We start from the raw sequence: 72,089 nt of genomic DNA, 5'->3' as shown, positions 1-72,089 counted from the left end.
AGAATATCTAAAAAGAAGTACATGCTCATATAATAAAAATATTAGGAAATATAAAAATCTGAACTAGTATCTTAGATTTCACAGGGGTCAAATAAAAAAAATATCCAAAAGTTACGTACCCTCGAAATTTTTAATTAACTCAATTGGAAGGAACCTATATTGGATTCCAAAGACTTGTCTAAATTAAAGTTTAATTAGACTTAGGACTTTCAGAGAGCATATTAAATATTTGATTTCATTATGAGACTTTGTCTAGAAGTGGTTGATGATCCAATAACCAAGAAGGCTTAGTGCCTCGCCACAGCATGGAAGTCGATTAACGAAATAAAATGTTTAATTGACAAACTGATAAGCATGAAACAGTTAGTTAAAATAATACTTTCAATTTTTGTCAATTTCATAACTTAGAAAATTTTTAAAAAATTTTCAAAAACTTAATAAGTTTTTTTACCCTTAGAATTTTTTTATCCCATTTTTTATGTGATCAAAGGGGAGAAGGGAGATTAAGTCTAGGGGGAGGTAGTACAAATTAAATTTAAATCTTTTTTTGCACTTTATTGCATTATTATTGCATTATTCAAATTTTAAATTGTTTTGCCATTTATTGTATTCTTATTTGCTTTAACTTTATATTTATTTATCCTAACTTAACTTGGGTTGCTCACATCAAAAAAATGGGAGATTGTTGGAACCCCAAGATTATTTTTGGTGTGATCAACCAAGTTAGGTTAGGTCCTATTATTTTTTGATCCCTGTGTCTAAGTGTGCAGAAGCTTAGGAGCACAGGAAGTCAAGCGGAAGACACGACTAGCGAGAAGGATGACATGGAAGAGAGTCGACGGGCTCGGTGCGTTCGAGGGATGAGACGCTGCAAAAGAGTACGCCGGTGGACGAGAAGGACGTGGGAGATGTTCGAAAGATGAGAAGCCAGAGCGGAAGCCTGCTCGAAGAGAAGGACGAAAATTGGGTTTGGGTGAGCCTTATTCCGTTAGCTGAAATCACCCAGACGATCGGAGCAGTAGAAGAGCTTAAGTGGAGTTATCGAGCTGCTAGAGGCGCTTTCAATAAGAGTTGAAGATGTCTCCACGATCTTTAGGCAGAAGGCGCCTTCAATGGCTGAAGGCGCCTTCAACCAGCCATGGAAGGCGCCTTCGACTAGGCAATCTGACCGTTAGCGGAAAGGATAAAGTTTTATCCTTTGCCTCGCTGGAGGCGCCTTCCAGCCCTATAGAAGGCATCTTTAGCCTGAGGATAAGTTTTTCCAAGGGTTATAAAAAGACCCCTGGACTTAGGAAAGTTACAACAACTTTTGTAATGATTTTCTAGCAATAGTCTAAGCTATTAACGAGTGTAAAAAGTTTCTCCGCCTTTAGTGAAGGAGACTTTTTTAGAGCTTCCATTTGACTTGGATTAATAACCAGCTAGGTTGTAACTAAGTAAATTCTTGTGTCTTTTACTAATTTTATTTAAGTTGTTAATTTTGTATTATTTTATTTGCTATTGCTGCTAACCTGAGTTGAAAGATCGAGAAGGTATTGTTTTAAGTGTTTTAAACAACTCAACCCTCTCCAGTCAGCCAACCCGGATCAACAGAAAGTATCTCAAGCAAAAAATATTTTATACCCTCAAACTTCTACTAAGACGAATTGCCAAACTAAGATTAATGTTGCTTTTTGAAATGATAGGAACTTTATGATAACTAGTGTATACCTTGAGTATAATCTTCTTGTGGAAAAATGCAGGCAAGGACTAGTAGGTGAATGAGCATACTATCCTTTAACTTACTTGTACAAAATTGTGCTTATGTTTTAAGTGTTTTGGATCTTGATTATAAAAACAATTGGTATTTAATATCAAACAAAAGTATGATACTTATTTAGTTGAAATATATGAGGACATCTATTGATAATTGTTTAGTTGAAATACCGAATAAATTATTTTATAAAATATTTATTTTTTCAATTAGGGTTTTGGACTTTAACACGACGATATGGAAAATTTTAAAAATATAAAACACAATATTGGCAAGGATATGATGATTATTAAAAAAAATATTATATTTTACGTCTTATGATTCAATCCGAGTCAAAAGTTATGACATTTCAAAGTTTACTCGTCAAACATGTTGTAACAGCTACTAACTAGTGGCTGCTACAATATTATAATTTTCTTTGTTTTAGCAGTTACTAGTTTGTAAATGTTGCAACATCATAGGAAAAACTATATGTTGTTAAATAAACTTTTAAAGATCATAACTTTTTATTCTAGATGAACCATATAATGCATAGTATATCAAATTAAAGATCTCTAAACGAACTTTGATTTGATATATTATATGTCTTATGGTTCAATCTGAGTCAAATTATGGCATTTCAAAGTTCACTTGGTAAACACATTGTAGCTACTAACCAGTAGCTGCTACAACAGAGAAAATTATGTTGTAGCAGCTATTGGTTCGTAAATGCTATAACATCATAGGAAAAATTATGTTGTAGTAACTACTAGTTAGTAGTTGGTGCAATAGAAAAAATTGTGTTGTAGCAGATACTGGTTAGTAGCTGCTACAATGTGTTTGTCGAGTAGATTTTGAATGGTCATAACTTTTGATTTTGAATGAACCATATAATGCATAATATATCAAATCGAAGATCTCTGAATGAGTTTTGATTTGATAATTGTGCATCTTATGGTTCAATCTGAGTCAAAAGTTATGACATTTCAAAGTTTACTCGACAAACATGTTTATGCAGCTACTAACCAGTGGCTGCTACAAAACAATTTTCTCTGTATAGCAGTTACTAGTTTGTAAATGCTACAACATCATAGGAAAAACTATGTTGTAGTAGCTACTAGTTAGTAACTGCTATAACAGAGAAAATTGTGTTCTAGCAGCTACCTGATATAATATGTTTGTTGAGTAAATTTTGAGAGGTCATAACTTTTGATTCTGAATGAACCATATAATGCACAATATATCAAATCTAAGGTGGCATTTGGTATATGGGTATGGGAATGGGGAGTTGGATTCATTCCTAAACCTTGTGTTGGGTTGATGGGAATGGAATCAAGATTTTAGAATGAAATCTAAAAATATGAATATTGATGAAATACACCTCCTCCCTTGGGTTTTGATGGGAATGAGATTGAGAATTAAATTTTAGATGAAAATAGCCTTAATATATTTATTCAATTTTTCTTTCATATCACTTTCTCTCTCCTTATTTTCTCCCCTCACCCTTTCTCTCTCCTCATTCTCTCATCATACTTTCTCTCTCATCATAATTTCTCTCTCATTCTCTTTGTTTACACTTTCTCTGCTATTTTCTCTCTCATCATGCTCTCTCTCTCTTCATTTATCTCATCACACTTTTTCTTTTTTTATTTTCTCTCAGCGTACTTTCTCTCTTCTCATCCTCTTTCATCATGCTTTCTCTCCCATCATATTTTCTCTCTCCTCATCCTTTCTCATCATGTTTTCTCTCCCATCATACACTCTCTCCTCATTCTCTCTCATCACATTTTCTCTCTCCTTAATATCTCTCATCACACTTTCTCTCCTCATTTTCTCTCATCACACTTTCTATCTTTTCATTATCTTCCATCATACTCTCTCTCCTCATTTTCTCTCATCACACTTTCTATCTTTTCATTCTCTCTCATCATACTCTTTCTTCTCATTTTCTCTCATCACACTTTCCCTCTCTTCATTTTTTTCATTGTACTTTCTCTTTCAGCACACTTTCTATTAGTACCCCGGGGTAGTTTTGATATAGTCATCCAAGTTCAATTAGGTCTTGTATATTTTAATCCTTGTATCTAAGTGTGCAGAAGCTTAAGAACATAAGAAGTCAAGTGGAAGACGCAGCTAGTGAGAAGAATGACACGGGAAGGGAGTCAACGAGCTCGGTGCATCTAAAGGATGAGATGCTGCAGAAGAGTACATCGGCGGACGAGAAGGACACCCGCAGCGGTCCGAGGGACGAGAAGTAGGGGAGGAAGGCTACTCGAGGAGAAGGTCGGAGTTACGTTTGGGTGAGCTAAACTCTGATTAGCCGGAGCATCACCCACGCGAAGAGATCAGCAAAAGAGATGATCTACCGTATGGACGGCGCCTTCCATGGATTGGAAGGCAACTTCGATGAACAATATGAAGGCGTCTTCCAAGTTATTGAAGGCGCCTTCCAGTAACCATTAGCGAAGATAAAGTTTTATCTTCTCATGGATAAAGCTTTCCATGTTGGAGGCACCTTCCAACCTCGGATAGAATTTTCTAGGGGCTATAAAAAGACCCCTGGAGCTAGAAATAGAAAAGAACTTAAACAACAAGTATTGTACACTTTCCTAGTCTTTCTTTTAAGCTGTCAACGTCTGTAAGAGGCTTCTCCGCCTGCAACGAAGGAGTTTTTTAGTGCCTTTCACTGCCTTAGATTAACAACCATGTAAGTTGTAACTAAGTTAATTTCTGGCCTTCTTACATGTTGGAACAGTTTGAGCCGACAAAAGAGGGGTGAATTGCCTGTTGAAAAATAAAACAAAAATCTTTCCTGATCTTTCAACTCAGATTAGTAGCACACTTATAAAAAAGAAATTAAACAACTAATAAATTAAAGACACTAAGGAGTTACTTGGTTATAACATATGTGGTTGTTAATCTAAGACAGAAGAAAGTACTGAAAAAATCTCCTTGATGTAGGCAGAGAAGCCTATTACACTCGTTGAATGCTTAGAAATGTGGTAGGAAATTAATACAAGAGTTGTTCTATTATTCCTAGCTCCAGGGGTCTTTTTATAGCCCTTGAAAAATTTTATCCAAGGCTGGAAGACACCTTCCATAGGATGGAAGGTGCCTCCAGCATGGCAATTTTATCCGTGCGAAGATAAAGTTTTATCTTTGCCAATGATCTCTGGAAAGGTGACTTCAAGCCATTGAAAGCGTCTTCACACTGTTCATGGAAGGCGTCTTCTATGGTCTGATGGCGCCTTCGCACTATTCATTAAAGACACCTTCCAAGAAGGCAGCTTCTATAAGGCAGTTCAATTTCTTTTCTCCTCGAGCAAGCTTCTGCTCTGACTTCTCATCCCTCTGAAACGTCGCGTGCTTCCTTCTCGTTTGTCAGCGTACTCTTCCGCAGCACCTCATCCCTTGGAAGTCTTTTGCTTGACTTCCTATGCTCCTAAGTTTCTGCATACTTAGACACAGGAGTTAAACGATTACAGGGCATAACTTGACTTGGTTGATCATATCAAAATTACCACGGGGTACTTACAATCTCTCCCTTTTTGATGTGAGTAATCTCAAGTTAAGCTAGGGTAAAAAATAAATAATAATAATAATAATAATAAGGTAATTAATATCTTAAATAATAATGTGTAAAAAATAATGATACCCTTCCCCTAGACTTAATCTTCACTTCTCCTCCTTTAATCACATAAAAATAGGGTACTTTAAAATGCTTTAAGAATAAAGTCTAAAACAAAGTATAAGGAAAAATACTTTTATCCAGAAAATTTTGAAAGATTAAACATAAAAAAATCTGGACTTAAAAAAACACTTTGAAAAATAATTTTAATTGCTAAATTTTTTTTAACAGATATATATAAAAAAGATAAAACTTTTAATATAAAGTTAGATTATTGTAAAGTCCTTTTTACATTAAGACATATTTTAAAAAATGGTTATTAATCATGAAAAATCTTGAACTATTTTCTGAGAATGCATTATAGCAAGTAACTTCATAGAGAAAAATAAATAAATTTTCAAAAATTTGAATTTTCAAGAATTTTTAATATTAAAAATTTACATTTGGATAGATAATTCATAGAAAATTTAATAACGGTCAGAAAATTTTAAATTTTTTTTATAGATTAGTGATGAAGTTATTTTTTTTAAAAAATAACTTCTAATTAATTTCTAACAGAATTTATGCAAAATCATTTATTTGAAAGTATTTTTATAACAATTAAACGCTTAACAGTTAGTCAAATAAATATTCATTTCAGTAATTGGCTTCCAAGTTGTGGCGAGGTACTAGACCTTCTTGGTTATTGGAACACAAACCACTTCTAGGTAAAACCTGTTAAAAAAAATTAAATATTTAATTTTTTTCTAAAAGCCCTAGGCCTAACTTCTAAAAATTTTAATTAAGAAAAAAATAGGGCATGAAAAAAAATTAACCTAAATATGATTTTGAAACCCAAAATAAATTCTTTTATATATGATTAATCAAAAAATTTTAGGAATATATTTCTGTGATATTTTTCTAATTTATCCCTTATGGTATTTAAAGTGTCAATTTAATCCATTAGATCTTCTTACTTGTTGAATATATGAGCATACATAATTTTTTAACTCTTCTATTTTTGCTTTCAATTTTCCATTTTTCACTTTATCTTGTCAAAGTCTTCTAATCGATAAGATGTTGCTAGAATTCCTTTTAATTTATCATTTTCTTTTTCTAATTTACAAAAATATTTTGATAATATTTTTATAAACTGAAATAATTTATAAAAAGGTAAAGATCGTACTTGACTTACCTTGTGGATCCCGTAATTTGAAGCTCCCCCTGAAGTGTTGCTGTCTTCTGATGTCGCTCCCCCTTCATCGATGCTCTCAATGCTCATTTCGGACGAGCTTGCTTAATCTTTATCTTCTTGGTGACTTGCCACTAGCGCAAGTCCGACGAGGGCTTCGATATCTGATTCGGATGACGTTTCATCCTATGTCGCCTTTAGATTTTTGTATTTGTTCTGAGTTGGCTTCTTGTTCTTTTCCTTGTCCTTGTCCTTACTTTTCAATTTTAGGCAGTTATCTTTCACGTGTCATTCTTCATTGTAATGGTAGCATCTTATCTTTCTTTTTTTACCCTGAACTTGATTAAATTTATTGGTTTTAAATAATTTTTTAAACTTCCTTACCATGAACGTCATTTCATCATCATCGAAAGAAGATTCAGAATTTGGTTCATCCATTTTTGCTTTTAAGGCGATGTTGTGCTTGAGCTCCTTATTCAGATTTGCACATCTCGTTTTATGAACTTCAAAAGTTAAAAATAATTCTTCTAGGGTATTTACTTCTAGATTCTTAGAGATATAATAAACATCTACTAATGATGCACATTCAGTAGTCCTAGAAAATGCATTAAGTGTATACCTTAGCAAATCTCAATTGATTACTTTTTCTCCAAGATTCATGAATCCGGTGATGAGTTTCTTTATTCTAGAGTGAAGGTATACAACGATTTCGACTTCTTCTAATTGGAGGTTGCTGATATGGTTCTGGAACAGATCTCATCTCGCGAGTTTTGCCTCCGAGGTCCTTTCGTGTAGTTCCAGAAATTTCTCCCAGAGCTCCTTAGTTGACTAGTAGGCTCCGATTTTGTTGACTTCTTGAGGTGGTAAGACACTAAGCAAATGAAACTCTGCTTTGTAGTTTGCCACTTAGTTGACTTGCTTCTTCTTTTTCATCCATTGGGATTCTTCTTTACCCTCTAGTGCTATAAAACTAAATTTCATGATTAATAGTAAATCAAAATCTGTCTTAAAGAATACCTCCATATTTTTCTTCGAGTTGATGAATTTTCCCTCGAATTTCGGTGGATAGATGCTTGGTTCGGACATCTCTTGTTCTCCGTTCGGCGATTAGTCCTCCTGAAGCTGTTGGGCTCTGATACCACTTGTTGGAACAGTTTGGGTCGGTAAGAGGAGGGTGAATTACCTGTTGAAAAATAAAACAAAAACTCTTCTTGATCTTTCAACTCAAATTAGTAGCACACTTATAAAAAGGAAATTAAACAACTAATAAATTAAAGACGCTAAGGAGTTACTTGGTTACAACCTAGGTGGTTGTTAATCCAAGACAAAAGAAAGCACTGAAAAGATCTCCTTCGTGTAGGCGGAGAAGTCTATTACACTCGTTGAACGCTAAGAAATGTGCTAGGAAATGAATACAAGAGTTGTTCTTTTATTCCTAGCTCCAGGGGTCTTTTTATAGCTCCTGGAAAATTCTATTCGAGGCTGGAATGCGCCTTCTATAGGGTGGAAGGCACCTCTAGCATGCAATTTTATCATGTAAAGATAAAATTTTATCTTTGCTAAGGGCCACTGGGAATGCGCTTTCAATGGCTTGAAGGCTATTACACTGTTCATGGAAGACGCCTTCCAGAAGGCGCATTCGCACTATTCATCAAAGGCACCTTCCAAGCCATGGAAGGTGCCTTCCATAAGATAGTTTAACTTCTTTTCTCATCGAGCAGGTTTTCGCTTCGGCTTCTCATCCCTCGGAAATATCGTGCGCTTCCTTCTCATCCACCAACGTACTCTTCCACAGCACCTCGTCCCTCGGACGCACCGAGTCCGTCGACTCTCTCCCGTGTCGTCCTTCTCGCTAGCTACATCTTGCAATCGACTTCCTATGCTCCTAGCACACTTAGACATAGAGGTTAAACAATAACAGGGCCTAACTTGACTTTGTTGATCACATCAAAATTACCATGGGGTACTTACATTACATCTTTCTTTTAAGTTGTTTAGTTCAGTTTTATTATTGTTATTTTTATTGTGCTACTAATCAAATCAAAAGAACGAGGAGTTATTTTTTAAGGCAATTCATCCCCTCTTACCGGCCTTGCTGCACCAACACTTTCTCTCTCATCATACTTTCTCTCTCCTTATTTTCTCTTATCACACTTTTCCTCTTTTCATTTTTTCCTATCACACTTTCTCTCTCATCATTCTCTCTCATCATATTTTTCTCACACATTTAACTGTTATCACATCTAATTTTTTTTTCTTATTTTCCTCTAAGGGTAAAAATAAATTTAGGTTCATTTCGATAAAAAATATTTAACTAACCAAATATTATTTTTAAGCGTGATATCAATGCTCATATCTATTCCCATTCCATAATACTATGATTCTCATTCCCATTCTGATTCCTAGGAGAGAACTAAACGTCACCTATGATCTCTAAACGAGCTTCGATTTGATATATTGTATGTCTCATAGTTCAATCCAAATCAAAAGCTATGATATTTCAAAGTTCACTAGGCAAATATATTGTAGTAGCTACTAACCTATAGCTACTACAACATAATTTTCTATGTTGTAGCAGCTACTAATCGGTAGCTGCTACAACAAAAAATTTTCCTATGAACTTTAGTCTTAAAAATTATAAATAGAAAACCATATTACATCAATCAATTTAACCCTAGCAATTTTAAATTTTTGTAATTGAGCCCAAACGTATCCAGAAACGTATCTTATCCATGTCCTAACTGCTAGGATACTGTTGTATCGAGACACATGTGAGAGGGGAGGTGAATCACGTGGTTTTCGAAAAACTTTTTATTTTTGATTTTAAAATAATAACGTAGCAGAAAATATGAAAATAAAAAGTAAGTAAAAGGACGAGTTTGATTTTACTTGGTTCGGAGCCTTCGGTGACACCTACTCCAAGATCTAGGTCCTACAGACCTATCGATGGATAATCCACTAATAACCTCTCCTAGATCCACCAGAAGAGAGGATCGAGTATAAAAGAATAGGAACAAGTGTAATACAGTACACTTTTCCTTTTATAATAATTAAGTACAGAATTTAAACCTTGTTATCCAATAATTTTTTATAGACAGTTGCCTCAAGCTCGGGGTTAGACGGCTCCTCAGTTGGGCATAGCAAAGTCATAGTAGGGCAGTAGCAGGAAGTTGGAGCAGTCGGAACCCCAATCTAATGCACAAAACTTGTATAATTGATGATGTAAAAGCCTTGATCGAGATGGCCGTTTATAAGGTGTGGAAGGCGCCTTCCATAGCCTTGAAGGCGCCTTCTATAAAAAAAATATATATCTCGAAAAGTCCTGCTCCTTATTGTCGATGAAGTTTGATTTTATCTAATGGAAGATGCCTTCCATACTCCCAAAGGCGTCTTCCATAAATAGTATTGAAGGCACCTTCCGTCGCCTGGAAGGCGCCTCCGGTACTGTTCACCTGAGACTTTTTGTGCTGTCTTTGCCCTGCAACAAGTGTTAGTCTAATACAAAGATATTTAACCTGTAAAATAAGGTTAAAGCAATAATTATGATTAATTTATGACTTAGACCCTATCTTCCAAACCAGGATCTAGTCAGGGTCTTAATTGAAGTTTCTAAAATAGACCTAAATTAGACTGACGCCTACTATCCCCTCAACTGGGGCACGCCCTCACTTAGTCACTCTTCTGCAGTGACTTACCTTCACTTACCAAGTGTCGAGTTACCTCCTCGACGTCCAATTTGACCCACCAGGTCCTCCTACTAAAATCACACATCTGGGCTTTGTTAACCGGGAATCGAACATCCCGATCTTCTGCCAGAATCACATATCCGGACTTCCTCCTATCGAGAATCGAACATCCTGACCTCCTACCAGAATCTCACATCTAGACTTCTTGCATGATGTTAGGTCCTCTCGACCCATCAATTTAGTCAACCCTGCATACTCGATAATAAGGTTAGATCAATAACACATCTAATTTTAATATATTTATCATTTATCAAACTTAGGTTTGATCATTTATGTCAAATGCACCAACAGATACCATATCAAAAATTTAGCATACCAAACATTCATACCAAAACTTTGGTATACTAAATTTTTAGTACGGTATCGGTAATGTAATCTTTATGACTTGTCATTGCACTTATTTAATTTTAGAGACTAGATGCTGTAAAATCTAGCTTTATGCATAGCATTTGGATTGATCTAGTCTCAAATTCTTTAATACAATTTAGTTGGAATATCCGTCAAATGGAGAACAACTTACAATTATATTATATTATGTTGTACGATAATAGTAAATAAAAAAGTCTTCCTCCCAAGTTTGGCCCAAGCTTTAGTATGCTTGACTATTTATTTCGTTGTGTGTTTATTTAATCAATAATAAAATGCTCCCCATCATAGTACTTGACATTAATTAAAAATAATATATAACAAAATGTTTCGCATCATCCAACAATACTCAATCCTAATTATCCTACCATAATTACAAGACTAACATTATTCAACAGTAGTTAACGATATAAATTAACAAACTAATTTTGTATTCAGAATTATAAGTATTTAGCCAGTTATATTATAACATCAATATTACTTAACACTAACTAACGAGATGAACTAACAACCCAATCAAGATTACGACTAAGAGAATCAAGTTCACCATTAATAATATCCAAATAAGTTTTAGTACATTGATTATTCCCATATTATGTCCATGAGAAGAATTATGTTCACTTTCAATTTTATAGGGTGAATTGGTATTAGTCGTCACCCACTTTTTTCATCCATGTTGCCCACATCTATAATAGTATCTTCTAGGATTCTTGATTGATCTAGAAACACACACCAATATTTTTCGTAAGAAGTATTTACATACTACAGGTTGAAATATTGTATTATCGATGTTGCTATAATTTGATGATGCCATGAAATAGCAACCTAATAATCAAATTTTCATTATTTAGTTTTAAAAAAAAATAAATTTACAACATTCATAGATTAAACAAATTACAACATTTAGAGATTGTATGAAAAATCAATTGAAAAGACTTTGAAATTTTTTTTATCACTAAAATGGCAAGAGAGTTTTATAGTGACTTAATAATTAAGAGATTGAACATACAACTTCAGAGTTAGGAGTATGAACTTGGAATTTTGCAATATTTCAACCCCTCTGAGAAAAAGATGCATGAAACACATATGATATTAAAACATATCCAGAAAAATACACATGTATTTTATTCCATCAATAGGATAACAGATATTTAAGTTTAGCATAATTGAATAGTGGTCAACATTTAGCATATTATGTATCTTCCAAGATTCACTGCATGAGTCTCTAGCAAATTAAAAAACATTCTTAGGTAAATCCAACTTGACATCTCCTTCTCAATAAAAGGAAATAAGCATCATGAACACCTGAGCATTTGGTCTAGTAGTATGATTCTTTCTTTGGGTACAAGAGGTTCTCGGAATGCCCTCCTCCATCAAAATTTAATCAAAATTATTTTTCTCAACCACCCTTTGTGGCTCAAAAGATCAAGGAAATTCATCTTCAATTACTTACTCAAAAATTACAACAATCTAGTCAATTTTGAATTTTGATACAAGACCTACTTAGTCATCCACGACTCCCACTAGAAATTTGGGAGGGGGGGGGGGGATTCGTGAATTTCCAATAGATAAGACTCTAATATTCAGCATTATCAAACCCGAGGCCCCCTTGGCGGTTGATGGCTGATTGGTTGCCTTCGCTCGACTGTCGTCGGCAGCTCGGCCTGTGCTTCTTTTCTTCTCAGCGCCTGAGCTTCTTCCACATTGATGTATTCATTGGCTTTGTGTAGCATATGGTCGTAGCTGCGAGGCGGCTTTCTGACGAGCGAGCGGAAGAAATCGCCGTCCACAAGCCCTTGCATGAACGCATTCATCATGATCTCCGAGGTGACTGTCGGGATGTCCATGGCCACCTGGTTGAAGCGTTGGATGTAAGCTCGGAGCGTCTCCCTCGGGCCTTGTTTTATGGCGAACAGGCTGACGCTGGTCTTCTGGTAGTGCCTGCTGCTTGCGAAATGATGAAGAAAAGCAGTGTGGAACTCTTTAAAACTTGTGATTGATCCGTCCGACAGTCTTCGGAACCACCGTTGTGCCGATCTGGAAAGGGTTGTGAGAAATACCCTGCCCTTCACACCATCGGTATATTGATGTAAAGTGGTCGTGTTGTTGAACTTACCCAGATGGTCATCCGGGTCGGTGGTTCCATTATATTCTCCGATCATCGGGGGTGTGTAGTGCCTCGGCAGTGGATCCTAAAGAATGGCCTTAGAAAACTGTCGATTGATCCGCTCAGGGGATGACTCAGCCTGAGGCACCTTCCCTTTTATAGCATCCCGTACGGGAGCTTCATCTGATGACCATTGATTGGCCTGTGCCAGCTCGGACGGAGTCTGGAATAATGCCCGATGAAACGGAATAGGGGCAGGCGGCGCATTCCCTGGAGTGCCGGTCGGACCTTTATTCTGCGCCCATGTGGAGTATTGCTCCGGCCGGTCCTCCTCCGCCGCTCGGCCACCTGATGCCGAAGTTGCATGTTGTGCTAACCGCTCAGCTAGCGCCTTCTGCTGCTATTGCTCCACGATTTTCGCCGCTCTTGCCTCAATAAGGGCGTCGAGCTCCTCCTGAGAGAGTGTCACGGTGTGTGGTCGTCCATCTCCTTCCATCTTTTCTTCTCAGATTCAGGTGAATTCCCACAGACGGCGCCAATTTGATCATGTCCGAACTATGAGTTGATGAAAGTTGGGGACGTGGTGCTCTCTGCTAGCTCCGTGTATATGCAGGGATGACGTGGACCTCCGACGAACCTGCAACGAAGTCGGGCCAGGAAGGGGTTCCCGGCGACGACCCTCCGACGCTCAAGTCAGGCGAGAAGAAAGATGAGGCGAAATAAGGAGAACTGTAGCTACAGTATATCTGATTGCATCCCTCCGTCGAAGTCTGGGGGTCCTTATATAGGCCCCCGGGGAGGCGCGTGCATGCTCCTCGACGCGTGAGCGCTTCCCCAAACATACCTCAAAATGGATGTGTCAGAAAAGCACGCCTGGCGCCATATCACAACTGTCCGAGCATATCTCTGACATGACGATGGAAACTTCCACCGTACGATCTTCTGTCTGGTTTAGCCGCCGACCATGCTATCTGTCGGCGGCACATATCTCGAAAAGGATATCTCTGGCCATCACCTTTGTACTCTTCTGCACCTTCTGTCTTTTATCGGGCAGAGCGGAAGAGACGCTCGTCCATACTGGTCGGGTCGAGCGAGTGGGCCGCTCGGTCATATACTCGGCTGAATAGCGTCTATGTTAGCCTACGACCCAGCTGAGCGGTCGCTCGACCCAATCAACTGTCGTATGTGAATCCCTGAGCGTCGGAAACTCGAACCTTAGCCTTAGCCGAGTTATCTCCTTGCCAACCTGACCTTCTACCGCGGCCGCTCGGAAAGGTGGCCTCCCGCTCGGCTCACCTTTTACGTCGATCGTCTCGACCTTAACCTTCATGTGTCCTTAATCTCTGTCCGTATGGAACCCCTCCTTTTCTACTGGATTAATTTGGTTAACCAAATATTCCTTGGGGATCCATTTTTTATCTATGGTCTTAGTTTTTGATTACCCCCTAGCAAGTAGACAATGATAGGTCTTTTCATTGTTGGGTTTATTGTATCCTAACCCATTTTTCTTAAAACTTGCCCTTTGACTCCCAATGATCATATTTAAGGTTTTGGATCCAATTTCAAATTTTCTAAGAGCATTGGTAAGGTATTCTACCTTTTCCCTTAAAGCCTTATTTTCTTCTTCTAAACATGAATCATTTAAATTTGTAGAAGAAGCATGCATATCATTGTTCTTAGAACACATGGATTCTAATTTTTCTTTAAGGCAAATAATATCATTTTTCAAGGACTTATTTTCCCTTTTTTCCTTGAACAAATCCTCATTTGTACTTTTAATAATCTTAATTAAAACATGAGGAGGAAGATTGTATACCTCGCTTACCGAGACGTCCGAATCTGATGTTTGACCTCCCACTTCACTTAAGCTCCCTTCTTCATCTTCACTTGAGCTCTTTCCCTCTTCATTTTTGGATGAAGTGGAGGCTATATCTTCTATTCCCATCAAGGCAAAATGGGAGACATGGTGTTCTTCTTCCTCCAATGATGATGGATCATCCGATGTCGCCTTTAAATTTTTGACTTTCTTCCCCTTTTCTTTTGTCTTCTTCTTCTCTTCCTTCTTTTCTTCTTTCTTTTTCAAGAGGAGACATTCATCCCTCATGTGCCCTTCTCCTTGGCAATTATAGCAAATGACCTTCCTAGTTCTACTCTTGCCCCTTGAACTTTTCCTAGCATGAGATTTGTTAGATGAAAATTTTTTAAATGCTCTTCTCATTTTTCTTACCATATATGTCTCTTGATCGCTATCCATTGAGGCACTTGACTCCTCAGAATCGGAGGATGATATGGATGAAGACTTCTTCTTCTTACCCTTTCCCTTGTTGTTTGTCACAAGGGCTACTCCTCTTGATCTATGAGCTTCTTCATGTAACCCTTCAACTTGAGTCTCATGAAGCTCCATGGTTGAGAAGAACTCATCTAGAGTGCACTTCTCTAGATCCTTTGAGATGTAGAATGAGTCTATTATTGACATCCAAGTTGTGGTTCTTAGGAAGGCATTGAGGGCTTTCATCATCATGTCTCGATTTGAAAGTGATTCACCTACACTTGTTAGTCCATTAATAATTTCCTTAATTCTAGAATGTAAAATTGATACATTTTCTCCTTTCTCAAGCTTGATGTTGTTGAGTTGAGATCGGAGAAGGTCTCTTTTTGTCAATTTTGCTTTCGATGTCCCTTCATAAAGCTCCACAGCTTTTCTCATAAGTCTTTGGCGCTTGTATAGTTTCCAATCTTTGTTACTTCTTGTTGGGGAAGGACACTTAGAAGATGATGCAATGCCCTTGAGTTTGTTACGTGTTCTTCTCTTTACTTCTTGTTCCACCTTATTTTCTCAATTAACTTATTGTCATGGTCCCTAGGAATCTCAAAACCATTTTCTATAATTAGCATTATATTGAAATTGGTTTCGAAGAATACCTCCATCTCTTCTTCCATCAAGAGAAGTCTCCTTCGAATTTGGGTGGATGGATGCTTGAACTGGCCATTTTGATGAAGTGCTCTTCTCGACGATTAGTCCGTTGAAGGGCGTCCTCGCTCTGATATCACTTGTAGGGGATTGGTGGCCGACTCGAAGGGGGGTTGAATAGCTAGGTCACCCCCAACTCGATTGCTTCTCTACAAAACATTAGTGTGCAAGCAAAAATACAAAAACTAAAGAAATGAAGGCAAACATGAATACAAACACTAATACGATTCCTTTACGTGGTTCGGAGATTGCTTTCTCATACTCTATGGAGTGTTCTTGAGGTGGACGAACCCTTGATCCTTCAGTGGATCATTCCCCGACAATCTCTGGCTAGAGCTTTCTCCTTCTTGGTGGAGCAAACCTCTCACAAAAAATATTTTCCTCTTTACAAGATGAAGTTTAGGCTTAGGAGGAAGAGAGTAGGCTTTGGAAGCTTTGAGCAATGACTAAGGAGTTCTTCAACAAGTATCAGTAACCTTCTTCATGCCCCAAAGCTTCCTATAAATAAGAGGAGATAGTTGATCATCATATCAACTCATCTCAGCACCAGTTGACTAACACTTCCATCAGTAGACTGGCGCTACCGTTGGAGATAGCCAACGACTACATCGTATTGGTACCCCCAAGGTTGTTTTGATGTGATCAAAGAAGTTAAGTTAGGTCCTATTGTGTTTAACCCTGTGTCTAAGTGTGCAGGAACTTAGGAGCACAGGAAGTCGAGCAAAACACGCACTAGCGAGAAGGATGGCACGGGAGAGAGCTGACTGGCTTGGTGCATCTGAGGGATGAGGTGTTCCGGAAGAGTACACCGGCGGATGAGATTGGAGTGTGCGATGTTTCTAAGGGATGAGAAGCTGGAGCAGAAGATTGCTCGGGGAGCAAAAGACGCGCTAGTGAGAAGGTCAGCACGGGAGAGAGACGACGGGCTCAGTGCGTCCGAGGGACGAAGCTGCGGAAGAGTACGCTGGCGGACGAGAAGGAAGCATGCAACGATTCCGAGGTACGAGAAGCCAGAGCAGAAGCTTGCTCGAGGAGAAGGTCGGAAGTTGGGTTCGGGTGAGCCCTATTCTGGATGGCTGAAATCATCCAAGCGAGCGGAGTCAGAGCGGAAGACCTGGATCGAGACGAGCAGCACCGGAGCAGAGGGCCCGGACCAAAAAAGTCAATCTTGTTGACTTTTAGGGTCCGGGCGCCCGGACCCATGCTGGGGGCTCGGGACCTCTTTTTATCCACATCCGATATAGATATTGATCGTTGCGTCGGGGATAGAATTCTATCCCACTCCAGGCGTCTGGAACTCTTCCAAGTGATCCGACCAAGGCTATAAATACAGCTTTGGTCCAGAAGCTAAAAAACAACAAGCAATTTGAGTTCCACCACTTGTGCGCTTCACTTTGTTAGTTTAGCTTTATCTTTTTGTGCTTTCACTGCTGTAAGAGGCTTCTCCACCTGAAGGAGATACTTAGTGCGATTCATTTCCTTGGATTAACAACCTCCCCGGTTGTAACCAAGTAAAATCTGTGAGCCTCGTCTTTTAGTTTATTTCTTTATTTTATTTTATGCAACTGTTCTTTTAAGTCCGAGAAGGGTTCATTTCTTTTTAATTATGCAGGGTTATTCAACCCCCCCTTCTAGCTGGCTAACGGGTCACAACAAGTGGTATCAGAGCCAAGACGCTTCAAAAGGACTAACCGCCAACTGAAGCAATGAGATGGCTGGAGCTGACATCTATCCACCAATGTTCGAGGGGGAGTTCGGTTTTTGGAAGCGACGAATGGAGGTATTTCTTAAAACAAATTTTAATATTTTATTAATAATGAAATATGGTTATGAAGCTCCAAAGGACACAAACGGAGAAGAAATTGAAGAACAACTCTGGACCAAAAAGCAGCGTGTTGATTTCATGTCAAACGGTAAGGTCGAATATCATCTAATAAGCGTACTACTAGCAGAAGATTTTAACAGAATCAGCAACTACCAAAGTGCAAAAGAACTTTGGGAAAAGTTCTTGAAGCTCTATGAACAACCAGTTGAAGCTGATTTCCCTCGATGGACACCGAGTCACCATCAGAAGCTGAAAACGAGAAAATTGTCGGAATATCTCTCATAGCCGAGTACCTACCAGAAGACGAAATCAACTCTTCCTCAATGTGCATCGAAAGCATCGATGAAGGGGGAGCAATGTCGGAGGAAAGCATCTCTACAGGGGGAGTATCAAAAATCGATAAGGTAAGTTAGGTACGATCTCTACCTCCTGACCAATTGTTTAAATTTATAAAAATATTGTCAAAAGAGTCTTGCAAATTAGAAATAGAGAATAAAAAATTATTAAAAGAAAATAAGAAATTAAAAGGTACTCTTACAACAATCTCTCAATTAGAAGATTTTGATAAAATCAAAATAGAAAATGACAAATTGAAATAAGAAAATGATCAATTAAAAATAGAAGTATAAAATTTGAGAAATCATACATGTTTTAAATTCTCTGCTTCAAATTTTAGAAATTATAAAGAACTACATTGGAAATTTAAATATCACAAAGGGGAAATTAAAAAATTGTCAAGAAAAAATTTACTTAACAAATTTCTTGTTAATTCAGTTGGAAGGAACCTTTACTGAGTTCCAAAGTCTTGTCTTAAAGATTAATTGGACTTAGGGCTTTCAAAGAGTACATTAAACGTTTAATTTTTCTTATGAGGTTTTGTCTAGAAAGTGATTGTTGCTCCAATAACCAAGAAGGCTTAGTGCATCGCCACAACCTAGAAGCCAAATATTGAAATAAGATGTTTAATTGACTAACTAATAAAACATTAAAATTAAAATTATATAATGCTTTGAATAGTTATTCAATTTTTTTTTTTGGAAAATTCTTAAATTTCTCTATACAAATCTATTTAACTTTTAAAAAAAACTCATTTTTAACTTAAAGTTTTTTAAAGTTATTTTATAAACTTGTGTTTTACCAAAATGTATTTTATATGTTGCACAAATTTTTTTAAACTTAGAAAATTTTTTTCCTTAGAAAATTTTTTTTCTTAAAGTTTTTTTTGGTATCAGATTTACTTTACCAAAATTTCTAAAAAATTATTTTTTAAAAAATTTTGTTTAATTGAGGAAATTATTGATTATTTAATAAAATTTTTACTTAGAAATCAGAGTTTTATAAAAGTTACCCTTAGATTTTTTTGGGTACCCCATTTTTTATGTGATCAAAGGGAGAGAAGAGAGAATTAAGTCAGGGGGAGGTACCTTAAAATTTTTACTTTTTACACTTTATTACAAAATTTATTGTTTTAAATTTATAGTTGTTTACCTTATCTTAACTTGGGTTGCTCACATTAAAAAGGGGGAGATTGTTGGTACCTCAAGATTGTTTGATGTGATCAAACAAGTTAAGTTAGGTCCTGTTGTGTTTAACCCTGTGTCTAAGTGTGCAGAAACTTAGGAGCACAGGAAGTCGTGCAAAAGACGCAACTATCGAGAATGATGGCACGGGAGAGAGCCGATGGGCTCAATGCGTCTGAGGGACAAGGTGTTGCGGAAGAGTACACCGGCGGACGAGAAGGGAGCGTGCGATGTTTTCGAGAGACGAGAAGCTGGAGTGGAAGATTGCTCAGGGAGCAAACAACGCAGCTAGCGAGAAGTTGGCACAGGAGAGAGCCGACGGGCTCGGTGCGTCCGAGGGTTGCGGAAGAGTACGCTAACGGACAAGAAGGAAGCATGCGACGATTTCGAGGTATGAGAAGCCAGAGCGGAAGCTTGCTTGAGGAGAAGACCGAAAGTTGGGTTCGGGTGAGCCAAATTCCAGTTGGCCGAAATCACTCAAGCGAGCGGAGCCGGAGCAGAAGACCCGGACCAAGGCGAGCAGCATCGGAGTAGAGGGTCCAAATCGAAAAAGTCAACCTTGTTGACTTTTAGGGTCCGGGCGCCCGGAACTTCTTTTTTTCCACATCTGACATGGATGTTGACCGTTACGTCGGGGATAGAATTCTATCCCACTTTAGGCATCTGGAACCTTTCCAGGCGCCTCGACCAAGGCTATAAATATAACATTTGTCCAGAAGCTAAAAAATAATAAGCAATTTGAGTTCCAACACTTTTGCTCTTCACTTTGTTAGTTTAGCTTCATATTTTTGTGTTTTCACTGCTATAAGAGGCTTTTCCGCCTGAAGGAGATACTTAGTGCAATTCATTTCCTTGGATTAACAACCTCTCCGGTTGTAACCAAATAAAATTTGTGAGCCTCATCTTTTAGTTTATTTCTTTATTTTATTTTATGCAAGTGTTCATTTAAGTCCGAGAAGGGTTCGTTTCTTTTTAATTGTGCAGGGTTATTCAACCCTCCTTCTAGCAGGCCAACGGGTCACAACACTTCGCAGTGCCAACGATTTGCCAACGGCTACTTATAAGTCGACTGGTAAAAATATCAGTCGACTGGTCGCTGCTGACTGAGTGAACAGAATGCTTCTGTTCGCTCCCAGTCGACTACATAGTCGACTGGACCAGTCGACTGACATTTCCAGCAGTTGACTGGTCCCGATTACACACTTACACTCATCCTCTCCGGTGTTGTAACACCCATAAAGTCTCTAGTAAATTTTATGTAGTTTTTGCATGATTAGAATGAGTTTTATGTGGGTTCCTTCTAAAAAAAAATAGAACCAAAAAGAAGCATGACCAAGGTTCAAACCTTGAACCTTTTAGTAGGTGACAAAGCTTTAAGTAGAATGGAATAACCATTAGCCCAAGAGGAAGTATTATTAGGAAGGAAAGGGAAGTTATAGTTAAGGGTAGGGAGGGTGAAGGGACACCTTCCACTTAGAAGAAAAGTTTATCTTTTCTTTCTCCCTCCACTTAGAATGGAGAAGATTCATTTTACTTCTTCCTTTTTAGAAATAAAGAAAAATAAAAAGGTAAGGGAAAGAAAAGTTCATTCTTTCTTCTTCCTTTTCATGTAGAATAAGAAGGAAGAAAAGGGCAAGAGAATTTGGTTTCTCCTTTCTTCTTCTTCTTCTTCCTCCACCCAAACTTCAAGTTCCTCTCTCCCATTGCCGAATTCAAGCTAAGAGTTTCCTTCCTAAGGAAACTTCACAAAGGGAAGTTCTTGAAACATACTTCTTATTACAAGCAAAAATAAGGAAAAGGGAATTCTAGAAGCGAAAAAGGGTCTTCTTCTTCTTCTCCATAGGTATTCTCTTAGTAAACCAAGCAAGAGGATATAAGTATCCCCCTCACCTGTGGTACAAGTAGTTTACGAGTGTTTTCCATGTTTGATGTGGCTTAAGAATCTAGAAATCATGCCTAGTAGTTTCGGCCAAGAAGAGATAAAGGGCCTAAGAAAGTTTAAACTCCATTTAGGTTTGCTTATGTATTTTCTTATGATGCCTAATAAGTTAGGTGGTGTTATTAAGATGTTATTCATGATTTATGTTGCTTAAAAACCTAGAAATCATGCTTTGAAGTTTCGGCCAAGAAGAGATAAAGGGCCTAGGAAAGTTTAAACTCCATTTAGGTTTGCTTATGTATTTTCTTATGATGCCTAATAAGTTGGGTGATGTTATTAAGATGTTATTCATGATTTATGTTGCTTAAAAATCTAGAAAGCATGCTTAGTAGTTTCGGCCAAGAAGAGATAAAGGGCTTAGGAAAGTTTAAACTTCATTTAGGTTTGCTTATGTATTTTCTTATGATGCCTAATAAGTTGGGTGATGTTATTAAGATGTTATCCATGATTTATGTTGCTTAAAAACCTAGAAATCATGCTTTGAAGTTTCGGCCAAGAAGAGATAAAGGGCCTAGGAAAGTTTAAACTCCATTTAGGTTTGCTTATGTATTTCTTATGATGCCCAATAAGTTATGTGATGTTATTAAGATGTTATTCATGATTTATGTTGCTTAAAAACCTAGGAACAACCCTTGTAAGTTTCGGCCAAGAAGAAAATGTAAAGGCTTAGGGAAGTTGAACTCCAACTAGACTTGCTTAGGTTTTCTTCTATGTCATGCTATGATCATATGATATTAGTTTAAAGTTCATGCTTGAAGTTGCTTAAAAGAAAACCTAGATTCATGCTCTATAGGTTTCGGCCAAGACTTGGAAGTAGGGTTGGAAATTTCATGTATGCTTGCTAAGAGTCTCACTTGTTATGTCATGTATCATGTGATATTAATTTAATGTTTCATGCTTAAAGTTGCTTATAAGAACCCTAGAATCATGCTTATAGGCAGGCCCGACCCTGGAGGAGGGCGGCACTAGGCGATGGCCCTGGGCCCATAATTTGAGAGGGCCCAATTTTTTTTTTTTTTAGTATTATGTATTATATGTATGTAATTGGGGCCTTGAATAGTTTGGCCCAAATTCATATTTCAAAATTTTTGATATTGTCTTTTATTTTTATCTTTTTAGGCATGTAATTGGGACTTTGAGTAGTTGGGGCCCAAATTTATTTTGGACATTTTTTTTGCCGCCCCGAGCCTCCTCTGTAGAAGGACCGGAGCTGCTTATAGGTTTCGGTCAAGACATGGAATTAGGGTTTGTAGAAAGATCAAAACCCCAATTATGCATGATAATGACTCTTCATTATATGTTATGTGATATGTGGACTTTATGTTACCATGTTATGCTTATGCAAGGCTTATGTATGAGGAAATGCCTAAGAGTTGCTTCCCTATAAGTTGGGATTAAGAGCACTCTTCATGATATGACAAGTAACATAAGACCTAAGAGATGCTTCCCTATAAGTTGGGATTAAGAGCACTCTTCATGATATGACAAGAAACATGATATGCTATTTTACTTTTGTATAGCTTGTACCGGACCCTAAGAATGGTCCATGGGATGGGCTCCTAAGTTGCCCCTAGGTCGAAGCACGGGCCTAGTTCCTAGTAGGTTCGGGATTAGCTACCTCGTATTTATTTAGAATGCGTGCAATTCATGTATGTGGTACAATGTCGGGCCCTCATGTTGAGATTTATGTTTAAGTATTTATATAATATATGTTTTCAAAAGAACATCTTGCATCTATATATGATTTCATGTTATGTGATTATTATGATTTAGGAAGATGCTCTCTTGAGATATGTCTATGATACCTAGAAGAACATGCTACTACTTTATGCTTATGCTCTCTTATACTATGTTATGATTTGCCTAAATGAATATGACACTACCTCGTACTAACATGAAAGGTGAAATCTAGATGTGGTTAAATGAATATATCACTACTCCATGTTTAATTCATGATTTATGGCTTTTGTGAGTAGGAAAAGATCTTACTAAGCCTATGTGCTTATAGTTTTATTTTCCTTGTACTGCAGAGAAGGGTAAAGCATGGCTAAACTAAAGGGAGCAACAGGAAGGGCAAAGATGTGTGTGGCAGTGGCATGATGGAAGAGATCTGTTTTGTGTTTCAGGACTTATGCATATTCTAAGTTATGCATGTTAACTCACTTTTCCTATTTGATACTTTTTGATGGTTGCTACTTGATATTATCTTGAACTTGTTTGGATTGTTGAATGCTTAATGTGAACTTATACTCTCTTCTGTTCCATGAAACCTTGAAATGTTAAGTACTTGTTTAATTAGAGAATTGTTAGTTATCATGAACTCTAGAGGACAATATACATGTTTAGTTTCCCCCTTATTTAGTAAGCTTTATGATCTAGTTAAACAAGCATGTATCATGTTTCAAGTGATAGATAGAAAAAAATCAAATTTTATATGCCTGAATGCTAGCATGTTCACATGTTTTGTTTATATGATTAAATTATAAAAAAAAAATCTTCCACTGCAATGATTTCATATGCATGTATGTATGTTCGCGTAGCGCCGCCCTTGTCGTGCCAGAGCAAGAGGAAGGGCGGGCGTTACAGGTGTCGCCCTTAAAGCCCTCTTCCTTGGCCTTCGTCCCTCAGATGCACCCGAGCCCGCGGCTCCTCTCCGTACCATCCTTCACATTGCCTTGAAGTCCGCTTCCTTCGGCTTCACTCTGTTGCTCCGCGTCCGCGATCCCTTGGATGCACCATCCTTCATTGATCTCATGGACCCGAGCCATAGAATGAGCTTCCCAAGCTTAGTCGCACCAAGCCCCTCATGTGCAAGTCCTGCATGACTCAAGCACATATCAAACCAATATGAAACCTAACTTAAACTCTTTAACACACACATTAAAATAATGATCGAACCTCGATCAATCCTAGGTCGATTGTACCAACAAGGAGGACTTGGCAACGCAAGCTGCCAACTCAGTCGCAGAGGACTGTCACTGAGTAGCTTGGCTGCATGTATCATTTCTCTTTATGAAAATGACGCGCATAGATTTGGAAAATTTCTAAATCACACACACAAATTATCAAAAGGCATATTGATTTGAGTGACATTCTAGTCCTATTCCTCCTACCAATCGTAAGTTTTAATTTCTACTTCCAAAACATCCGAGTCACATTCAAATGATGAAATATAAAAATGTTTCTATGGTTTGGATGCATGAAACCTCAACATCTCTCTCTCCCTCTCTCTCCACTCATGGAAAAATAAATCTCTCCCTTTCTCTCACCTATCAATTTATACAACTTGATTGTTTTAAAATTTAACTACTAAAATCAGAACTAAGATTTGACATCAAATTTACCTTCTCCAAACTCTACTCTTTCATATGGTTGCAAATTCACAAAAATCTAAATAGTCTAGGTTCAGTAGTGGATTTTGGTCAAAATCTAAGAATTGACCTAGAGAGCTTCAATTTCACTCATTACAAGTCTTGTGAGTTTTTTAAGTGCCAAGGAATCCAAATGTGCCCTTCTTTTCTATTTTCGGACTTCCCTAGCAGTGTCAAGGAGAAAAAAAATCTACATCTAGAATGCTTAGGCCTAGTCTCTGGAGATCAGGGCCATGTTGGATCTGATCTGAGAGCAAGCTAGGACCATGTTGGGCCTAGTGTGGAGAGACAAGGTCTAACTTGGTCCTGGTCTACTCTAAGATCTTGTCTAACGTGGTCATGGTCTCCAAGAGACCAGGCTCAAACGTTCTAGATAAAAGTTAACATAATACTATAGCACCTCTAGGGAGCTCGAAATAAGTAATAGAGGATATCTTTGGACTCCTTGCGACCTTATAAATCTACAGGACCTGAAATAGATGAAATTTGAGTTATCTAGGTCGATCAGTGGGTTTAGACTGAAATACACTCATGGACCTAAGCTATTTGGATGTCTATAAACTTGCACACATCTGATAAGGTTGAGTGAGAGCAAGGTAGATATGGTGTTAAAGCTTGGTTCTAATCAAGGAACACGGTAAGTATAGTGTGGGGAGACCAACCCAACATGGCTCTAGTCTGCTCTTATAGACCAGGATCACATTGGACCTAATATGATTGTAGACTAAGACCAAGTTAGGCCCGGTCTCCCCACAATAGGCCCAATTGTTGGTTGCTACTCGGAAAACCTAGAGGTTCCACTGTACAAAAATTTTGTACAAAGGTCTGAACCTTTTCCTAGCTACCATGTGTTCTTTTAAATTAAATTTTGGATCGCCTGCGGAACTTAACATGTTTGATCCAAAACTTAATCTATTTGTTCTTTTAGGTTTTGACTTGGATCTCCTGCGGAACTTAACACGTTCGACCCAAATCACCTTAAGTTATTAATTCCATTAAATATTAATTTCCATAATTGGTTCCCAGTACTGACGTGGTGAGGCACATGACCTTCTAGGATATGGGAGCAACCACCACCGACTAGACAAAACCTTTTATGGAAAGCTAATATTTAATTTCCTAAAATAACTTTAGGTTAACCGAAAAGAACAATCAAATCACAAGGAAAAGAAAAACAAAAGAACACTATATCAAAAACAAATTCGAAACACTAGAATCGTATGCCTCTTGTATTTAGTATTATTTCCAAAAATAACTAGTATTATGCGGAAAGAAAAATTACTAGTTATACCTTTTAGAAAAACCTCTTGATCTTCTACCGTATTCCTCTTCTAACCTCGGACGTTGTGTGGGCAACGATCTTCCGAGATGAGAACCACCTAGGCACCTTCTTCCTTCAAGTTTCGGCCAAGCACAAGAACTTTCAAAGGATGAAGAATTTTCCACCAACCAAGCTCCAAGGGATGCATGCTTTCTCTCCTTCTTCTCCTTCCTTGATCCGGCCACATCTTCCAAGCTCCAAGAGATGATAGATTTCGGCCACAACAAGAGGAGAGAAGAGAAAGGGAAGGGTCGTCCACCACACCAAGGAAAAGAGGGAGAAAAATAGAATAGAGTCCTTAGTCTTGAAGCCTCATCTACCCTCTCTTTTATAATCCTTGGTCTTGGCAAATAAGGAAAATTTAATAAAAACTTCCTTAATTCTTTTGCCATTGAAAAGGAAAATTTATTTAATTAAAAATAATTTTTCTTTTCAATTTTGCAATAGCCGGCCACACCATAAAATCTCCAAGCAAATAAAATTTTAAACACCAATTAAAACTTTCTTATTTGCTTCCGGAAATTTATAAAAATTTCTCAATAATTTTTATCCTTTCATGATTGGTTTATAAAAAGGAAATTTAATAAATTAAAATCTTTCTTTTAAACATGTGGATAAAAAGAAAGTTATCTCTATAAATTAAAATCTCTTTTAATCTACAAATAAGGAAAGATATCAAATCTTTTCTTAATCTTTTGTAGAAACTTATAAAAGAGAATATTTAATTTTAAACTTTCTTTTAAATCATGAACATGATTAAAAAGGAAAGTTTTCTTAAAATTTAAAATCCTCCTTTAATCAACAAATAAGGAAAGATTTCAAATTTTAAACTCTCTTTTAAACATGTAAATGATTTACAAATAAGGAAAGTTTTTACCAAAAATTAAAACCATCCTTTTAAACTACAAATAAGGAAAGAGATTAATCTCTTCTCTTAATCTTTTGTAGAAAACTATAAAAGGAAATTTTTAATTTTTAAACTCTCTTTTAAAATCATGATATCCACATAAGAAATAATTTTAATAAAAAACCTTTTTAATATTCTAGTGGTCGGCCACCTAAGCTTGGGACCCAAGCTTTGGCCGGCCACCTACATGGCTCATCCACTTGGTCTTGGCCGGCCCTAGCTTGGGTTCCAAGCTAGCTTGGCCGGCCCCATTGGATGGGTAAAAAGGTGGGTATGCGGTAGGTATAAATCTCTATATACTAGAGGCTACGATAGGGACTGAGAGGAGGAATTGGTTTTGGTCTCTCGATAAAATTAAGCATCTCGTGCTCGCCCCGAACACACAACTTAATTTTATCAATAATAATTCATTCCACTAAAGAACTATTATTGAACTACCGCACCAATCCCAAATTACATTTTGGGCTCCTTCTTATCATGAGTGTGTTAGTCTCCCTGTGTTTAAGATAACAAATGTCCACTAATTAAGTAAGTTACTGACAACTCACTTAATTAATATCTAGCTCCAAGAGTAGTACCACTCAACTTCATCGTCATGTCGGACTAAGTCCACCTGCAGGGTTTAACATGATAATCCTTATGAGCTCCTCTTGGGGACATTCTCAACCTAGATTATTAGGACACGGTTTCCTTCTATAATCAACAACACACACTATAAGTGATATCATTTCCCAACTTATCGGGCTTATTGATTTATCGAACTAAATCTCACCCATTGATAAATTAAAGAAATAAATATCAAATATATGTGCTTGTTATTATATTAGGATTAAGAGCACACACTTCCATAATAACTGAGGTCTTTGTTTCTTTATAAAGTCAGTATAAAAGAAACGACCTCTAATGGTCCTACTCAATGAACTCTTAGTGTACTAGTATAATTATATAGTTAAGATAAACTAACACCTAATTACACTACGACCTTCCAATGATTTATTCCTTTCCATCATGGTCGTGAGCTACTGTTTATAATTTATAAGGTACTGATAACATGATCTTCTGTGTGTGACACCACACACCATGTTATCTACTGTTAGATATTGGGGCCTAAATGGACCAATACGATTTTGAGGAGGAAAAATCGGAAGTCATCAATTGTTGAAAGTCGTAATTGACTTCAAAATTGAAATCTACGTTTCGCGTAGATAGATTTAGACTATTAATTTGCTCAAAACCGATTAAGGGTGAATGAGAAATTAATGTTCAAAGTCGGCCCAAAATAACGTTGGTTATTCATTAAGGAAATGCAAGGGAGAATAGTCCCACATCGGAAATTTCCGATGTGCATTCCTTACTTATTAATGATGTTGAGTTATTGGAGTTAACTCAGAAAAGTACCAGGTACTCTCTGCTCAGGGGCGAGCAGGTGCTCGCACCTGTGAGCCCGCCACCCGCCACGTGCGCACGTGCGCAATGGGCGCTTTGGGCGCTTTGTAGGCGTTGAGGAGCTTAAATTTATACTCCAGGTGACATTGCAGTGCCTACATGGCACTCGGGTGACGTGTCAGGCTAGTACCTGACATGGCAGTGCCTATGTGGCATCCTCGTGGGCAAAGGGAGATGACTGGACAGTTGGTTGGGCGAACGGATGGCAGCCGTTGATCAACGTTGATCAAAGAAGTATGGTGGATCGCTTGTGATGCGATCTAGAGCGTTGGATCACAATGAGTCACGATCTGACGGCTTGGGATGAGACATGATCTGAAGCATCGGATCAATGGATCCAGATCCGATGGCTGATAGATCTGAGGGTCACAACTCTTAGATCTGATGGATGAGATTAAAGGGGCTATGTGAAGGGTTATAACTCTTCAGTCCGGACGGCCCAGATTAATCCACCCAAAGGTCACACACCTCCCTAAAGCCTCTTCCTTCTGTATAAATAGAACCCTCCAGATTGGAATCAAATCACTCAACTTAATCTTCTCTTCCTCAAGTATTCACTCACTCATCTTGTGCATTCAAGAGTCCAAGAAGCCTACGAGAAGGTTCGCTGGTCTCGGAAGTCGGAGTGCTACGATTCCGAGACGATTGTCGTCGTTGTATCTTGGGAACGAATTGCAACAATCCGTTAAGCACCGTAGCGGAGCAATATCGTTTAAGGAGATAGTGTCGAACACTAGCCTCGACGATCAGTTTGCATACTCCGAAATTTACCGGAAACAACATCTACAATATAAATTAATTGAACAACTACATTTATCATAAATGTAGACATTTGACCAATGTGATTCTTATTTCTAGATAAATGTTTTATACCAAAAGCTAGGCTTTTAGTATACATCCTAACAATCTCCCACTTATACTAAAAGACTAAGCTGCCATATCTGCTACCATACATCTGATTCCCATGCCTTTCAAAAAGCTCTTGCCTTAAGGACCTTAGGTTATCATCTGATGCAATCTAGGCGGCAACAACTTCTCCTCGTTATACAATTTCTCGTATTGGGTAGTACTTGCGCTCTATTGTGTTTACTTGCCTTATAGACTCATGGTTTCTTCGAGTTTGCTATTGCACTATTATTATTACAATAAATTGTAATAATCTTTGGACAAACTAGAAATCATATCTAAGTCTATCTTGAGGTTATTAAGTCATTCAACTTTTATGGCTACCTCAGAGGCTTGCCATATACTCAGCTTCTATGGTGGAGTCCAGAAAAACACTTATGCTTATCACTCTTCCATAGTTATGACTTTTCCTCCTAAAGTAAATACAAAACCCCGAGGTCGACTTATTATTGTCTAGGGATGTAAACGAGCCGAACCGAGCCGAACTGTATCAGGCTCGAGCTCGGCTCGTTTAAGTTATATTCGGGCTCGAGCTCGGCTCGAGCTCGAATCGAGCTTTTATCACAAGGCTCGAGCTCGGCTCGTTTTAGAATTATCAAGCTCGCGAACAGTTCGAGCTCGGCTCGTTATTAGCTCAATTATCAAAGTTAACGAGCCTAACTCGTTAAGCGAGCTCGGGCTCTTTTTCGGGCTCGTTTAGAGCTCGTTTTAGAGCTCGTTTTTTTGGCTCATTTTAAAGCTCGTTTTTTAGCTCATTTTTTTGGCTCGTTTTAGAGCTCGTTTTTTTGGCTCGGTTTAAGGCTCGTTTTAAAGCTCGTTTTAAGGCTCGTTTTTTGGCTCGCGAGCCTATAAACGAACATGTTCGCGAGCTCACGAGCCGAACATCCTTAAGCTCGAGCTCGGCTCGATAAAACTGTCGAGCTCGAAATCGAGCTCGAGCTCGGCTCGATAAGATAAACGAACGAACTCGAACGAGCTTTTTACCGAATCGAGCTCCGAATAGCTCGCGAACCGTTTGGTTCATTTACATCCCTATTATTGTCCCTATCTGATTGAAAGTCAAAATCCGTGCAACTCATAGGAACCAAATTAACTGTCTTGTAAGCTAGCATATAATCTCTAGTGCCTCTAAGGTACTTTAATATATGCTTTACTGCAGTCCAATGTCCTTGTCTAGGATTACTTTGATATCTGCTAACTATGCCCTTGGCAAACAGATTTCTGATCTCGTGCATAGCATACATTAGGTTGTCTAACTGCCGAAGCATAAAGAACTGCCTACATGTCCTCAATCTCCTTTGATGTCATCGGAGACATCTCTTTAGATAAAGACACTCTATGCTTAAAAGGTAAGAAACCTTTCTAGGAGTTTTGCATGCTAAAAATGAGCAAAGATTTTTCCGATATATTAAGCTTGGGATAAGTAAAATATTCTTTTCTTGCGATCCCTTATTACTTTGATCTCAAGAATATATACATCCTCCCAAGTCCTTTATATCGAATTGTTTGGACAACCATACCCTTACTTCTGACAACATTTTGATATTGTTTCCAACTACCAAAAATGTTATCTACGTATAGTGCAAGAAATACCACCACGTTTCCATCACACCTTTTGTATACACAAGACTTATCCGGTTACTAAATAAATCCATAGGTCTGGATTACTTTGATAAACCGGATGTTCCAAGACCTTGAAGCTTTGCCTCAGTCCATAGACTGATTGAGCTTGCACACAAGATGCTCTTAGCCCTTTGTAATGAACCCTTCTGGTTGCTTTATATGGATGCTTTCTTTAAGACTTCCATTAAGGAATGCTGTCTTTGACATCCACTTGCCAAATAGATAAAAGAATCCGGATAGACTTAAGCATGACTACCAGTAAAAAATTTTCCTTTTTCATCAAGCCTTGCTTTGAAAGTTTCTACCTTCCTGTCTATCCCTCTTTTCCTATTATAGACCTTTTTACACCCAAAGGCTTTTACACCATTTGGTGGTTCTACAAGCTTCCAGATTTTATTAGAATACATATATTCTAATTCTTTTATTCATTACTCTTTGCCAAGATGCTGCATCTTTATCTTGGAGTGCTTCGTCATATGTCCGGAGATCAGGTTCATGTCCTCCAGAGATCGAGTCCAAAAACTCTCCCAAAACATGAATCTTTTTAGGTTGCCTAACAACCCTCCCACTACGACGAGGCACTTTCTGCAATTATGTATCATTTGTGATACGTGTTGCAGTTTCCTTGTGATCTCATCTTGTATAGTCGGTACTAGATTAGACATGTCTTTTATTATTTCCTTAAGAACAAATTTTCTTATGGGCACGAGGTTTATTACATAGTCCTTTTCTAAAAATCGATCATTGATGCTAACAATGACCTTCTGATTTTAAAGACTATAAACCTACTTTCATTTCTCTAGAATAACCCACAAACAAGTGAATTCCTATCCAACTTATCATTGTCTCTCTTCAGCATATGTGCTGGACTACTCGAATACGAATATGCTTTGAAATAGGCTTACGCATATTCAACAATTCTATATGAGTAGAGAGTTCTTCTGTTTCCAGAGTATATCCTTAAAATGAATTTGGTAATAACTCATCATCAATCTACTTATTTCCATAAGAGTCCTATACCTTCTTTCTACTACACCTTTCTGTTGGGGTGTACTAGGTGCAGTTAGTCGGGATTGAATCCCAACTTCTGATAAGTGACTCCTAAATTCTCCCAAGAGGTACTTGCCACTACGATCTTACCATAGTGACTTTTATTTTAACATTTCTCCGCATCAGCCTTGTACTCTTTGAACTAATCAAAGTACTTAGTCTTGCGGCACATTAAGTAAATGTATTTGTATCTTGAATAGTTGTCTATAAAATAGATGAAATATTCGATACTATCTCTTGACTGGATAGTCATAGGATCACACAAATCAGAATGAACCAATTCAATATATCTTTGGTTCCATACCCCTTAGACTTAAAATCTTCTTGGTTATTTTTCCTTCCAAGTAAGACTCGCAGGTTGGAAAGATTTTCACTACTAATGAACCCAAAAGTTCATCAGCTACCAATGAATCCTACTCAAGTTAATATAACCTAGCCTTAGATGCCAAAGATATAATTGGTTCATTTCCGAAGGTTGCTTTCTCTTAAAGTTAGAAGATGTGTTACTAATTTCCATTTGTTGCATCGTGGGAGTTATTGGATTATAATTTGTCAACCAACATACCAGAATAGATAACTTCCCTATTTTTCTTGATAACAACTTTGTTATCAAAATAGACACAATATCTATTCTATAATAGTTTAGAAACTGAAATCAGGTTCTTTCTAAACTTAGTATGTAAAGATAATTTCTAATAATCCATATTTTATTCCCATTAGAGAATAAACTTCTCCCACTGCAACAGCTGCTACTTTTGCAGTAGTGCCCATGTGGACGGTGTTTTAATTTTCATTTAGTTGTCGGGTTTCCGGGAACCCTGCAATGAATTGCAGACATGATTAATGGCATCTGTATCTACACTCTAGGTTCTGGTAGATAACATCACTAGATATGTTTCAACTAATGAATTAAATACACCTATATTGTTCTTAGTTCTAAGAAGACAACCTACCTTAATGTCCAAGTCCTATTTCCAATCATTACATTTTGGACTACTAAGTCTTTTCTATAGTATAACAACTAGGGAATTGACAAACATTTTAAATCCAAAGAGTCACAAAAATATTTGGTCAAGATCAACTCCTTAAAATTCCCATGAATTTTGTATGCCACGATAGTGTGGACATATACAAAATCAAAGAGGAGATTTTATCCATTAGTTTTATTATCTCATCAACTTTTCTTTATGATGAATACAATTAATAGTTGATCTGTCTTTGATCAAATATTTGGTCAAAACTTTTGAATTTAAAATAACATTGATTCCTCAAACAATATTATTTAAATTCACCAACATCTCAAATACCGTGAATTTTGCATGCCACGATAGTGTGAACATATACAAAATTAAACATTTGTAAGAGGAGGGGTTTACCCATTAATTACCTTGTCAATAAATCTTTATGACAAATAAAATTACCTCAAACACCGTGAATTTTGTATGCCACGATAGTGTGGACGTATACAAAATCAAACATTCGTAAGAGGGGTTTTTAATTTTATTATCTTGTCAACCTATTTATTTGACAAATTAATAGTTGGTTTTCTTCAGTCACACAAATAATAGCAGTGACTCCGATGGGGAGGATACTATTAGACGTGCCTAAGTGTATACCATTACTTGACACTAAGTCCATTAATAAGATTATGCCCCTTCCGATGGGGAAGATCACATGCTCTTAATTAACTTCCTATAGTCATCCAAAATGGAAGTTTAATCTAGTGATCTGCAAACAAGCTCATCCGATATGGAGGAAGGCACTCAGAGCCAACGCGCAAACTTGTTACATCACTTATAAACCAGTAATGGAGACCGTGGAATTTATTTAAAATAAATCCCTCTCCCACTTAGTTATTTAAAGTGAGGAATTTTGACTATGCTAGTCTACCTAACATGCATACTAACAAGCACACACAACACAGCATAAAAAGCAATAAATAGAAAAACTAATTTTCAACTATTATGACTTTTATCTATTGCTGTCCTCCGTGTGTCGCCAACCCTAGCTGCTGCCATCTTTGGCCACCGCCACCGGGTCTAGTTGTCGCATCCATCTTGCTCCTTGTTCCGCTGCGCCTCTGGTCCTCAAAAAGGTTCCACGCCTTGCAAGATTCGATCCGCGACATAAATAGAATTTTACATTTTTCGATCCTATATTCCTCGAAGGAATGTACATGTAAACTAGATCAAAAAATAAAATCCTAATAAAACTAAATACAGCTCCTGCTGTATTTTATAATACAATCATGCACACACAATAAATGCCCTTGACATATCCAAGGGTCCAATCACACACATAATAACTATAAGCCATAATAGTTGGATCCTGCATTCACAAAGTTAGCACATCCTACTATTATCCTGCCTAAATTATGTATGACATGTGCATAATTAAACTAATACCAAATACACAGAGGCAAAACCCTAGCTCTGATACCAATTGTTGGTTGCTACTCGGAAAACCTAGAGGTTCCACTGTACAAAAATTTTGTACAAAGGTCTGAACCTTTTCCTAGCTCCCATGTGTTCTTTTAAATTAAATTTTGGATCGCCTGCGGAACTTAACATGTTTGATCCAAAACTTAATCTATTTGTTCTTTTAGGTTTTGACTTGGATCTCCTGCGGAACTTAACACGTTCGACCCAAATCACCTTAAGTTATTAATTCCATTAAATATTAATTTCCATAATTGGTTCCCAGTACTGACGTGGCGAGGCACATGGCCTTCTAGGATATGGGAGCAACCACCACCGACTAGACAAAACCTTTTATGGAAAGTTAATATTTAATTTCCTAAAATAACTTTAGGTTAACCGAAAAGAACAATCACATCACAAGGAAAAGAAAAACAAAAGAACACTATATCGAAAACAAATTCGAAACACTAGAATCGTATGCCTCTTGTATTTAGTATTATTTCCAAAAATAACTAGTATGATGCGGAAAGAAAAATTACTACTTATACCTTTTAGAAAAACCTCTTGATCTTCTACCGTATTCCTCTTCTAACCTCGGACGTTGTGTGGGCAACGATCTTCCGAGATGAGAACCACCTAGGCACCTTCTTCCTTCTTCCTTCAAGTTTCGGCCAAGCACAAGAACTTTCAAAGGATGAAGAATTTTCCACCAACCAAGCTCCATGGGATGCATGCTTTCTCTCCTTCTTCTCCTTCCTTGATCCGGCCACATCCTCCAAGCTCCAAGAGATGATAGATTTCGGCCACAACAAGAGGAGAGAAGAGAAAGGGAAGGGTCGGCCACTACACCAAGGAAAAGAGGGAGAAAAATAGAATAGAGTCCTTAGCCTTGAAGCATCCTCTACCCCCTCTTTTATAATCCTTGGTCTTGGCAAATAAGGAAAATTTAATAAAAACTTCCTTAATTCTTTTGCCATTGAAAAGGAAAATTTATTTAATTAAAAACAATTTTTCTTTTCAATTTTGCAATAGCCGGCCACACCATAAAATCTCCAAGCAAATAAAATTTTAAACACCAATTAAAACTTTCTTATTTGCTTCCGGAAATTTATAAAAATTTCTCAATAATTTTTATCCCTTCATGATTGGTTTATAAAAAGGAAATTTAATAAATTAAAATTTTTCTTTTAAACATGTGGATAAAAAGAAAGTTATCTCTATAAATTAAAATCTCTTTTAATCTATAAATAAGGAAAGATATCAAATCTTTTCTTAATCTTTTGTAGAAACTTATAAAAGAGAATATTTAATTTTAAACTTTCTTTTAAATCATGAACATGATTAAAAAGGAAAGTTTTCTTAAAATTTAAAATTCTCCTTTAATCAACAAATAAGGAAAGATTTCAAATTTTAAACTCTCTTTTAAACATGTAGATGATTTACAAATAAGGAAAGTTTTTACCAAAAATTAAAACCATCCTTTTAAGCTACAAATAAGGAAAGAGATTAATCTCTTCTCTTAATCTTTTGTAGAAAACTATAAAAGGAAATTTTTAATTTTTAAATTCTCTTTTAAAATCATGATATCCACATAAGAAATAATTTTAATAAAAAACATTTTTAATATTCTAGTGGTCGGCCACCTAAGCTTGGGACCCAAGCTTTGGCCGGCCACCTACATGGCTCATCCACTTGGTCTTGGCCGGCCCTAGCTTGGGTTCCAAGCTAGCTTGGCCGGCCCCATTGGATGGGTAAAAAGGTGGGTATGCGGTGGGTATAAATCTCTATATACTAGAGGCTACGATAGGGACCGAGAGGAGGAATTGGTTTTGGTCTCCTGATAAAATTAAGCATCCCGTGCTCGCCCCGAACACACAACTTAATTTTATCAATAATAATTCATTCCACTAAAGAACTATTATTGAACTACCGCATCAATCCCAAATTATATTTTGGGCTCCTTCTTATCATGAGTGTGCTAGTCTCCCTGTGTTTAAGATAACAAATGTCCACTAATTAAGTAAGTTACTGACAACTCACTTAATTAATATCTAGCTCCAAAAGTAGTACCACTCAACTTCATCGTCATGTCGGACTAAGTCCACCTGCAGGGTTTAATATGACAATCCTTATGAGCTCCTCTTGGGGACATTCTCAACCTAGATTACTAGGACACAGTTTCCTTCTATAATCAACAACATACACTATAAGTGATATCATTTCCCAACTTATCGGGCTTATTGATTTATCGAACTAAATCTCACCCATTGATAAATTAAAGAAATAAATATCAAATATATGTGCTTGTTATTATATTAGGATTAAGAGCACACACTTCCATAATAACTGAGGTCTTTGTTTCTTTATAAAGTCAGTATAAAAGAAACGACCTCTAATGGTCCTACTCAATACACTCTTAGTGTACTAGTATAATTATATAGTTAAGATAAACTAACACCTAATTACACTACGACCTTCCAATGGTTTATTCCTTTCCATCATGGTCGTGAGCTACTGTTTATAATTTATAAGGTACTGATAACATGATCTTCTGTGTGTGACACCACACACCATGTTATATACAATATAAATTAATTGAACAACTACATTTATCACAAATGTAGACATTTGACCAATGTGATTCTTATTTCTAGATAAATGTTTTATACCAAAAGCTAGGCTTTTAGTATACATCCTAACACCAACATGGTCCTGATTTGCACTCAGATCAGGCCCAACATGGTCATAGTCTATACAAGACCAGACTCAAGCATTTTAGCTAAAGACTTTTTTTCTCCTTACATTATTAGGGAGCCCACAAATAATAAAGGAGGACACATTTGGACTCTTTGTCACTTCAGAAACTCACACGACTTAAAATGGATGCAATCAAAACTCTCTATGTCGATTAGTGGATTTTGATCGAAATCCATTAGTAGACTTAGACTATTTGGATTTCTACAAATTTGTAACCACATGAAAGAGTATAGTTTGGAGAAGGTAGATTTGATGTCAAATAGTGATTTTGATTTTAGTAGTTAAATTTAAAATAAATAAATTTGAGTTGTATAAATCGACATGTGAGAGGAAGGGAGAGAGAGACTTGCTTTCCACTAGTATAAAGAGAGGCAAGGAGATGTTCAGGTTGCATGCATCAAAACCACCAAAATTATTTTAAAATTTAAATGTTTAAAATGTGGCTAGGATGTATTGGAAATTGACATGTGGAAAGTTAATGTTGGTGGGAGGTTTAGAACGAAAATGTTAGTTCAATCATGCCCTCGATGAGAAGTTTCAACGATTAATAATTATTTAAGTTTAGGTTAATAAGTTGAATCTCATTTGAATTACAAGTGTGCAGGATAAAATAAGTTCAAGAAGATCGAGGGATAAACTCTTGGCAAAAAGAATTCCATACAGGGCAAGGAAAGACCAAAAAGGTCACGGATCAGATTCTTAACAAAAGGAGAAAACTTGAACATATTGCAAGATCAAATGTAAGAGTAAATGAACACCCAGAGACAAGGAACCTCTAAGCACAATGTTCAAGGAATAAGAGGTTCATCTGACATAAGGCAATTGGGAAATGAGGGTAAAGAAGGTTAGATAAACTTGGTCATTAGAATGACTGAAATAGGTGTATCAATCGATTAGTAACACTTAGCAATCGATTAGTATATTGAAGACTTGAAAAGAGTTATGTGCTTGAGGGTTTAGGGATGAATTTTTTTTTTCCTATTTTAGGGTTCATCAATTGGAATAGTATAACAGTTGATTTGATAGCCAAAATCCTAAAGTGAAATTTCAAGTTTTGCAACACTAATCGATTAACACAATCGATTAGAATAACCCTAGAATTTGGGGTTTACTCAATCGTTGCATCAATAGATTGGTAACTTGTGCCAATCTATTGAAAAGCAACTCCAAGCATACAAAAGTTACTTGAATCGATTAGTCTATTCGACTGAGGGTTGTCAATCGTTGGTAGAGTTTCTCGAGTGAATAGAGGCTTGTCAAATCGATTAGTAGATCGATTGAGCATTATCAATTAATTGATGCAAGTGATTGGTAAAGTTTTCTTGAGTAAACAAAAGTCTGCCAAATCAATTAGTCGATCAATTGAACACTATCAATCAATTGATAAGTTCCACAAATCGATTGGAATTCAAAATCAGGATAATCTTAGTTGTTGATCTGGAGTTAGTGACTATTCAACAGATAGTTAATAGTCAACAATTAATTGGTGAGTTATGTCAATCAATTGGTGGTGGTAAGAAGGTGTATAAACAATTGGATTCTGAGTTATTTAAAAGGAGGCTTTTTCCCACCCAAGGATGATATTGTTTCATTGTGATTCTCTTGCTCAACATTAGTTTCAAGCTCTCATCTACAACATTTTCAAGCAACCAAGAGAATAAGAACTGAGACAAACTTGTAATCTCTTCATTTCTTCTCTCTTGTTGCTTTTTCATTTTCAGAACTGTAGGATTGAAAGCGCTAGAGGGGGAAGGGGTGCATAATACTTGTGGATTTTTCATATTTTTCGTAAAACTTCGGAGAAAACGCAGCGAAAATAAGAAAGAGAACAAAGAACAACAAAGCCAAGATTTTTACTTGGTTCAAAGTATATGACGACTCCTACTCCAAGGCCTGCACTTAAGAGTGCTTTCGTTGGATAATCCATTAATGAATCTGAATAAGTACGAGTACAGAATTATAATATTTTAAGAATTGTAAATTAAAGTATACCGACAACTATAGATTTGAAGATTCATGCTTTTGGTCGTTGGAGTAACGTTACAACGTCGTAGAGTCGTCTTTGGAGCAGCGCGCAAGAAAGAAGTCATAGCAAACTTGAATTAAAGTCCTGTCTCGTTGGTTACTCAAATAAGGGTTTTATAGGTTGTGGAAGGTGGCTCCACCCTTGTCCAAGGTGCCTCCAGTAGCAAGGTTTATCCCCTAAGCTTCGATCATGATAATTATCGCAATCTACGATTTTTATTCTCTGGAGGGCACCTTTTGTGCTCTCCGAGGCGCTTCTACGCCCAGCTTCAAGGCGCCTATAGCAACATAAGAGGTGCCTTGAGCACTGTTCATTCGAAGTTTCACTTTGTTTTTGCTCCAGTAAAAATATGTTAGTCTAGCAGAAACATATTTAACCTGCAAAACAGAGTTAACACAATAAAATAGTATTATTAATTAATTTAACAGTCTTGAAACTATTCGGTTCTAACTTTTGAATTTTCCATGAAGCTCTAGATCGAACCGACATTTACTGTTCCCTCACTGGGGAATGCATCCTCACATACTCTTCTTAGGAGAGTTTACCTAATGTCAAACTGATTCTCTAGACCATTTAGACTTTTGTTCAGCGTCCAAGACTTCAGAATTTTTCGTTGGATGTTTAAATCCCGACCCATCTAGTCTTTCACTTGGTGTCCACGACCCCTAGGAATTTCACCTAGTGTCCTCGATCCTAGGATTTTTATCTGACTTCCTCAACCTGCCAAGACTTCTCTCAGTCCCACGAATCAGGACTTCCTTACCTAGCCGCAACTAGGACTTTCTACTTGTCTAGTATCCACTAAGACTTCTTTGCCTAGCCTCAATTAGGACTTTTATCTTACCTAAAATCACTTAGGACTTTCCTGCACACTTAGTCAGACTTGTTAGAATAACAATAAACATTAACTTTAAATTTTTTATAATTATCAAAACTTATGTTCGATCATCTGGTACTTTCTACACCAAGAAAAACTTTGTAAGCATGTTGTAATCCTGTTGTAAAAAAGTTCCTCCGCCTTCAAATTCGATCCGAAAAGATATGAATGAGAAGGTTTAGTAAAAATAGACAGTTAGAAGTGGACCATTGGATTAGTCTTATTAAGAAGAGAATACTAAATAAAATCATCTGCATTGGCATTGTGCGTGTGTCGTACTTATTTGCTTCGAAGTTTTCACTACTCAATCTCAATACCTAAACGATTTGAGCTACTCAACCCACCTTCTCGTTCACAATGTTCTAACTGGGAATGTCATCCAAATCAATACACTTTTTAGTCGTCCTTAAAATATGATGCGTGATTTATGAATTTTTCAAATTTACTGTGCCTTAGTTGAATTCCCCCAAAAAATAATAACAATAAAATGACCGTCCATTATATTGGAAATATTTATTTTTATAATTATTTAAAATTTATATTATTTAAAAATCCTTTGGTGGGGTAGGCCGGCGGAAGAAGCTTCGAAAGGCAAAAATAATATAATTCAATGTGGTCCTTGTGATTTGGTCGTTGTGGCTCTCAAGTGCCTCAACTTCATTGTAATTGTAATCATGAACAAGTCACTCTCATCATCATATCAAGTGCTTATTTTGGGCACAATGCGACAAATATATAAGAAATGAAAATAAACATGAGCTCTCATTCAATATGTACCATGAAACTTTTTTTTCATGCTTTTTAATACATATCATGTCGAAGTTAAATCAAACTTTTATTTATAAACATATCAAAACAAATAAAATTACACTGACAATTTTTCCTTTGTTATTATAACGATAAATTAGAGAAAAATCTATAATCATAATGTTAACTTTGCATGCAATCCCCATGTCCAAAAAATTTTGTTTTCACTCCCTGCATGTAAAGTATTACTTGTTTCAACTCCTTCATGCAAATATTGATACCTAAATTGCCCCTCAGATTTTTTTAGTACAAAAATTTCAAAATTGAGTACAAAAAGTTCAAAAATGAGTATAATTCTTCTTAAAGTCAGTACTTTATATTAAAAATCGAGTATATTTTCTATCAAAATTGTTCCTCTTATTTTTTAGGGTTTAGGGTTTAGGGTTTAGGGTTTAGGGTTTAGGGTTAGGGTTTAGGGTTTAGGGTTTAGGGTTTAGAGTTTAGGGTTTAGGGTTTAGAATCGTACTCAATTTGATAGAAAATATACTAGATTCTAAGTTAATATACTCAATTTAAGAGGATTTATACTGATTTTTAGACTTTTTGTACTTAAAAATATCATGGGCAATTTGGTAAAGATACTTAACTGGGGAGTGAAAATAATGATTTTAATGGGTGGGGACTACATACAAAGATTTATTTATCAATAGGGACTGCATGCAAAATTACCCTTATTATAAATGTTTTGTCCGAAAAAAGACCATGCATGCACATATATGAATATATGATCACTCGTGCTAGGCAGCTTTTTAAAGTTCATCGGATAAGCCACCAAACTTGAAAGGACGTTAAGGTTTATAGCACTATGGAGCATCATCTCTATAAACCTTCACATCTTCCTTCACCTTTACAACCAAAGTTCACCTAATTTATTACTACTATTGACAAATTTATTTAAGTTTGGATTAGTAGATTTCATGCATGCCTAAAATATATATCAATCTAAGTGTGCAAAAAGATTTTTTTGAAAACTAAATTCCATGCCTTTGGAAGCCTTGTGTTTTGTACATTGTTGGCATGGATAGCTCAAGAGTCAAGATGATGCAAAGTTGGCAAAGGAAATGAAGCATCTAATTCACCACCCTCTCTTCATCCATTCTCTTCTCTTCTCCTGGACCACCTCTCTCTCTATCTAGGATTGTCTTGTGCCATCATGTCATTGTAGGCATAGTATCTTTGCATTGCCTCTCGTGAATTGATATATGCCTCCATATCCATAGGCGTGCAACCTCAACTTGACACAGTATCTTTTGCAACTTGTTGGAAGGCTCTTCCATTCCGAATCCATCGTTTAGAAGAAAGGGGGAAATAATAATAATAATTGTGTAGATATATAATTGAAAGAAAAAAAAAAAGGGAAAAGTTTTGGATGTAATTGAATCTCAAAAATAAAAGCTACAAGACAAGCAAAGTGGCGAGAATGAGAACAGAGGATTCATCACGCCAAATAAATATAACGGATAAAATATTCTTCTCCTCTACTCATATTTTACCCATTCTCAGATTTCTAAGAGGTAAATAAAACCAGAAAAAACATATTCATCGACATCTTATCCTCTCCTCACATTGCTTTTTTTTTTTAAGTAAAAAAATGTCCTTTTTTATTCATATATCAAAACATATTCAAAAAAATAAGCACTCAACTACGCAATCGCCCAAACCATTCACATTATACACCATTGATACCGTACACACCACCACTGCCGGTAGATTCCAATTCCATATCTCTCTCTCTCTCTCTAGATACTCTTCCATCTTCTTCTTCTCCTTTCCTATAAATTCCCCACCTTGTCACAGGAACTCTTCCCCTCTTACCCTTCTCCTTCTTAATTCCCTCTTCTACTCTGTTTCCTCCCTTGCTTTTAATTATTCTTCTGCCTTTTAGCTTCGTCACTGAAAATTTTACACATGCAGCTTCCTTTCCTCTTAGTCTTCCTCATCCATGTCGCCTATTCTGAGTGAACTCTTCCTCTCCGGGTGCATGCTAAGTTCCACATTGAGGCGCAGGACTCAAATGGTCCAGTCCTTCTCCGTCGTCTTCCTCTACTGGTTCTATGTGTTCTCGTAAACTCGTTCTCCTTCCCGTCCCTTGAATAGCCGTCGAAATATAATTTCTCCTAGATTTGTAGCAGCCGTAATTTCCCCTAAATCCTACTCGAGATCTTAGTGTATTTTTTTTGTACGTGTCCTAAGTAAAGTTCGACTCTGGTTTGTCGCTGCACCATACGAACGAATCGCGCTGCAACGTTTCTCAAGTTTGGATTTTGATGACTGTAACTTGGATGGGTTGTGGAAGTGCAACTTCGTCGGGGTCGACGAGCCGAAAGCTGACCCCCGGTTCGACGTCGGAGGAGGAGGAGCACCGGGCGTTGATCGCGCAGAGGAAGCTCCGACGGATGCTGTCGAACCGGGAGTCGGCGCGGCGGTCGCGCTTGCGGAAGCAGAAGCACATGCAGGACCTGACGGCGCAGGTGGGGCGTCTGAGGAAGGAGAACGGCCAGATCCTGGTGGCTCTCGACGCCACCGCGCAGCTCTACGCCGGCGTCGAGGCTGAGAACACCGTGCTCAGGGCGCAGGCCGAGGAGCTAAGTGCCAGACTCACGTCCCTCAACGAGATCGCCTACTGCTACTTGGTAGAAATGGAAGGGGGAAGCTCGATGGTAGCCAACGAGGTGGGCATTCATGGCGGCTGTTACTGCCCTGCCATCCTGTAAGCAAGCTTTGCCTCTTCGTTTCGGGTGCTGGCAATGCCTTAAGGTAAGCAATTAAAGTCTAATCCAGATTAAGGAAGGTAGTAGAGAAGGAGCTAGCTGTACTGGTGCTAATTAAGTGTGATTTTGCAGCGCTTAAGTGGCTAATAATGAGTAATTAGTGAAAATGCATGCGAGCTTCGAGTTGGTAAAGTTGTGGATCGATTAATGGCGTATCTTTGTGTAAGGGTTCTTCTATTTTATATGCTGTCTCGATTTTGGGAATCAGATTCTTTGAAGGATTAGTGGTCCTCGTTGCAAATCGTGACTGATTCGCCAGCCAAACAGAAATTGAAAAAGTTTGACGACTCTGTTTCTTAATTTTGTTTTATGGGAAAAAAAGAAACAAGAAAAAAAGCAAAAAATTGGGTTGGTTCAACTGTGGCATTCACCGTTTGCTGTTCTATGCATCAATGACAATAAAGGTTGTGCACTACTAATTCCAAGTTCTCTTTTTTTCTTATTTGAGTATGAGTACACACATCACGTCGGTGAATTGTCTTCGTGCCTCTTATTTGTCATTACAGAGGTTGACCATCAAAGAAAATTGTAACCAATCAAATTAGGAAATGTTAATGATTGACGGTGTCAAATGTTAATTATGAGTCATCGAACACTTTAATCATCCTACACTATTCGGATTGGCAGTAATGCTGGGATTTTCGGGTTTCTTCTATCTTACCGAAGGAAAACTCGTTGTTGTAGGGTAAATCTTCGTTCCTAGTTTTCTAGTCGAAAAATTGAAACTTTTGCCGACTAGAAGTGCTTGATTTGGATTCGCCCACAGGCCACAGCATTTTATATACAAGTTTTTGTTTCTTCCCCGATCTCAGAAAAGTAAATTTTCCATTTCGTGGCCGATTTGGAGCTACTCTTGCTGATGTATCCACTTACTTTAGTCTTTGAAGAAGATAAGCCGTGTTGGACTGTATAGGCCTTGATAGATCTTCCACTTTGACTTGCCTACTGCTGGCCTTTGTTTTCTTGCGGTTTCATGAATGGCAGTGGGTGGAGCGGTAGGTGAGCTGTCTTCCCTGTTCCCGTATTTCACGACGCCAGCAAGAACTTCCCTTCCCTTCCCTTATCTCCATTTTGCTAGACACACTGTGCAGAATCAGGTTCGAGATTCATACTCACAACCTAATTGGGTTCTGTATTTGAATGCTTTCAATTGTGTTTTTTTTTTCTTTTGCAATTCAAACACTTGTTTCTGTAACTGAGATGATCCTTGAAATGCTTTTCGTATAGCTCAGCAAGCATGGAAATGGTGGCTTCCGTTTTTCAATCACTGATGGATTGAGTCCGAAATCCTCTCTCAAACAGTGATTTCTGGAAACCAAAATGGGGGCAAATTGTTGCGCTGCTGCCAAGAACACTTCCTTGCAAGGCACGAACCTAAATCAATCGCCGCCTTGGAGCTTTCGGTGGGATAATAGAACACACGTAGAAGATCTCGCAGCAAACCATTCTCAGCATTCTCATAGAAGGAAAGGAAACAGTGACAGTAAACTTGCAGCAGCTGCTGAAACCGATGGGCTTTCTGATAAAGGTAGTAGTAGTAGTCCATGTCCATCAACAGCATCTCAGACACAACAATTGCACAGGTCGCCGATAAATATCAGAGTTTCTTGGAAATATAGAGACGATGTTGGCGGTAAGACATTTCTTTCCACGTTCCAATTTTTATAAGAGCATGAAATACCTCTTTATGGATTGCAACAACAAGCAGTAAAGAAATCCATGACGTAGAATTGGTATACTATTTGTTTATGTTCATAGTTAAATTGGAAGATAGTATGCCATACATGCTCGAGTAGATTGGATTGTTATTGCTATTTAATCATTACTCTTCTAATTTACTCTATTAGGATTTTCAATAACTGATATATGCTCACTTCATCTCAGAGGTCACTTCATCTGATCGGAAAGAGACACGGTCATTTGGCAATGATAAGAAAACCTCAATCAGCAGCAGAATGAGACAGTCAATCCCTGCCTCCCCTGACCGTCAGGAATGCAAAATTTGCAATGATCTCGTAACGAAGAAATCGTCATGGAGTTTCCAGAGAGAAGCTCCGGCCAAAGGCCCCTGTGTGGTTGCGGTTCTGTTCTGTGGGCATGTGTACCATGCTGAATGTTTGGAGAAACTCACGCCCGAAACAGATGCGTACGACCCACCCTGCCCTGTCTGCATTCATGGGAAACATTTCAACTCCAGACTAGTTGGAAATGCTAAATCAGGAGCAAGCGGCAAGATATCCAGGATAGTTGTGGTGGACAACAATGGCGTGGATGGAGATATGATATCGGAGTATCAGCGGAGTGCTGGTAAAGTGAGAAGAATAGGCATGAACTCAAGCAAGAAGAAGATGGCCTTCCGCAAGCACTTTATGGGACACCTCTCGTTAAAGCGTAAGTTTCAGAATGTGAATCCACCAGGAAAAGAGACTTCTGATTGATATACCAAAGGAAGAATTGATTGCGATGCCTGATCGGAGACAATTATACTTCTATCTGACAGCTGTAGTTCCTCTGCCATCCTTGCAGAAGTATAATCGTATCTTGTTTAAGAGTTTGTAGAGTAGATGCGTGGTCGTTGGGGTTTCTTTAAGCCCTTCTTTTTTGTCCCCTTCTTGTTGCAAAATTGGCCGATGTGTGTAGTTTCAAGGCAAAAGAAGTGTATACATTGTTGAGGTTTCGACAATCAGAATCATAAATTGTAATCGTTTGCTTGCGGCCTCTTTGTTTCTCAATTTCAGTACTGCAAAAGATAAAAAGGTTCATGGTAAATAAACAGTGTCATACTCATACATTATTGCCCAACGGTGGACATTTTTAACCTCTTCGATATTAAAAATCATGTATCCTGTGTTTGGCCATCTTATTGTACAACCTTTTTGAAATTGTTGCAGAAATTCCCAACTTCATAGAATTATCAACAAGAGTAACAATTTCCTGGAACAACAAATCAACAGAATAGTCACATCACCTCACCTCACCTCGTGTTTAACGTCCTAAATAAGCACCATAATAAGAAAAAAAAAACAAAAACAAAAGGCAAAAAACACCAGACCTCCAACAAGCAGCAATTAGTCAAAACGCAATCACACTAGCAAGCAAAGCACCTTTAGACATGCAAGAAATGGATTACGCAGGTGTCTTCCAGATTTGCTGAGCAAGTATCTTCACCATTTTCAGTCCTAATTCCTAAATAGTTCATTCTCTCGTATATCGCTTTTACATGCCTTGTCGAATGGCTACAGGCAGTGAAGTTGAACCAATATAGCTAACTTGAACTTCCTGAGGCAGCAACAGATACCGAATGCCCAATTCTTCGAATATTTCCTTCAGCTCAAGAATAAGATCAGATCTCCGATTGTTCTTCTCCGCAATGTTTTGGAAATTCATCGTGTGGCGAACATTAAGAGCCATGTTCATCTTATTAACGTTCACAATGTCCTTCACCACTATGCTGTGATTAGGATGCCAATGATTTGGTTTGCTATCAATGTACCTGAAAGTAGTTTCAGATTCACATTTAAGAATCTTGCCAAACTCTAATAAAGTTGATAAAGTTTGAGAAATTTGGGAAACTTAAATAAAGATCTTGAATCAACAAAACCTCTCTCTAAAAGTAGAGGTTTGAAAATTTAGCCAACAATTGCTTGACAATTAGTCCAGTTGTTTCCTAACTATGAATTTTACCACTAGGGAAAAAGCAAGTTATTTTATTTATACATAAACTTACAGTTTTAGTTTAAACTTTAACCCTCCAATGCTTTCAATTGAAGTTGAAACGTCAACTGCAAACTCAATGGTGTCATTCATATCAGGGCTTCGGTAAAAGTTACTGATGGGTTTGGTCAATAGCACTGCATTTGGATAGAATATCTTCTCATTATCGTATCTCAGAAATGTAGTTGTCAGTATATTCATTTCTTCCACAACCATCTGCAAGGATGGCATCTAGCATTAGGTTATAACTTTGAATGCTAAAATCAATATATTTTGTTCAAAGATTACCTGCACGCCGTCAACAACACAGCGGTCACCAACGTCGAAAGGATGCATTATGAACACAAATATGATTGATTCAAAGACTGTCTTGCAGGAATTTCCAAACACAAAAACTACCAGTAACAGCTGAGATGAGATAAACACAAGGACTTTTGTGGTTGCAAATCCCAACAAAAGAAGAGTGACAATTATGATCACAATCGCGACTACAACACTTGCAAGCTTGTGCAACTGTTTTACTGCTGTTTTTGTGTCATTTAAAGAAAGAGCAAGTGATTTGCGATCAAGATATGCCTTTACCTGGAAACAAGTTTACATGATAACAATTATTAGCCTCTGCATGCCTATGAGTTAAATAAATACTCGGATAGGCTTTCTTTTCTCATACAACATTTATTCTTTTCCTAGTTAGAAAAGTTTCCTCTTAACCTCATCTTTGCAGCAAGTGTGAGAATAGAAGAGAAGAGAAGTGAAATTTAGAAAACATATTCAACTTGCAAGAAGGTTCCACCCCCGAGCCCTCCGCAAGCGTGGGTCTTCTTGTGGGATATCTAGGGCACGCAAGTCATGAATGCGCCTTTTGTTGTTCTATGAATTGTTTTTGAAGCACCAAAGGCTTTCCTAAGGTTTCCAAGTCTAGTAGACCATAAGTCAAAAGTTTACCTACCACACTAAAGGATTCCACAGCGAGCCAACTTGCCATGAGACTTCCTCCACTCCTCCTTTCTCCTCCTATTCTACTGGTTAACACTAACACTTGGCATAGGCAGCACATCTCAAGTCAATTAGGGAACCCCTAACTCAGATCAAATTTCAACCCTTGAAAATGACAACAGTGAAACTACATGACACATTTCAACAACACTAATGAATGTGTGGGATAAAGGGTATTTTTTTAAAAAAAAAAAAGATCTAGCGGTAAAATAAAAATTCTCATTTTTAATGTTTTGGAGATGAAGGCAAGTACAATGGTGTGGGTCATGAACCCATTAGAGTACTATTGATTATATAGAGAAACAACATTTAAGTTACTAAAAATTTCTGTACTTTGTTCATTATGTGATAAGACCTCACCTCTATTTTGTTATGTTATAAGAGCACTCAGTACTGGTCTCAAGCAAAGATGAAAAAATGGAGGTATGTGTTATGCTTGAAAGTTTGCATAAAAAAATCTAAAACTTCTGTGCATGAATCTTAATTGTCACAAGGCTAGATCGTCGCCTATAAATAATGTGATGGATGTCACAACTTGATATGCAAAGGATGAGATAGCAAATTGACTAAAAGTGACCATCACAGTAACTCCTGAATGTGATGCTAAATAGCAAAGAAACTAGTCCACGGTTATAGGAATAAGCTTACAAATTAGACTATAGGAACATGATTTGAATTGATAGAGCATAAACCAATTAAATTGCTTGCACAAAACAAAATGAATTAGAGAAAAGGCCAAGAAATAAATGTAAATCTTACAAGATATATGGTAAACAAAGATAATAATAGTAAGATTGCTGAATTTAAGATAATTACGATAAAACTATTGTTTAAAAGCTGATCTGTTGATTTTAGGAAATTAGATACTATATGTTATGTGTTTATGCCTCTTAAATGGTAAAATTATAATAATATAAATATATAAACTATAAGTATTGCGCTCAGAATGTAAATAAATCAACTTACCACAGAGAGAGAACAGTGCTTGATATTGCAGAATGTTTACATTATTATTCTACCTTCTTGTTTATCTTTACAGATGGTTGCATTCCTGTTCCGCTCGTCTAAGCTAACATCCCCTTATGTTGTGATCTCCAGATATGATCAAAGCAAGTACTACGAGTCAATTGGTGCTTTAGAACATGTTTGTTGTTTCAAATTTCTCAGGTTTATGGAGTTTCCCTTAGTTTATTAACCTCTTGTTATGCATTTAAATTTCTATTGAATTTTTAACTACTTTTGTATGTGCTTCATAATAGTTTCATACTCATTATCTCAGCTTTAACAAATTGCTCCTTTATCGTAAGCCTTGTTGTGAATTAGTGAAATTGTATAAGTAGCATGTGCTATTTGGCTCCTTTGCACCTTTGCTAATGGTTGGCACACGTGGAAGCTGATGGAGTTGTCACGCTGCCAAATGAGCTCAGCCCCTAACAAGGGAAATAATAATAATTTGGGGAGTGACAACTTTCGCTTAATAAAATGAAGTGTTTGGACATGATTAAATTATTTTTTTCTCTTCAAATTAATGGAAGAAATTGACAAACTCATCCCTTTTTTTGATTATTCAAAACATGCAAATCCAATGGACTATCTGCACTTGCACCAACTACAAGTAGATGCAATTCCACTGCTTCATAACCACCCCTAAACCTATAGACCCAAACACACGAATGAGTAAATGAGATTATAGAAAAATGTTATAAACGTTCTTAGACAAGAAGTAAATGCACATATGCACCCTAAAACCAATAGACCAACAACACTATACATTCAATGGTAGCAAAAATGGATAGTGTTAATGATCATGTATTCCGTAAAGATACTTTGGCAAATGCATAGAACCTGCAAATTCAGAAGAAACTACCATAGAAACCAACCAAAATTTGATAGGAGAATCAGTGAATTACCACCCAGTTCCTTAATGCTGACTTTTTAATATTCCGTGTCTCTACTGCTCCTTCAAATAATGGAAGCACATAAGTCACTTCCTCCTTGCTCAAAAATCTCAATAGATCTTCCTCCTCGATGTACCTGCAAACGAAAGGAAAAATACAACAATGATAAATAGAATCGATGTCTAACACATCAATAACTCACTCACTTGTAGCCAGGCTTTGCAACATTTTTAAAAATTTGAAAAGCTGCAGCTTTTGCATCCCATTCATTGGTTATCTCCTGATCTCTTAGCTCACTTCCTTCCTCATCAAAATTCTCAATAGTATTGGAAATTGTTGAAAGCCCTGAGCTACTGATTACATTGATCAATCCCGTCATTGTCCAAGCTGACACTTTGTCATGTCTCATGTTATGAAGCTTTCCTACATCAATCACGCCTAGATCCTCCCCTTCTTTGCCTTTTCCTTTTCCTTTTCCTTTTCCTTTTACACTGCTCCTAAAACTCAATTGTGAGGTACTCTTAACACGCCCTACCTTCTCTGCCAACTCCATTAGTGGTGGCCCAGAAAGCATTTGAAGTACATACTGGTGAAAAATGGACTCCTGGATTCTATCAAAAAAAGTGTTCATGTGAAAGGAAGAAGCAAGGATCTTCACCAAAAGGGTCTTCACCAGCCATAGCACTGACCCAGTCAGCAATGAAGCAAGCGTAAGAGTCACGTATTTAAGGACTTTAGCTTTCGTGGTCTTGGGTGATCTTGGAATTCTATGGTTAAATAACAAAATCCAAGTGATTAGAACCAGACCCAACCAGATGCAAACCCGGACACTATTTTTCAATCCATACACAAAGTACAATACTTTTTTTCTCAAAAGGAAGTTCCTTTCTATCATGAAGACGACAATGATCATGAGCCAATATGTCACCAACCTGCCACAGAAGATTATTATAACCATTAGGCACCATTCCCAGATGCGCAGTCCGTAAATCTCAGTGTTTTCCAACTTGCTAACCGTCAAGCTCGCTACCAGGAATCCCATTGCGAGGATGAGGATCGACCACTCGATCAAAACCCTAATTTTCCACTTCCTTTGAGGTGCCACTCCATCAGAAAACTGCGGTCTTTGGAAAATTGCCTCATCCTCTTCCTCCTCTTCATCCCAAACATGCGAAGGGGTCTTCGGCGTGAGCTTGGGATTCGGCGAGGCTGGCACTCGCTCAAAGGGCAGCGGGCAGGGAGCATCGGCTGGGACGGATACAGGAGGTGGAGGCTGCTCGACGAGTCGTGACTTGGGCTTGCAGATGGAACGACGGCGGATAAGGGCCTCGGTTTGGGGAGGCCTAGGGGGCTTCCCGGGACTAGGAGAAGATTTCGTGATCTCAAAAGAAGGGTTTCCAACTCGAAGGGGGGATTTGGGCGTACGAGCGGTCGGATCCTTAGAGAAATCGTCAAAAGACTCCACCTTCGGTTCTCTAGCGGCTCCCCCAGAAGAATCTGCAGCCTCCGCTGACTCCTCTCCCGCGATCAACAAAACCACTTCCACTTGCTTCTTCTCCACTGTCTCCTTCCGTGAATCCATAGAAAGCCAGAACCTTTACTCAAAACCTAGACAAAAGATCAACTTGCAATCACTCCTTGATCCTCTTTCTCTCTCTTTTGGAACGGAAAGATCAGTGCTTGCTCTTTGATGGGTCGTACGAGGTGTTCGATAAAATGGAACAGAGTGGGAAGCAGCGACGCTAACCTGAGACAATGACAGAGAGAAAACAGATGGTTGCCCCCAACAAATTCAAATACTTGTCAAAAAGTTCCATCGACTTTAATTAATAAAAGAAAAAAAAAAGCTTTTTAAAAGTTTTTTTCTTCATTAAAGTTCCTTTAATAACAAAGATTCAAGTAATAAATTCTTCTCTGTTTTTTTTCCAGAATATTCATTAGCATCCATCCGTCAAAGCCGACTGGAGTGCCGCATCGCCAGCAACTACCAATGATTATAAGGTAATTATTAACGATTTTATAAACTTTATCAATTTTAATTTAAAAAATTATGTATTTTTAAAATAATTAATTTATCAAATTATCTTAAAATTACTAATTACAACTTCAATTTTGATATCGTCATAGTATAAAAAAAATATATTTCCATTCTCTAACCAAATATAATAGAAACCTATTTATTTAATTATTTTTCATATTTTTTAAATAAAAAAAGTCAAAAATAGATATCCTTCTAAATTCAGCACATTTAATTAGAATCTAATATATTTTCTATTAAACTGAGTATGATTATTTTTTGCATCTAACTAATCAATTGAGAACTTATACCAATTGATTGACTTAGGTTGAATGGGCTAATCGGTTGTTTGATCATGTGAAAAAATAATCGTACTCAATTAGATAGAAAATATATTAAATTCTCTTTAAATAGTACTCAATTAGATTTAAAATATACTAGATTCTCTTTAAATGATGCTAAATTTAATAAAAATTATATTAAATAGGAAAAAATCATGCTCAATTTAATAGAAAATATACTAAATTTAAATTTAAATATGTTAAATTTAATAAAAATTATACCTCACTTTAGATTTTTATATTAAAACATAAGGGATAATTAGATAATAATATTTTTATGCAAGGAGTTTATTAGTAGAGAGTAGAAAAAAAATTCTGATATGAAAATTATTTGCAAAGTTTAAATTGTGATAGAGGATATTAAGAAAATTTACCGATTATATAACTATAATTATAATAGATCATCACGTTCATATTATTCATATAAAAATTACCATTCGGTGATATGCTCACATATCAAACCATCATTTTAATGAATAACTCTGCTACCTGATCGAGGTGTTTAGAGACATTATAAAGTATATTTCAATGAAATATAATTAAAAATATTAATAACATGGTTTCTGCGCGTGGTGGCAGATGATATATATGCAACGCATTATTTATTTGATAAATTTATGGTCATATATGGTAAATTTATTAAATTCTCAGAATTCAAGTCAATAAATATCTATATCATTTAAAATTATATGTTTTCTAATATATGTGTTCTCAAATAAAATGTTTGTTACTCAAAATAATATACGTATATATTTTATATTATCCCTTAAAAAAATAAAAATAAAAAAAATAAAAAAAGAGAGAAAGAAACAACCAAGGCCAGAGTGGTATGATGGCTAAGGATAAATTTAATAATGAAAAGTTATGGGATTTAAGTCACATGGCATTATACTACTTTTTAAAATCTTATTTATGGATACATTATGGGTTAATTTATTCAGTCAATTACAGAGCTTTAATAAAGATGGCTCACCCTTCTTTGTCTTTATATGTCACAGAGTCAAGCTGTTTTTGCTAAGTTTATATTTGTTTTTTTGTAATCATTATTTCTTTATGGTTCATTTAACTTGTTTGTAAGCTTGAAGACTATTGTTTAAAAAAAAAAAATGGCTGTCTCGACTCACAATTGCATTATTAATAATGTTTCGTGATTGTTAAACTTGTTTTTAGTTGTTTGTCTGTGCGATCATGCATTTATCAGAAAGGAATAATTGCATGGTAATTATTAAAGTCCTGAAATATTATAACTTATAAGACAGCAAGGCCACAATGCGATTTAGCACTAGTAAAACAGTCCCATGCGAGAGTTTCAGAAGACTCACGAGGAAATTTTATTCATCACAATAAACTACCAACAAGAGGATCTCTATTCAATAAAAATTTAAACAAACAAATAAATACAGTAATAATAATAACAATAACAATCGAATTTTATCCCACCAGATGAGATTAATTATATAGATCCTTCTACGAAATTCAACTCAACCTACACAAATGAATAAATAAGACAAATCCAGCAGAAATTTTTCCATGGGGCCTTTTACACTACAGCGCCAACACTGCCATACAGATCTATATTTGAAGAGCAGAAGCAATTTGAACAGAAAGGCTAAGAATTTCAAAGGGAGCTCTGTTCTTTACTTCTCTTACAGTAAGTGGGCAGGAGTCAGTAATCCAAAAGTAGTTAAAGCCATTGTTTGGGCCGGCTAGGAGGAAAATATGAAGAGCGTATCAGTATTATGAAACATTCCCGACTTAGATAAGACAATGATAAGGAACTAAAAACAAGAACTGGCAGTTGACCAACTATATTCATAATGGCTTTATGGGATTTCTTCAGCACAGAATATAATCAGGAAAAAAGGAAAAGAAATCAAGTGTATCAAGTGAATTAGCGGAAGGCAATGAAAACTAGTATTTCTGATGTCTGCAGATTATCATAGCCCAGAAAGAAAGAAAATATACGCAATCAGAATCATTAGCTGACCTCCATTGTCATGTTTAAATCGCTCCCATGACCTGTTGGGAAAGATTCCATGGGTCACGTACGCACTGATTCTGTCTGCCCCATGAGCTGCCAATACTTTCTAAGAAAATGACAATGAACACATTAAGTGTGAAAGACCCCAAAACAACATAGATCAAGTGCAGAAAAGCATTTCTAGAAATAGGGCATTGAAGATGAAATTTAGATGCTTAAAAAACTTATGAAAACATCTTCCACACCTGGCATTCAATCAATGTGCCACCAGATTGAACTAAGTCATCGACAATCACAACATGTCGGCCTTGAGGATCTCCCTCTTTTAATTGTACAATACGTTGATCACCTTCCCTGACTTTGTTGCAAATAATCTGGAATTGAAGTACTAGACCATTAAGCCTAAATATCACACATTGGAGATTAGGCATTGTGAAATTTACTATATAAATACCATTGGAAAATGATGAAGTAGTTTATGAAATCGCTTCCATGCACCGTCATCTGGAAAAGCAATAGATATCTGAAAAGGATATGAAAGAACAGAAATTTCAAATGTGGTATTGCCAAAATTATCTTGCAAGCTTAGCAGCATATATTACTATATCAACAGAAGAGTAATTTCACAATTCACAAGAGATTGATGAATCTTAAGAAGGCAACACTACCAAAAAAATCTGTTATCAGCAAAACATGCAACTTTAAGCAAAATAATTCAGGGACATTCAATATTAAATTTGAATAGTATCCCCAACAACCAATGAAATTGGCTCTTTTAAAAAACAACAATCTGATACTCTTGAAAAAATTGCAGGTTTGTATCAACCAAAAACCTATTGAAGGAGTATATCATCGCATCTTGAACAAGATGCATACTAGATAGATTAGTAAATAGGGAGATTAATACTCACATTGTCAGAATCTGGTAGCTGTTGAAGTCTATTCATTAGCAAAGGTACCCCACTCTCAAAACATGGGAGGACAGAATCTCCAAAGTAGAATCTCTCCTACCAACAAAATAGAGAAGATTACAGTAAAAAGTTCAACTCAGCAGGCATGAAATCCCAATTTCAAACTAGTAAGCATATGAAAGTAGATCAATCAATAACCTGCAAAGCATGAATGTCAAAAATGACTAAACTAGTCGGTCCACCTCTTGAGATAGGTATGTTTGACAAAATTCGAGCAAGTGTGAAAGCTGTTGCAACATCCCCTTCATCTTCCATCCGTTCATAAGATCCAGTTGGGAAAAAAGGAAGAACAAGTGTAAATGAGGAGATAAACAACCTTGGCAATGCATAGATCACAGACAGCTGCTCAAAAATTACAGCCGGAGAACTGAACGATGCCAAAAAAGCTACATGTTGCCCACGAATGCCTCGAGCATATGAGATGAATAGGTTAGGGAAACCATCCTCAAATGTCCTGAAACATAGATATTCTACCAGACAAATCAACATACTGAAGTATCCAAACTTTTCAAACAACTTTAAAAGGTAACAAATAATCATAAACATCAGGATATTTTCTGAAATAAATAAATACATTTGCTTTCTTTTGCTAGGAAAATATTTAAATTTCAAACCAATTTAGACAAGCCCAGACTCAAATCTCCTTAAATTCTAAATTCAGTGTGTGAAAAATATCCCTGGTTTTATTACCAGACAAATAGATGGAATAATTTTCCTATTTAAGAATGATAAAAGTGGAAGTTGTAGTACCTTCATCTAAGGGATAACATTATGATAACAGTTGTTGTGCCTTCATCAAAAGACATGAAGGAGATATGCATTATGTTAATTTTGGTTAATAATGGCAAATCCCATGACTGAAGTTTCACTGGTTAGGCTATACAAGGGTCATGTGAAGTATATGGAAATTGTAAATTTATATGATGTTTAGCATGCTCTGTGATCACACAAGACAATATTCCCAGTTTCTTAAAAGTAAAGTAAATACCCTTTTGTAAACATAAATGATGAGTTGGTAAAATTTTAAAACATTGGATGGCACGTTGAAGCCTATTCATAAATTACGCAACCCATAACATGTTCAAATGATGTGACAAATTGTGATACATGAAAGGCACATTTACTAAGAGAATACAGCCACAATGATTGATGTATTAAATTCTTTAATTCATTTTGGCATTTTGATATACTAATATGAATTAATGATCATATTGAGATATCACTTCTCATCTTTAGTTGAATAGCAGTGTCAAATGGACAAGTGGGAGAATGCCAAAATTATTACCATTATTCGTTTATTCTTGTTTAATGTGGTCCAATGGCACTACCAATGAAGGTACATATTCCAATGAGATTGTGAGAATGTTATATGAGTTCTTGGAAAAACTAATCTTTTTAAGTTTCCTAGATGACATTTTGTTTTTCTATAGAAACTATAGGTTTTCCAAGAATGTACTTTGTTGACATCAGAAATCATTAAAGTTTTCATAAAAGGCAATGATATAAGGGTTTTTCGGCTAGCTTAAAAAGGGTGATGCCTCGTAATATCCCAGTTCTGGGATTCTGATTAAGTATGACTTAAAAGGTTAGATGGTACTATCCATATCACTAAGGTGCACCTTCCTTTTCGGAAGCTAAACTTAAGAACTCCAAAGTTAAGCGTGCTTGACTTGGAGAAATCTTAGGATAGGTGACCTCTTGGGAAGTTTCCCAGGGAATTCTCAACTTGCCTATGGACATTGGACATATTTTTATTTTCATTTCATAATAATTGTTGCTCTCTTTGTTTCATGGCAAGTTAAACCATTGCTTGTTTCATGATCTTCATGCTTTTATAATCTCAGGATGATAAAGTTTAGGTTCTATTTTTAGATCCTATATTTGCACAACCATCCAGTACAAATAGCAGTGACCTAATGAAATGATTCTTTTTGTGATGACTATCCCTTTTCAATATAAGAATTGGTTCCATTTTTAGATCCTACACTTACACAACCATCTAGTTTAGATAACAGTGACCCAACCAAATGATACTTTATGTGATGATTATCCCTGTTTAAGATTAAAAAAAATGGTTCATTTTTAGATCCTACACTCACACAGCCATCTAGTACAGATAACAGCGACCTAATGACATGGTACTTTGTGTGATGATTATCCCTGCTCAAGATAATATAAAATGCTCTAGATGAGTACAATTGACACGATCTGAGCAGAGGAAAAAGAATCAGTTTCTGTTTCTTAAACCTAACAAAAGATGAATGAGGTATATCGTTTTGTTATTTCATTCTACACACTTTAATTTAATTTAACAGTTATTCAATAAATAGTGATTCTTTGAGTGGAAAGAAAAAAAAAAGATTGGAACTCACATTTCAAACTACACAATTTGAGTGAATTCCTTCACTTGCTCTGGAAAACCTCAACAATCAGAATTTTAAATTTCCCAAAACACAAGGATTTGAAAATCCAAAGCAAGATGGTCACATTTGACCATGTTAACTCGGCAAGAAGCGCACCTCCAAGTGATGCTACGTAGCTCGATGGAGTCGCCCGCCAATGCAACGCGCTCGGCGAGCTCCCTCATCTCCTCGCAAAAGAAGAGGCAAACGCTCTTCTTAGACCTTTCGTGGGGCAACGCGACAGAGGACACCACCGCAGGCGAAGCCGCCATAAGAGGAGGGCTTCCAGGGATTCGGTGGAGTCCTTCGCCTCTGTCAGCAGAGCTCGGGCCGTTTCTCGTCTCCAACGACATCCTCAATTCCGAACGGATCCACCCATCCACGTTGCGAGGGGGACGTCGGCGAAAAGAATGCTGTGCTACTGTACGGATGTGGTTCGATTTGGGATGAAAGACGAGCGATACCGCAGCCGCTTCCGGTTGATCAGGACGGCCGAGATTGTCAGGATGGTTCTTGAATAGATCGGAAGAAGAAACCGCAGATGCCACCCCCATCGGCATCGGCATCGGCATCGGCATCGGCAAGTCCCTCGTCGGGACGATCTGCCAGGGTTTCGAAGCGTCATCTATTAAAATCACTATGTCCCTTGAGTTATTTGGATCAAAATATATAAAAATAATTTTTAAAATTTATTTTGCCTTTGTTAGTTTTTTGAAGCATCGTCTATACTTTTAAAATTGGCATTTTTTCTTTTAAATCGTAAAACTCTTATTGTCTCTTCCTTTGTTAAATACTTACCAATCAAGTTAATTTACAAATTAGTTTACAGTAAGAAAATGTATAAAAATATTTATAGATCAAAATTTTTACATACTTTTTCAAACATTGTAGAGAAGCTCAAAAATGGTCATCATCTATATTTTAATATCTTATATATTTTAATTTTCAAGATGACGTATCGTGTATAGGTCCCGTATTTTTTTTTAATCTCAACTGATATGCAGCATGTTCTTTTTAGATTTTTTAGATAAATTCTTTACCTTGGATTATGTTGAAAGGGAAGGACGTCAAGTTGTTATATAAATATTCATAATGTAATTTCTAAATATGATGTATTTATAGAAAAAAAATTTCTAAACAAGATGCGCATGAAATCTCTCATAGAATCAAATCAGTTGCTCCAAATTTAATATTACCTAGTTCAACAGTAGCTTCTACTCTTTGATAGGCCCATCAATATTAAAAACAACAATAAAAAATTTTAGAATTATAAAATGTAAAATCACTGTTAGCAACTCTTAAACCTTTTATCAAATGAGCATTTAATTTATTAGATTTTCTAAAAAGCATGTTTTGATTTTTATTAGAGAGTGCATCTAATTCTAAAAATGTCCTTGTCTATTTTTAGATTCCGTCTATTTCAATTCTAAATTAAAATAAAGAATTATTTTTCTTATTCAAATCGAATCAAATGAAACAAATCAGATTAAAAAAATAAAAAACTGAATTATTTCATCAAAAAATCATATAAAAGTAAAATTTATTTTTTAAAAAAATATATATATCATTAAACTCATAACTTATAACGATCTCTTAAATTTATGGATATTTTATTAATTTGAAATTTTAATAAAAATTTTTAAAAATATAAAACTAAAAATATTTTTAATTTTTAATTTTTATTATGTTCTTTTAATTTTTTGAATTTTTTGTTAAAGCTCCAAAATTTTAAAAAATGAATAAATTTAAAAATAATCATAAACTTAATGAGGTAAATTATTTAAAAATTATTTTTTATGACTTTTGAATGGTTTATTTAATTCGGTTTAAAAGGAAAATCAAAAAATTTTTATTTTAATTTATAATAGAAACAGATGAGAAGGATATTTTGAGAATTAAATGTGCCTTTAATAAAAATCAAAGTATAACGTGACTTTTGAAAAATTCTTAAAACTGAATGGATCTTTTGCTAAAACGCCCAATTTAAATCAACGGGAATTGCCCAGACGTACGCAGACTTGGAAATGGACTAAAAGGTGTATTATATAATTATCAAACGCGTACTCATTTATCTAGTCTATCCTTTTCAACCCAACCCCCAACTCTATGTTTTTTTTCTCTCATTTACCTACAATTTTTCCATCACTCTTCTCTTAACTCCAATTAAACGGTCACTGGGACTATGATGCCACGATAAAATATCCAAATTATCATCTAAATATTCGTAGTTCGATCTTTAATTATGATGTATTTGTAAGAATTTTTTTTTCCAAATAAAGAATACAACCAAAAGATGTTGGGCTTCTGGGCTGGTCGCCGTGCGAACTTCCCGATTTACCCTAGTGGTTGATGGGAAACTTTCGTGGGGACATGTCGGTCACCCCAGGGATAATCAATGAGACTAACTAGATTTACTATTTTTTTTAACTTTGATTAAACTTTTTTTTCTCCTTTACATGCACCACAAAAGTTAATCCCAAAGCACCTATGGAAAGTTTGAAATAAGTAATGGAGGATACATTTGGACTCCATAATGTAATTTCTAAATATGATGTATTTATAGAAAAAAAATTTCTAAACAAGATGCGCATGAAATCTCTCATAGAATCAAATCAGTTGCTCCAAATTTAATATTACCTAGTTCAACAGTAGCTTCTACTCTTTGATAGGCCCATCAATATTAAAAACAACAATAAAAAATTTTAGAATTATAAAATGTAAAATCACTGTTAGCAACTCTTAAACCTTTTATCAAATGAGCATTTAATTTATTAGATTTTCTAAAAAGCATGTTTTGATTTTTATTAGAGAGTGCATCTAATTCTAAAAATGTCCTTGTCTATTTTTAGATTCCGTCTATTTCAATTCTAAATTAAAATAAAGAATTATTTTTTCTTATTCAAATCGAATCAAATGAAACAAATCAGATTAAAAAAAAATGAATTATTTCATCAAAAAAAATCATATAAAAGTAAAATTTATTTTTTTAAAAAAATACATATATCATTAAACTCATAACTTATAACGATCTCCTAAATTTATGGATATTTTATTAATTTGAAGTTTTAATAAAAAATTTTAAAAATATAAAACTAAAATTAATTTTAATTTTTTACTTTTATTATGTTATTTTACTTTTTTAAATTTTTTGTTAAAGCTCCAAAATTTTAAAAAATGAATTAATTTTAAAAATAATCATAAACTTAATGAGGTAAATTATTTAAAAAATTATTTTTTATGACTTTTCTATGGTTTATTTTAATTCGGTTTAAAAGGAAAATCAAAATTTTTTTATTTTAATTTATAATAGAAATAAATGAGAAGGATATTTTGAGAATTAAATGTGCCTTTAATAAAAATCAAAGTATAACGTGACTTTTGAAAAATTCTTAAAACTGAATGGATCTTTTGCTAAAACGCCCAATTTAAATCAACGGGAATTGCCCAGACGTACGCAACTAAAAGATGTATTATATAATTATCAAACGCGTACTCATTTATCTAGTCTATCCTTTACCCCCAACTCTATGTTTTTTTTCTCTCATTTACCTACAATTTTTCCATCACTCTTCTCTTAACTCCGATTAAACGGTCCCTAGGGTTACGATGTCACGATAAGACATCTAAATTATCAGCCAGATATTTATGATTCGATCTCTAATTATGACGTATTTGCAAGAATTTTTTTTTCCAAATAGAGAATGCAACCAAAGGATGTTGGGCTTCTGGGCTGGCCGCCGTGCGAACTTTCCGATTTACCCTAGTGGTTGATGGGAAACTTCCGTGGGAGCAGACCGGTCACCCCAGAGATAATCAATGAGGCTAACTGGATTTACTATTTTTTTTTTAACTTCGATTAAACTTTTTTTCCTCCTTTACATGCACCATAAAAGTTAATCCCAAAGCACCTATGGAAAGTTTGAAATAAGTAATGGAGGATACATTTGGACTCTTTTCTAGAACTGTAAATGAACTAAGCGTTCGTGAACAAGTTTGGTGTTCGACTTGGTAAAAGATTATTTATGTTTGTTCAATATACACAAGATTAATTAAACAAACAAGCTTAAACAGCTCATTAAGTTAAATAAACAAGCTTGAACACATATATATGTGTTCAGCTCGTTAAGGTTCATGAACAATATTTATGAACAACATTAACAATGTTCGCAAGTCATATTCATTAATAAAATTCTTTTCAATATGCTAAATAAACAATAAAATAAAATAATAAATTTAAATTATCAAGCTCAATAATTAAGCAAACAACTAAAAGTTTCAAATAATCAAACAAGCTTGAAACATCTAAACGAATCAAGCTCGAACTAAGCTCAAGCCAAGCTTGAATTGAGAGCTCGATAACATCTAAACAAACCAATTAAGCTCAAACCAAGCTTCAAACAAGCTCAAACTCATAAAAAATAAACCAAGTCAAGCTTCAAACAAGCTCAAACTCATAAAAAAATAAACCAAGTCAAGTTTGAACAATCATTTCAAAAGCTTGGTTCATTTTAAGCTTGACTCGGCTCGGTTACCTTATCAAACAAGCTTGAACGCCCCAAAGCTCAACTTGGCTCAGCTTGTTTATAGCCCTACTCCTTACAACCTTAGAAATCTGCAAGATTTGAAATGAGTGCAATCTGAATTCTCTAGGTCGATTAGTGGATTTTGATCAAAACTCACTAATGAACCTAGGCTATTTGAATTTTTGTAAACTTATATCCATCCAGTAGAGTTGAGTGAGAGAAAAATAGATATGGTGTCAAACCTTGGTTATGATCAAGAAAAATTATGGGTCTAGTCTAGGGAGACCAGGACCATGTTGGACTTGTATTGGCGTAATCGACCTCTAGAATTTTGATGTTTGACAATATACCAATGTCGGGTCAGGTTGATTAAGGGTTAATCAAAACATAACTTGATGTTTGGAAGAGTAAAGTCTAGTCAGGACTAGATGACTAGCAAGGTTTAGTCCTAACGGAAGGTTAAACAGGTGAGAAATCTATTAAGTGACTAATCCTAACTTGAGGTTAGACAATGATAAGTCATAACTAGAAGTTAGGCAGGAGAAAAGTCTACTGAGTGACTAGTCCTAACTAGAGGTTAGACAAGGATAAGTCCTAGTGAGGGAATCTAAGCCCTAGTGAGTGAAGGTAGGTGGTGGAAATCCTAGTAATTAAAGATAGGCAATAGAAGTCCTAGTGAGTGAAGCTAGACTATAGTGAGTGAAGCTAGGTAGTAGAAATCCTGGTAAGTAAAGTCAGGCAATGGAAGTCCTAGTGAATGAAGTTAGGCAACTCGTACGGGGAGATAACCCAAGGTAATGAGAAGCCTTGGAAGAGTAAAAACATGTGTGACCGATTGGTTTCTGGTCGACCATGTGAGATCGACCGGACCAGCGAATTCTTAATACTGCTAAACTATTTTACTTTACTATTTTATATTTATTGTGCTAACCATTGTTGTAGGTAAGTCTTAGTAGATCAGACTAGGGCTGTAAATGAACCAAGCGTTCGTGAACAAGCTTGGTGTTCGGCTTGGTAAGAGCTTGTTTATGTTCGTTCAATATATATAAAATTAATTAAACAAACAAGCTTGAACAACTCGTTAAGCTAAACAAACAAGCTTGAACAAATATGTGTTCAGCTCGTTAATATTCATGAACAACGTTCATGAATCATATTTATTAATAAAACTCTTTTCAATATGATAAATAAATAATAAAATAAAATAAATAAATAAATTTAAATTATCAATCTTAATAACCAATCAAACAATTAAAAGTTTCAAACAATCAAACAAGCTTGAATGGAGAGCTTGATAACATCTAAACGAACCAAACTCAAACCAAGTTCAAGCCAAGCTTGAATTGAGAGCTTGATAACATCTAAATGAACCAAGCTCAAGCCAAGCTTTAAACAAGCTCAAGCTCATAAAAAATAAACCAAGCCAAGCTTGAACACTCATTTCAAAAGCTTGGTTCATTTTAAGCTCGGCTTGGCTTGACTCGGTTATCTTATCAACAAGCTTGAACACCCCAAAGTTCGGCTCGGCTCGGCTTGTTTACAGCCCTAGATCAGACACTAACCAAGACCAAAGAAAGTCCAAATAACTCTAAAGGACCAGATGTTTGGCAAGTAAATGGAGGTAAGCACTAGAGAAGAGAGATCTAGTGAGGATGAGTCTCAATAAGACTATAAGCACTAGTCTAGCTTAGAGCTATTTTAAAAGTCTAAGTTAAGACCATGAGTAGATCCTAGCTTTGGAAAGACTGAATCTAATTCATAAATCTTATTTAATTGTGCTAATTCTGTTTTACCGGGTATAGTTTGTTATTTGGACTAACGTATTTTGCAAGGGTGAAATGCATACTTTAAGCCTCGGCTGAACAGTGCTGGAGGCGCCCTGTACAGATTAGAGGCACACTCACGCATTGGTTGAAGGTGTTTGGTCTAGTTTGAGGCACTCTCGCACATGGGTTGGAGGCCCCCTGGACTAGTTGGAGGCACCTTGGATTGTGTTGGAGGCACCTTGGATGGTGTTGGAGGCACCCTCGTGCTGATAAGCTATGGACTTTACGCGGATAAGCTGTGAATTTCTCGGATCTGATAAGCCTCAAAGGAGGCGCTTCAGAGCCGTTAGAGGCGCCTCCAATGAGCTTTAAAAGGAGGTCATGGGCAATTCCAAGTAGGGTTGTAAACAAGCCGAGCCAAGTCAAGTTGAGCTTTGAGGTGTTCAAGCTTATTTGATAAAGTAACTAAGCCAAGTCGAGTCAAGCTTAAAATAAACCAAGCCTTTGAAATGATTGTTGAAGCTTGACTTAGTTTATTTTTTATGAGCTTGAGTTTGTTTGAAGTTGGCTTGAGCTTAGTTCGTTTAGATGTTATTAAGCTCTTAATTCAAGCCTGACTTGAGCTTAGTTCGAGCTTGGTTCGAACTTAGTTCGTTTAGCTGTTATCGAGCTCTCAATTCAAGCTTGTTTGATTATTTGAAATTTTTATTTGTTTGATTAGTTATTGAGCTTAATAATCCAAACTTATTTGTTTATTTTATTTTTTTTATTTATTTAGTACATTGATAAGAGTTTTATTAATGAACATGGTTCGTGAACATTGTTCATGAACATTGTTTACTAAATTAACCAAAATTTTAGTTATCTTGTCATTTGTTTCAGATTTTTTGAGTTACTCTTCAGTCCAATTCTTTTTCTTGAAGAGTCCTCCTTGACCATCAATTGGAGCTTCAAATATCTACATTAAAATGAACCATTCTTCAATGTTCATTGTGAAGAAATTCTCAACCCTAGCTTTCCATTGGTCGAATCCTTCTAATCCGAAGAGTGGAGGTGTTCGTATGTCATATCCGAATCCATCTTGGAAATCCATTTAAAGTTGAGCTCCTCGATGATAAGTCTTTTGACTTGTTGAAAATTAGGGCTTCAACTTTCAACTTCTTCTTCTTTCTTTAGCTCCTGCTTCTTCTGATAATTAGTCCAATAAAGAGCGGTCTCGCTTTGATACCATTTGTAAGGACATGTAAAGAGCTAGAGGGGATGAATAGCTCCATTCACTTCTTCAATAATGATTTACAGTGGATACTTAAAGTGAAGATCTTTACAATGCTAACACTCTTTATTTTACTTGGTATTCATCTCCTTGAGATGACTAATCTAAGAGTCCACTCTCCTCACTCACAAATGCACTATGAAAACCTCCTTCCCGAAGGTAGAGAATTCTCATACAAGCTCAAGCATGAAAAATACAAACAAGAAACTCAAACTAAGTTACAAAAGAAATCGAAAATGATTTTACTACATGAACCTTGCTTTACTTACTCTTTTCTTGCTTTGGATTGCCTTTTGGTGGTGGAAAATGCAGCAACACTTCTTCTTCAAGCACCCAAGAATTGGAGGTAAAAATTCTAGATGAATTCCCCTTTTATATGGACGTTATTCGATCTGTTTTTCGCCTCCTAATCGATTAGATTTTCTTCCCAATCAATTGTTACATCATCATTCGACCGTTTAACCTATAGAACGACTCTTTTTTAAATTCATAATCGATTAGTGAGTCATACTAATCGATTTGGCATCTTCTAATCGATTGTCCCAATTGATTCAAAAGTTTTCTATTGGCAAGAAAAAGTAGCCTAATCGACTGCCCAATCGATTCCCAAGTTCTCTATTCTCTCGCGACAAAGGCCTAAATCGATTAACCCAATAGATTAGGAAAGACTAAATCGATCGTCCCAATCGATTCACCAAGCCTCTATTCTTCGTGAAATATAGTCCAATTGATTAGACATCTTCCCAATCGATTCAGCACTCTCGCGTGAAAGCCACTGTACTTTGCAAAAATTACACTCCGATCGATTGGATGGACCAATCGATAATCGATTAGGGTCAATTGATTAACTTAATTGATTGTCCAATCCTAACTCACTTGATCCAAGTCTAGGGTTCCCTTGCCCAACATTCGATCAATCATGACCTGTTGGGATTTTCCATTACTTAGCATTCGATAAACCTTGACCCGCCAGGACTTGTTCACTAAGTGTCCGGTCCTTTTTGACCCACTTGGACTTTTCCTTCTCAACTCTCATTGGATTTCCGATCACTAAGTGCAATCCTCTTTAATCCACTTGGATTTTTGTAATATACCAAAAATATAATAAAAATTTAAATATAATTCAAATGTGACATAATTAAATTATTTAAGGAAAATAAATATTTTTAGTGGATAGTTTATCAAGAAATAAGTTTATATAAATTTTTAGAATTTATTGAAATTTTTATAAGGGTCTTTTATATTCAATGGAGAGAAAAGGGTTAAAAGATAAAGGCTCTTTGGAATACCTATTTGAATGAGGAATTGATTGATTTTAAAGTTAGGTCTTTTATTATTAAACCCTAAGTTCAGGATTGTGGCCGCCTCCTCTCGCACGCGCACGATGGTGCTGTGCGCATGAGGTGTCCCCTCAGATGAGTCTAATGGCTAGCGCATGAGGTGTTGCCACACTGAGGTCTAAGGTTCGAATCTCGGTAAAGCCGAGGTAATACCTCCCTTATGTGCTAGTCACTATTCCAAAGGCTAGTAACAGCCCGTGATTTACTTCCTCCGTGTTGGCCTTGGGACGACGGGTTGGCGGGAGCTTTGGGGCAAGAGTATTCGCCTTTTGCCACAACGATGGTGTTGTGCGCTCGACCACCGGTGTTCTTCCTTCCTGCCGTCCACCGGGGAACCCCTCCTCCAACCATCGAGAGCAGCCCTACCTCTCTGTGAGCATCGGTGGCAGTCCGTCGCCACACTAGCCTCCTCCACCGTTCATCTCTCGCGTACGCACAGTGTTGTTCGCTGCACACAATCAACGGGCGTTGTGACCAGTGATTGGCCGCCGGCTGCTCCGCTATCCTCCAGAGCAGCCAAGATCAGTGCCCCCATCTCTGGTCCTCTTCCCTCCGCCGCTGAACGCCTTGGCCCCGAGCTCGTGCGTTGTCGCCTACTGGTCGTGGATCTTCCTAATCGCTGCGATGTTGCTGCAGCCGCCAACCGCCTATGCAACCAGTCGATGCTGGCGTAGCAACCATATTCTCCCCTCTGCGTCGTTCTATCACCCACAAGCTCGTGGCAGTGCTTCGCCACATGGACGATCTGCGTCGCCCATGCACACGCTCGGCCACCTTCCGCCGCAAGCAACCAATAGTCGCACACCTTCTCATTGTGATAGCATGCTGCCCCTGCGAAACCATCGCCACCATTCCTGATCCTCGATGCCAAAAGCCTTACTATCACTGTTGCCACCACTATTGCAGCCTATAGTTACTCGACTAGGTGCCATATATTACTGGCCATCGGCAGTAGCGGATCCAGAAATTTAAATAAGGACATCCTCTGTCTCTACCGGTGGAACCCCATAATGGGGTTCTATCCACGGTTGCCGCCCTCGACTGGCCATCTGGCCACCGGAAATCACATGGGAAGAGGTAACTGTAAGATTTTATTGAATTTGGATAATTGGGTTAATAATAGATTTCGTATGACTAATTATTTGATCATTGATTAAATGATTTATTCATTAAATAATTAATGGGTTGACTAAATGAAAAGGATTATTAATTAGTTAATAAAATGGTTTGGTTAATGAATTTATTGATAGATAACTGATGACGACGGGATGGTCAATTTAGTTAATCATAGTTTATATTGATTTAATCTTTGATGGTTAATCACTTGAACTGATAAGATAGATAATAGAATAATTAATTGTATCTGATTCATTAAATCCAGTGATTAACTAGCTCACTAATTGTTGTATTTAATTAACATGTTAGTTAATTAAATTAATGGGTTGACTAATTGATAAATTGATAAATTAATTAATTAATAGGTTGATTAATTAATTAATAGACTGACTAATTATTTGTAGATTAATTAATCAATAGGAGGATTAATTGGTTATAGATCCTTAGATATTTTTCTTGTCATTACATGTAGGTTCAAGTTCGAGATTGACCATTTGAATTGAAGATGATTAGAGAGATATCTACAATTGAGGTGGGTAGATCCTACTTATCTTCTTGATAGCTTCGATTATATATAGTACATGATTATTTACTGTCATATTTTGATGAGGTTGCAGTTACTCGCTTACCTTAAGTTAGTCCTATATCACTCCTAAGTTTGATACCTTATTATTTATTTTAATATGTTGACCTATTGTTGATAGCTATATTGTTATATTTGATATTCATGATTGTATTTATAAATATGCATGATATTACCATACCATCGTATAGGAAGTTGAATATTCTGCTAGATCCCTTGATAGATGATTTGAGTTTGTATTTATTGTTGGGATGATCATACCGTAGTGTAAAATATCAAGTATCTGGGTAAACCTTTGTTTGTTATTTCATACCATGGTGTAGTATTTTGAGTATCCTACTAGACCCTTGGTTGCTATATCCTATCGACCATTGTCTCCCATTTATAGTTGAAAGAGTCGCCAGCGACCGTTAGTATATCCTTTATTTGTTATTTCATACCATAATGTAGAATATCAAGTATCTGGCTAAACCTTTGTTTGTTATTTCATACCTTGGTGTAGTATTTTGAATATCCTACTAGACCCTTGGTTACTATATCCTATTGACCATTGTCTCCCATTTATGGTTGAAAGAGTCGTCAACGACCGTTAGTATATCCTGTCGACCATTGTCTCCCATTCGTGGTTAAGAGAGAGAGAGAGAGAGAGTCGTCAGCGACCATTGGTATATCCTGTCGACCATTGTCTCCCATTCGTGGTTGAGAGAGTCGTCAGCAACCGTTGGTATATCCTGTCGACTATTGTCTCCCATTCATGGTTGAGAGAGTCGTCAGCAACCGTTGGTATATCCTGTCGGCCATTGCCTCCCATTTGTGGTTGAGAGAGTAGTCAGCAACTGTTAGTATATCTTATTGACCATTATCTCCCATTCGTGGTTGAGAGAGTCATCAACAACCGTTAGTATATCCTGCCGACTATTATCTTCCATTCGTGGTTGATAGAGTTGTTGCGACCATTAGTATATCTTATCTCTCATGCGTAGTTGAGAGAGTCGTTAGTGACCATTGGTATATACCTTGTCTGCCCACAGGATTATCCATGGTAGAGCATTCTCCTGCAGACAATGACTAGTAGCATACCCTAACTGCCCACAGGACCATCCGTGGTAGAGTGTTCTCCTGTAGTAAGTGATTGGGGAGCCAGATAGCTACCTCATCCTGCCCCCCATGAGACTATTCGTGGTAAAGCGTTTCTCTTGTAGTCAGTATTTGTTATGTGCTTGCTATATGTCGGTCATGTATTTATTCGTACAGGTTTAGATATACTGTATGTAATCCCGATTTGTTGGTTATACTAGATTGAGCAGGTTAGTGAAGTGCTATATTATTTATTAAACTTTTGGTTAGTTGGTGATTACGTTAGGGCACCTACATTCGTTAGTAAGTATTTTACTTGAGACTGCATTCTTTGATCTCCTGACAATATATTATTCATGCATTATTTTTTTCTACCCACTTAGTTGTTGTACTCACTACCCCTTGCTTTTCCTTTGACTTTCAGGTTAGCAGATAGAGGAGATATTGTGTCGCTCAGAGGTCCTGGCTGCCGGTCCCACTCGAATTGGATTTCTATTTTAGTTGTTCGAGTTGTTTTGTTCTTCTATTTCGCTGTCACTATTTATGTTTTCTTTACTTTATCGAATTGATAATGTTTTATTAAAATGGTATAATTGTTTTGGTTAGTTTAATATGATCACATGTTCATGCATACATACACGCATTGCTATTTGTGACTTGGTGTTATTATATTACATTGGTGTTTTATGTTGACTTGAATTGGTTCGATATCGTATTTCCTATCTTGTCACTAGGGGGTACTGTCCGATTTGGCGGACAAGTATACCCTCGGGGCGTAATAATTTTCCTTTTTCCTAATCTAAAGTTAGGACTAGTCATTCGGTAGACTTCCATCCTACCTACCCTCAGTTAAGGTTTTCTGTTGTTTAATAGTAGTTAGAGCTTTCCATTGTTAACGTGTGATCCTCTTTGATTCACTTAGACTTTTCTTTGTCAAACCTCAGTTAGGACTAGTCACTCGATAGACTTTCACCCTGCCTAACCTCAGTTAGGATTTTCCTCTACTAACATGTGATCCTCCTTAATACACTTGGACTTGTCTTTGCCTAACCTCAGTTAGGACCAGTCACTTAGTAGACTTTCACCCTACCTAACCTCCAGTTAAGACTTCTCGTTGCCTAACCTCCAGTTAGAACTTCTCATTGTCTAACCTCTAATTAGGATTTTCTTGAACAAGTATCTGGTTCTCCTTTGACTTGACTTTTCTCTTACATATTATTAAACATCGAAACTCAAGCTCGAGCTAACTCGAACTTAGTCAAAGTAGTTAATCTTGACCCAAGAATGATTACACCAACACAATATAGGCATAGTGTAGGGAGACTTGGACCATGTTGGGTGTGATCTTAAAGCAAATCAGGCCCAACGCGGTCCTAATCTTTCCCCCACATCATTCTATTTGTATTCTTTAATTAACATCAAAGTTTGACATCATATCTATATTCCTTTTACTCAATTTTGCTGGATGGATCTAAATTTATAGAAATCTAAATAATCTAGATCTATTAATATATATTGGTCAAAATTTACTCATCGAAGCTCATGTATTATTTATTTAAGATCCCGTGAATTTTTGAAATGGTAAAGAGTCTAAAATTATCCTTCATTATTTATTTCAGGTCCTGATAGCTGTTCCAAAATTAAACTTCTACGAGCCATGTAAAGTTACGTGTGAATACGAAAAGAAAAAAAGAAATTAAAAAGTAAGTTTAGCGAGAAGGATTAAAATGAAAAGATCAGATAAATTAGTGGGTCTTTGGTGCCTTTTTTTAGTCAATTTGCATGCGTTTTTGAGCTATTCCCCTTAAATCGCTTTTGAGCTATTCCCGTTAAGTAAATCAACTATGAATCAATCAAGAATTTTTTTAATAAAACTACTTGAGACGATAAAATAACGTGATTTAGACACGTACCGGTGGCTCACAATGAAAAAAAAAAAAAAAGGAGGGTATGTGTCGATCCTTGAGAACAACTTTAAGGAACTCTGGTCAATCTATTTTGAACAAAACATATTACAGCTAATTCAAGTCATGCATTACCGATGAGTGACGAACACGATGCCTATCATTTTAGTCACGTATTATAGATGAGTAAGGAACACGCTGCCTATCATTTCGTTTTCATAAAAAAAAAAAAAAAACAAATTGGCAACTTGGACAATGGACAAAATTTGTGGTTCTCAGTGGAACGCCTACACAGCTGGCCTATAATTCCGAGCTGGGTCACTATCCAACAAATTGCTTAAAAATGTATTATCCTGGCAAGTTGAGTCTGAGAATTCTCAGCTTGCCTATGGACATTAGGCATATTTTTATTTTCATTTCATATGGTATTCATATTAATTATCCTATCCAATAAAATTTATCCTAAATTTTCAAAAAAATAAGATAACTATAAAATTTTTACATCAACTATCCTATCTATTCCTAAATTTAACATTTATAAATAATACTTCTCTAAATTTAAAAAATGAATTTCATTCCCTAAATATTAGAAAAGAGAAAAAAAATAAGAAAGTTGATATATGATATAATGAAAAGTGGATATCCAAATTAATAAAATAATTTTTTTATCCTAAATTATACATTTTAGATTAGTGTGGATGCTCTAAGTAGGGATAAGTAAAAGATCGGTTAATTCGTCGACCAAAGTTAAAATTTGGATAAATTGTCTTAAACTCCCTGCATGCAAATTCAAGTTCCTTCTCATACTCTGAGTTGGAAAAAATTTATTCTCACTCTTTGCATGTAAACTTATTTTTTTATTTCAACTCCATAATATACATCGATTTATCTAATTATCTT

The 72,089-nt window shown here is 36.5% G+C and overlaps 4 protein-coding genes across 8 annotated transcripts; 2 read left to right on the top strand and 2 right to left on the bottom strand.

Moving 5' to 3' along the window:
- Positions 1-42,306: 42,306 nt before the first annotated feature.
- LOC121997856 (bZIP transcription factor 11-like) lies at positions 42,307-43,505 on the top strand. The gene has a single exon (XM_042552517.1). The coding sequence runs from the start codon at positions 42,784-42,786 to the stop codon at positions 43,228-43,230; it is 447 nt and encodes a 148-aa protein (XP_042408451.1). The 5' UTR covers positions 42,307-42,783; the 3' UTR covers positions 43,231-43,505.
- A 136-nt stretch (positions 43,506-43,641) lies between these two features.
- Positions 43,642-46,005, top strand: LOC121997855. Of its 4 annotated transcripts, none has more exons than XM_042552513.1 (3): positions 43,642-44,384; positions 44,515-44,920; positions 45,172-46,005. In XM_042552513.1, exons 2-3 carry the CDS (start codon positions 44,608-44,610, stop codon positions 45,723-45,725), a joined length of 867 nt encoding a protein of 288 aa, XP_042408447.1. In that variant the 5' UTR covers positions 43,642-44,384; positions 44,515-44,607; the 3' UTR covers positions 45,726-46,005. The 4 variants fall into 4 exon arrangements, with proteins under 4 accessions (XP_042408447.1, XP_042408448.1, XP_042408450.1 ...); XM_042552514.1 differs by having other exon boundaries at positions 44,064-44,384; positions 44,520-44,920; XM_042552516.1 differs by having other exon boundaries at positions 44,064-44,414; positions 44,520-44,920.
- A 193-nt stretch (positions 46,006-46,198) lies between these two features.
- LOC121997854 (mechanosensitive ion channel protein 10-like) lies at positions 46,199-51,668 on the bottom strand. Its single transcript, XM_042552512.1, has 5 exons — positions 50,102-51,668; positions 49,908-50,031; positions 47,290-47,583; positions 47,015-47,217; positions 46,199-46,780 (listed from the first exon to the last, which is right to left on the bottom strand). The coding sequence occupies exons 1-5, from the start codon at positions 51,475-51,477 to the stop codon at positions 46,504-46,506; spliced, it is 2,274 nt and encodes a 757-aa protein (XP_042408446.1). The 5' UTR covers positions 51,478-51,668; the 3' UTR covers positions 46,199-46,503.
- A 1,923-nt stretch (positions 51,669-53,591) lies between these two features.
- LOC121997853 (ribose-phosphate pyrophosphokinase 3, chloroplastic-like) lies at positions 53,592-58,251 on the bottom strand. 2 transcript variants are annotated; one of them, XM_042552511.1, is made up of 8 exons: positions 57,725-57,849; positions 57,578-57,617; positions 55,344-55,659; positions 55,146-55,241; positions 54,689-54,757; positions 54,480-54,608; positions 54,241-54,340; positions 53,592-53,959 (listed from the first exon to the last, which is right to left on the bottom strand). In XM_042552511.1, coding segments are annotated over exons 2-8 (846 nt in total). In that variant the 5' UTR covers positions 57,580-57,617; positions 57,725-57,849; the 3' UTR covers positions 53,592-53,825. The 2 variants fall into 2 exon arrangements, with proteins under 2 accessions (XP_042408445.1, XP_042408444.1); XM_042552510.1 differs by lacking the exon at positions 57,578-57,617 and having other exon boundaries at positions 57,725-58,251.
- Positions 58,252-72,089: the final 13,838 nt, after the last annotated feature.

The sequence above is a fragment of the Zingiber officinale genome, chromosome 6A, assembly GCF_018446385.1.
Source record: "Zingiber officinale cultivar Zhangliang chromosome 6A, Zo_v1.1, whole genome shotgun sequence".
Lineage (NCBI taxonomy): Eukaryota > Viridiplantae > Streptophyta > Magnoliopsida > Zingiberales > Zingiberaceae > Zingiber > Zingiber officinale.
This window is presented reverse-complemented; position numbering and strand designations above follow the sequence as displayed.

What these genes read in the sequence shown, in the direction of transcription:
- LOC121997856 (XM_042552517.1), top strand. Translation starts at nt 42,784, where the DNA reads ATGACTGTAACTTGGATGGGTTGTGGAAGTGCAACTTCGTCGGGGTCG.
- LOC121997855 (XM_042552513.1), top strand. Translation starts at nt 44,608, where the DNA reads ATGGGGGCAAATTGTTGCGCTGCTGCCAAGAACACTTCCTTGCAAGGC. An exon ending in ATATAGAGACGATGTTGGCG is followed by an intron (nt 44,921 to 45,171) that starts GTAAGACATTTC and finishes ACTTCATCTCAG; the next exon opens with AGGTCACTTCATCTGATCGG.
- LOC121997854 (XM_042552512.1), bottom strand. Translation starts at nt 51,477, where the DNA reads ATGGATTCACGGAAGGAGACAGTGGAGAAGAAGCAAGTGGAAGTGGTT. An exon ending in GTGTTGTTGACGGCGTGCAG is followed by an intron (nt 47,218 to 47,289) that starts GTAATCTTTGAA and finishes CCATCCTTGCAG; the next exon opens with ATGGTTGTGGAAGAAATGAA. An exon ending in TTAAAGTTTAAACTAAAACT is followed by an intron (nt 46,781 to 47,014) that starts GTAAGTTTATGT and finishes AACTACTTTCAG; the next exon opens with GTACATTGATAGCAAACCAA.
- LOC121997853 (XM_042552510.1), bottom strand. Translation starts at nt 58,185, where the DNA reads ATGCCGATGCCGATGCCGATGCCGATGGGGGTGGCATCTGCGGTTTCT. An exon ending in AGCTACCAGATTCTGACAAT is followed by an intron (nt 54,758 to 55,145) that starts GTGAGTATTAAT and finishes TATCCTTTTCAG; the next exon opens with ATATCTATTGCTTTTCCAGA. An exon ending in ATTTAAACATGACAATGGAG is followed by an intron (nt 53,960 to 54,240) that starts GTCAGCTAATGA and finishes TTTTCCTCCTAG; the next exon opens with CCGGCCCAAACAATGGCTTT.